Raw genomic sequence first — 72,089 nt, 5'->3', positions numbered from 1 at the left:
ACAGAGGAGAGAGGCACTGCTCTGTCGCTACGGCAGCTGTATCCTGCCTCTCTCTCTCTCTCTTTCTCCTTGGCAGTCTGTCTGTGAGTCTTCTCCTCTCAGACTACTCCCCATTCATGTTAACTGCTATTTGCAGCCAGACCCATAAAGCTCTCAGTTGCTGAAAAAAACACAGCCAGGTTGCTCCTGTTTTTCTTTCGCTTGCACTCAAACTCTCTCTTTCTTTCTCGCTCCTTTTTCTAACAGATGTGTCAGACATGGCTCAGCCCTCCTCTCTTTTCCCTCCCCCTCTTTCTAAACTCCTCCCTCCACCTCTTCTCTCTCTCTCTCTCTCTCTCTCTCTCTCTCTCTCTCAAGGCCCCCCAGCCTGGTCTCTGTAGAGGATCACTGGCTGGGGTAAGTGGGATCGAAGGTTGAGGGAATGTGTAATTTGGAAAGGCAAGAAGAAGCAGAGGAACTGAGAACACTCAGACAGCTTTGCTAGCACAGCTTACTGGAGGCCATGCCATATTTTTATCACTTTAGCAGAAGCATTCAATAAAAGATCTCTTAGGATCCAAGCAGAGAATTTTCTGAAATAAATAACTGCACTGGTCAAAGCAAATCAATTAGATAAGAACACTGTGCCATTTCTTTGGTATTTGGTATTTCTTATTTTAGACTGAATCCAACTCTCTTGTGCTAAGTTGGAGTGTACTGTTATTGGTCAAGAGGGGGCACTGTTCCTGTAAAAGTACTTGACAAGGCTTTGGTTATCGACATCCATCCTCAGCTGTGCTCTTGCTGACCAAACCCATTTCTGTCAAGTTATCATTTCTTGTTCAGTGTGTGTTTACATAACCTCCAGCTGTCCTCACAGATTATACTTTCGAATAGCTTTCCACACGGTTAGTACTGTTTTGCAGATGTCCCCTAATTCATGTGACAATTTGATATTTAAACTATAGTGTGATGAACAATAACAAAAGGTACTTAATGGCAACAATGGGGACAAAGGAAAAAAGCAAAATAACTCCCATGACGCACTAACACACACAACTGGAGAGTATCTAATGTACTGGAGTTTCATTTTTTTATTTGCATATTCCCCAACATTCTTTGCCAGACAGAAAATGTACATTGTAATCTTTTCAAGTGGCATTCAAAGTCTGTGTGTGTTGTTGATAATTCTGTTTGTATAGCCTCTGTTTTTTATGGAATCCACTTCTATACTAATCATAGGTTAGAATGATTTAGCCTGATTAAATAAAGGAGAAATAATTAAATCATATGAAAGAGAAAGAATGACTATTTACATAATATCAGCACAAATTTCCATTATATTATCAATTATCGACCCAGGGCTAATGAGTGAGAGCGGCTTCAACATTCCAAATCAGCCCAAATTCTGAAAGAAGGTAAAGCTAACTAATGGACACTTAGTGGAACAAATGAGATCCACATCGCTTGGACTCATTTTAACAGCACAGCATGCAAAAGGCTAATATAAATGCAGAGTCACACATTTCCTTGTTATCAGTAGCAAAACAATATCTGAAAGCATGATAAGGCATGCTGGCGCCTCAGAGGGCATCAATGGGCACAATATCCCAGCAACATCCCACATTAGCAAAACAAACAGCACCAAGCCCTCAGGAGGCACCCTCTTGCCCGTCATCCATCCTAGGCAATGCTCATAAAAGCAGCGAGGAGAATGAAGCGCTTGTGATAAGGTGCTGCAGGATGTGTTGGAACTTTAATCCAAACAAGAGAGGCTCTGAGACGGACTGACAATGTGCAGAGCGAGGCTGGATGACTCCAGGGGAGTGAACAGAAAGTCCCTATTGTTCCCAGTGGGTGAGAGAGAGCCAGCTGTGCCAACAAGCCTGATGGACAGGCCTGAGGACAGGGCCTACAGCCCCAGAGCAGCTGCTCAGCTCGTGCCTGGATGATGGAGCACCTGAGCAACTACTGCTCCAAAACAACTGGACAGGTTCCAACATGCTGAAGTTTGGGATCACAATATAAAACTGCTCCACAAAAGGGCTGAAAGACTTTTTATACCCAAATCGCAATTTAAAAGTGCAATTTTCAAGTCGCAAGAGCTGCAAATTTTTTTTAATTATAGCCTATGATCTTAAAGATATTTCCTTATTAAAGACAACTATTCTATATAGAACCATGAGCGCTGAAAGAACAATATGGCTCTTTATAGCACCAAAATGGGTTTGTCTACTGGTACGGTGTCAAGCTTGTAACAACAGAAGAACCTTTTTGGTGTTATATAGAACCCTTTCCAAAAAGGTGCTACATAAGACCATATACAATACATTCTCCATCAATCTGAAGAACCATTTTTGCATGCAAAAAGATCCCTTGAAAAAGTGCGTACATTATCAAGAACATCTTACGTTAAACAGGTGATACTGAACTTAAGAACACAGGGCTTGTGAAATGCCGGTAGATAAGACCAATCAGAGACAATCAAATGTCCATGTGTTGTGACATCACAACCACAACTTACTGTCAGTTTGGCATGCTATGATCAGAGGCCAAACCCAAAGCCAGAAAAGGCAGATACTGTGGTCTTCTTGGTCAAACGAAACAAAAATTTGGTCTGAACCTCAATTTCTAAACAATGAAAATCGACCCATTCAGCCCAAGTCCACAGCATGTTGAAACGGGAAAAGGAGAAAAGCACAGAAATTCACACATAAAATAGCAACATAACACGAATGGGACTTATATTTCCATTCCCGTCATTTTGCTTTTATGTTTACGTTCTTCACAGAGCTTTCTGCGCACCATGGCTCTCCAAATGCTGTTGTTGGGAGTTAAAACAGCAACAATGGTTTATGCCTGGAATAATAAACCAAATGTTTAACTAGACAATCTACAACCACTGAGCACACCATTATTGTCTAATTCATAACATCTACATGGCAAACAGCATGCTTGTTTCCCAGAGCTTTAAATTTTACAGGGCAACAGCTATGCACTCTTATACCACATTAGGCATTTCCATTAGGGTGCCTTGGTCTCACCTAGGGGGTTCCAACTCTGGGTCTTCCTCAGATGTTCCTTTCTGTCCCTCATACTGCTGTACCAAGGCACGCACACTCCAGCATGGGTTCTCGATCTCCTCATCACCACTGGAGCTTCGGCTGAAGGAGAAACAGGGAATGAAGATCTGCTTGGAAGTTTCTTTAAATCAGCAGTGGTTTAAAGTAAACTCAGAGAGGGTTTAGAAGACCATATTTCAGTCATTTTATCCCAGGGCTAAAAAACGACTTCATCTACAGAACTGCTTCATCTAAAATAAAGCAAACTATTATTTAAATGGTTTCAGCTCAAACTGTTATCTATGCAAGCGTATGTCTTCAAGAACAACAACAAAAAAAAATCTACCACAATGTGTCACAGCTATTTCCATAAATGACAGAGATGCACATCATGGTTTTGAATGAAGTGTGTGTGTAGATTTGTGGCTTTTTCCCCATTTACCCTTTAAAAACTGAGCTGCAGTACATACAGACAACAAGAAGAGGGCAACATTCTACATAGCAAGCAAAACCAAAGAATCCTCTTAAAGTGAGAGGGGGAGCACAGCTCCTATCCTCTTAATCCAGTTAAAACAGAGCAGGTCTTAAGTAACAGATCTCCTCAGTCCTCACATGCTCTCCTCTTTACACAAGCCTGTGTAAAGAATAAGCATCCTGTGACACAGTTACAAAAATGGTGTTACAGTGTGTGAAAATCTTATTATCTACTTATTATCTAGTCCTTTCATCAAGCCTGTGAAGGCATGACTGGGGCATGATGGAATTTGATAAAGCTCAACTAATCAAATTACTTTGAGGTTTTTTTTTCAGTTTTGCAAATTATAATGCATCACCTCATGGAAATATATCTATCTCATGTTATATTCACTTTTATGCAGTCTGAAACTATTCCTAGCTGCAGTATAAGACTGTACTCTGAGAGCACGACCTTTATCATTTACATTCAAATTGAAAATGATTTATATGTGAAGAATAAATATATAACAAAATAATGCTACCATGATGTAAACAATAAATGAATGAACTGGTGTTATAATCATGTATTTGTATTGGATCTGTTTACAATACAGCAAGACAAAAATATCTAAATGAGGTGCAAAAAGAAAAGCTGACCTGTGCCAGTCTTGTCTGAGGTGGAGGACACTACGGCCTGAGCGGGAGGCATCATGTCTGGCCGCTGCCAGAGCTGCTGCTGCGTTCTGAGCCATGGCCATAGTGGAATGAGGCCTGTGATTGGCCAAAGACCCTGCAGAGCTCCTACCCAAACCAAGGCCTGCTCTATTATTGGCTGAGGCAGATGGCTTAAAATGTGCTGCCAGTGCCAAGATGAGCCTCATGGCAGATTTGAGGTTCCCTTCCACAATGTCTATGAATAGGGAGAGATAAAGAGAGAAGGAGGATATAGAGAGACATACTCGGGAAAAGGCCACAGTAGGTGTCTATACAAATAAACCTAATTGGCACCTGCTGAGTTACTTACCTCTGGCAGAGGTCTGGGGCATGCGTATCCGCTTGGATGATACAAACTGCAGAACTTTCTCCACATTCTCTTTCTTCTCTTGGTTGTCCCTTGGTGAGTAGTGAATACCCTCAAGCAGTTCACCAGCTACCATACAAAAAGATGAAAGTCATATAATGGGCTATGTAAGCCTACACATAAAATTAGTTTTGTAGTGTTTATAGCAAAGATATTTTTTGCAAGTAAGAACAGAATCCGAGAACACTACAGCTAAACAGAGGACTGAATAACAGTAGTTTATATTGTGCTATATCACAGTTTTTATTTGACTATGTTTTATTCTATTGCCTAACCAAAGTCATCTCTAAGGCTGCTTCTGGAGAGATGCCCTCCTGCAGAGTTTAGCTCCAATCCTAATCTGCCAACCTGATGCACCTAATCAAGGTCTAGAAACTCAATAACAGTAGAAGGTGTGTTAAGTTGGGGTTGGAACCAATCTATGCAAGTCCACAATAAGTTATGCCACATCATCAAGTATCTTGCAAAGAACAAACAGTAGACTAAATACTGAAAAGTTTGATATTATATTTAATATTATATTTAATTGTTGAAAAAAATAGTAAAGTATGGTCTTTGACCTTTGTATTGTAAAGGTACTCAAAATCAGATCAAATCAGAGAAAAGCTTGATACAAGCATCATGGCAATGTTCTGATGTTTGTCACTTTGCTGCCTTACCCACTATCTCAATAAGGTGGGTCAACACCACACCATCTCTAAGGTCCTGCCGGAGGTCACTCACGAGGTTCACACCAGGCTTCTTCTTCAACTGGGCATTGACCCAGGAAACATATGCCGCCAGCTGTTGCTGAAAATGCAATGCTGAATAACGTAACAATATCTGCACAAATGCATCCACATTACAACAGCAATGAAATCACAGCACTGAGCTCAGTTAAAGTAACATTAAATCCATCTTTCACCTCTGAATAAATACTAAAATAAACAAAATACAGAAAAAGCATCGACAGAGAATGTTGCTGCAACAAAGCTAACTGGTCTATATTTTCTCTGTGCTGTGCATTTATTTGTCATTATACAGTGAAATGAATGGAGGTACTGTAATCACAATATTTACTTTTCAGTGTCTTCTTTATCATTCTATATAAAACAACCCAGAAAAAAATGCAAATACAAGAAAAGTGAAATTAACATGTCATGTCAACTTTGATGAAAGCCTTTTCATTCACACAGGCACACTGATGAAGGGTACACTGGGTGCCTCTTCCATGTTGCCTGCTGAAATGCCAATTGTCAAACAAGCTTTATCTCTCAGAGCTCAAGACTCACATCCTCTGACAGGACAAATCCCTCCCCATTCACTCGGCCTGGTCTGTGATGCCCGGGTTCAACAGACAGGATTAGTGTGACTTGCAGTTTTCGGCCTCACCACAACATGAAGGCTTAGCTTCTATTTCCCTACAGCCAGTACATGTAGGGATGCACAGAGAATGCAGCCCTGCACATTCAGGGATGTGGTGCCTCACTAAGGATTGCTGCAGAGTTCTGCCTCCTGGCAAAATAATACAGTCAACTAAAGCTGTTTTTCAAAAGTCCTACTGAAGAATACCATGCAGGAGAAACCCTCAAACACAACTGAGCAGCATATGCTTCTCTTTTGAAAACACTCTGCTTAACTACCACCAACTAAGCCTTTCAGACCCAAATTATTTTCCTTGAGAGAATGATTACCGTTGCCATATATAGTTAAATGTTATTTCTGTCATATGTTATGGTTAATAGGGTTCAATGCACAAAAATTAAATTTTTTTTTTAAGTAACATTACATGGCATAAGCTACAATGGTCATATTTCCAGGAAATGAAATTCTGCACTCAGTCGTTTTGATAAATATAAGACTACAGAGACTGATGTTAAGGTTGTGAAGAGTTATAAGAAATACTGAGATCTTAAGGTAATCTCTGAAAAAAAATCTTAAGATTCATGTGCTCCGTTTAAAAAAAAAAGCATCTTAGCCCAAAGATTGTTAAATGAACATCACAGTAAACTCTTTCTAACAGTTAAGACAATCTTAAAGGGGAATTCCACTGATTTTCCAAAATGTTTGCATGGTTCGATGTAAACAATGCCATTCAAATTCACAGGTTTGTTGTGAAATGCTGCGTTGTAGAAGAAATTTACACACTTGGAATTTTTTTTCAAATAGTGGTAACTGGAACCAGGGGTTGCAATTTCTACACCACAAATTTAGATTTTTTATCCAGTATCCAAAACCAGAATTTTTATATGTAACGTTGATAATATTATAATAGAGGTAAATCTGAAAGAAAAAAAAGATTTCTATGGGGAATTTTGTCTTACAACACTCTGCATGTATCTTGTAGCCATTTCATGTAATAACATTCTTTGATGTAGCTTTTAAAGATATTAAACTCTTCAGATGTCTGGTTCCTATCACCACTACTGTAAACAATTCTGATTGTGATGACTACGGCAAGTTATTCTTCAGCGGAGCATTTCACATCAAACCACTTTGAATGACTGCATTTTACATCTTAAGCTTTTAATTGGATTATGCAGGACATGAACAGGAAAAAACTGGTGGAATTCCACATTAATACTACAAAGCTTTAGGAGAAACTGGACTTAAGTGTGTCAGTTTGAGCTGTAACTGCTAGAAAACTGTGTGGCATGAGCAGGACTCAATTTGACAAGGGGAATCCAAGGAGATGCCATCCAATACATTGCTTAAATCAAAAAGAATTACATAAATCAAGTTAAATTCCTTATTATCAAGACCAGTAAGTCTTAACTAACTGGTAATAGCTAACTACTATTATTATTGGTACTCTGTTTCACTGGCAGTCAAACAGATGTTTGCAATCCAAAATAAAACCACAGTTAGAATTATGCATAGAAATCTTTACATTTCACTGTAAATTTGTTGTAAAAAAATCATCTAGTTAATTGTCACATTAAAGCATGACATGTGCCAACCACTGAACATAACACTGTAGAAATATGACGACTCATCACTGCTTTTTGGACATCATGCATTCAGGCACAAATATATAATTTAAAAGAGTCTGCCTTTTTTTTTTTTTTTTACAAATGTCATGCATTTAAACAAAACATTTTTATGCTGGTTGCTGTTCTACATGTATGCTGATATCTTTGTCAAAAAACTTCAAAACCCCAGATGCTCACTAATATATCTTCAAATAATACAATTCTCATGTGATTTTTCTTAAACAAGGCAGGTGAACAAATCTTAACCTAATGATAAATATATGACATCACTTGGGCAGAACAGTTTAACATAAATGAACGGGTATGAAGTCTAAACTGAGACAGTTTAACAGTGGAAACTATATGTTAGTTTGCATCATCTGACCCAGAACATTCTTCACTGTACATGTCCATAACTGAAGAACAAATGAAACTGTGACTGAATATGTAGCACATTGGTAAAGGAGAAACCACGCCAACTTGAAAAAAGCTGGCACGGCACAACTTTTTCCTCATTTGGGGTTTTTCATGTAAACAAAAAAGAAATTTTAGTGCCACTCAGCAAATTGAATCAGCCTCTAAAAACAGTGTACATATTTGGCCTACACTGGGCTGCCTTAAACAATGGAAGCCCTGTCTGGAACATATCTGTCTCGCTAGAAGCTCAAAGTGGTCCAGAATGGTGCCTTCCCAAGAAAGGATGCCTAACACAGGGAGCATTCAGCAGTGAGGCTGTGTAAGCTGCTGACCATGCTGTATGGCTGGAATGCCGCGCTAGCTCAGTGCAACCAGCCGAAAATATTTGCTAGTGGTTTGTTCCCACAGAGACCAAGCCGACCGAGCACACCACTGCGGCGCTGTCCGGGTCACTCCATCCTGCAGCAGTAGATAAAGCACCACTAGTGCGTGAAGGCCCCATAGCAGCTGAGGATCATAACAAATGCCACATGGCATTGAAGACAGGGCTTCTTTATGGTTAAATGCAGTGGCAGCTGCTACAAGTAACAGTCTAACAGGTGTTGCATTATGAGACTGGATATGGCCCTGTAGCATATCTTGTACTTAACAGTACCTCAGACTCTGTCAATGAGATAATGTTTAAAAATGATAATTAAAGATTTCTGTAGCAATTAATGCTTAGAAGGCCAAATGCCACATAAAACATAGGCTTTTGTTTTGGTGCTCTTTTATTCAGGACGAGTAAAACCTTTCAACATACCAACTTACAAACCTACTTTTTCATGTCTTACAATCACAAGGTATTCATGATCATCCAGTGGGCAGTTCCACTGGTCAGTATTGTTGGCTAAGGGACAATGTTGCTCCTTGTAGCCTGCACGTTAAAAAGTTAGTTAAGGTTACTGGGGTAATTCGCACTTGTCTGACAGTAAGAAGAAAAAATGCTTCAGCGAGGACTGAAGACTTTTAACACAAGGCTGGCAACTGCCGAAACCACCATGTCATTCACCGCGCCTCAGTCCCACTTAATTCAGACACGTCTGCTAGTTCATCTCACTCTCAAGACAAACTTGCAGGGGGCAGCTGCATTTCTGCTAGAATAAACAGCAGCTCAATCCAGAAAAGCTACTTTTACGCAGCCCTCAGTTTAAACAATACAGGACAAAATAAATTTACGAAGGACGGAATGCGGATACAACCCCTAACGTAAAGTTTTGGTTGGATTTCATTGGTCGTGTTACCTCATTGAAGCCCTCCTGCAGCACGTCCAGCACATTTCCTCTGGATAAGGATGCGATCATTCTTCTGCCTTCTCATGGAGGCGAACAGGCAAAACGTTAGCCTCCTTATTCACCGAGGCCGTTTTAAACGCGCATCGGTGCAGAGTCAGCAAACAAAGAAACTACACAGAAAAGCCCCGAGGCCGTGCGATGGCCATATGTGCAGCCACCGTTAGCTCTCGTTAAGAAACAGGATACGAGGTGGACTGGGTTAGCGCTGACGTACTGCGCATGCTCCGCACACGGCCACTCCGCGGTCGCTATGGCTACGGCCCCGCTTACACTAGCCGGATTAATCATGGCGCTGTAACGCGACATAACAAGAGCCAATTTATGACAAACCTGCACCATACGCTGTTCTCTGCTATACTGTAAAAACACCTGTTCCAGAAACTAAAACTACAGTCTGAGAAACTCTAATGAGCTACCAGAACTCTCTAGAAGAAAACCCACATCACTGCGCCATTACTTTCTCCGTTATGGACGTGGCGAAATGGCTCTTCACACTCACGGACAAGGTGTTGTATGCGACTCTATACAGAACCTTTGGGAAAAGGGTTCTTCTCTTGTTAGGATCTTAAGCTTGTAAAAATACAAGAACTCTAAAAGGTTCCATAAAGAATCATATACAACACATTCTCCATCAATCCGAAGAACCATTTCACCAGGCAAAAACATCTGTTTATGGACTATTCATGGCTCTATAGAGAACCGCTGTTTTTACTAAAGAACCCTTGAAAAACCATTCCCTTTTCATAAGTGTAGCTGATGCTTGGCATTAGGCATAGTGATAAGACTCAAGTGCAGCTGTGTCACAGCATTCCACTCTATTAGCAATGCTCTGAACACACTCTTAAAAAGGTGGTTCTTCAAGGGCTACTTGGTAAAGATAATGAATGGTTCTGTATAGAACCATGACCACTTAAAGAACCCTTTGCACAATTAAAGGGTTCTTGGCATCATGAAAGCGTTCAGACCGATGGAGAATGTGTTGTATATGATTCTATATAGAACCTTTTTAAAAAGGGTTCTATATAGCACCCAAAAGGCTTATACTATTGTTGCATGCTTGACATTGTACCCATCATTTTAAAGAAGTTCACATCATAGGGTTCGCTGAGTGTTTAGAGGTCTATATAGAACCTTTGCTACCTTTTCTTTACTAAATAGCTCTTGAAGAACCATGTTTTAAGTGTGTACCTGTATTAACTGAATACCAATGGGGCCACCTTAAAGTAGCTGAATTCACTAATTATAAGTGGTGTCTGGATACATTTGGGTATATAGTGTATAACAGCTTATATATGATAAACCAAAAGCAAATATATGTTAACAATTTATTTGAATAAAAAAAAAGATGCTAAATGCTAAAATCAAAGCCACATCACTGAGTAATGAGTACTTTCCAAAAGGTTCAGCTATACTGCAACTGGATGAACGAGGCAAAAAAAAACTTACAAAAAGAAGAAAGCAGAGGACAATTAGAGATGCCCATCAATCTTCTAGTGTTGCGAAAGTGTTGCTAATTTTTTATGAGCACATGCCAGTAATGCAAGCAGTAATGACTTCGATAGAGACTCCATACAGAAGCCATCTAACTACAAATCAGGATGCTGTGCATGGGCTCCTTTTCAGAAAGAGAACAAGTTATTGCCAAGAGGGATTCTCTGTAGTCGTTTTATCTTCAGAGATGTTACACTGTATTTCAGTCAGGAGCTGATGCTCTTCACTCCATATGTTACCCAAAAATCATAAATTCTAAGAGGTTTTCCTCACTCAGTGATATGCAAAAGATTCACAGACATGAACTGTAATTTCTATGATCTGATATGGTATATTCTGTTGTTAGAGTACATCAGAACGTGGGAGTTACCCGGTGTTAAAGGTAACACAACCATGACAGCTTAAATGTACCCTTTTTCACAGCACCCAACAGTAAGGACTAGTAAATAGTATGCAGTTCTGTGTATGGCTGCTTTGTGTACTGTGCCACCAGACCACATCCTTCCTGTCAGAACTTCCTGATTCAGCCCTGACTGCACTATATAATGTATTTCTGACCAAAATCAGCAGCACTAAGAAATCAAATCTGCCCTTTTAAAACCCTTTTAAAAGTGTTTCTGTTGCATTTGAATAATCTAAAACATGACCCTCCTTGTTTTTAGTACTCTATTTGTTTGTGTTTTCATGATCAGATCAGGTATTTGTAGCTCAACAAAACAGAACTTGTCCAAGACAACATAGTTTCAATAAGCCGCTAATACCCTCATCTTACAAATCATGCACAGAGAGTAAAATGTCATTCCTAGTCTTTTTAGTCTAAATAGATTACATTGTTGTCTCCAAACAGCACAGTTACACAGCTTTGTAACATATATTGCTAACAAATAGTATGCATGTATTAGTGATATACACACCAATCATGCATAACATTAAGACCACCTCCTTGTTTCTACACTCATTGTCCATTTGATCAGCTCCACTTACTATATAGGTGCACTTTGTAGTTCTACAGTTACAGACTAGTCCATCTGTTTCTCTGCATACATTGTTACCCCCCTTTTACCATGTTCTTCAGTAGTTAGGACCCCCATGGATCCTCACAGAGCAGGTACTATTTGAGTGGTGGATTGTTCTCAGCACTACAGTAACACTGATGTTGTGGTGGTGTGTTACTGTGTGTTGCGCTGGTCTGAGTGGATCAGACACAGCACTGTTGCCAGTTGTTTTTTGGTTGGTGGAATATTTTCAGTCCAGCAAGTGATACTGAGGTGTTTACAAACTCCAACAGAGCTGCGCCTGAATCAACTCATACCAGCGTAACACACACTAACACGCCACCACCACGTCAGTATCACTGCAGCGCTGAGAATGATCCACCACCCAAATATCTCCTCTGGAGTGCTCCTTTAGCCATCAATGAAAAACGGTAAAAGAGACTAACAAAGTAAGCAGAGAAACAAATGGACTTTTTTTTACATCCACACCTTTATGTATAGCTAGCTAGACTGTGTTTTTATAAAGAAATTGCAAACTCGCATAATTTGTCAGTCAACGTGTCTGTTAACTCAAATAGACAGACATATAAAAAGAAGCGACGGTCTTAAAGAGCTGATAAGGAAAAGAAATGAAAGATACTTACAGATCCATCCACAGCCGAGGAGCGAGGCATCTCACCGGCCTGCAAAGTATGCAGCATGAATACAATCAAATGCTCGTCTCATTTGCGCATGAGCCTTGTCCACCTTGCCTAGCTATTTAATACGCTAACCAGTCAGTGAGAAGGAGAAACCACCGAATTAACACTAGAACGCGTTATAAGCAGCGTTAATGGTAGGATAACTTACCGTTTTGCTGAATGAGCCAACGTTAGCTAGCTAGGTAGTCAAGAGAGAACTGACTCACTCCTTAAAATTTAAGGCTTTTAACATATTTAATTGAAGTTTGAGGTGTGAGCATTTGTGAAGTCAGACGCATCTAAAGGAACAATACAATGAAATATAAATCTAACGTAGGTTATCTAGGTTAACTGCCAACGCTAACGAAATTACGTGAACCAAAACTAGTTAGCTAACTAGCAACTCGTTGAAAATATCTGGTTACCGTTAGCATAGCTAGCTAACTAACTAGTTAAGAAGCCGAACACAACCAGTTACTGACTCAGCAGTCATTTTTAATCAAAGTAGATGCTTAGCCGTAACTGTCTGTACTTCTAGTAACTCACCGGGTGTTAATTTACTCTCTGGAAGATGATGGAAATTACAGCTTGGCTCAAAATTCCCGTTCTCTCAGCAACAAAGTGCATTTTCCCCAAAACAAATCTCGGAGCCTTTCTCAGTCTTAGTGCTCCCGTTTCTATGGTTACCAGAAACAGTACGTGGGGATATGCACTTGTGATGGAAATATCTTCGCATTACATATGTTTACGCAACATATAGCCTAATTCATAAAGAAAAGAGACAAGTTCGAACAAGCACTAACGCAGTCATATCCTGAGGACATAAAACTCACCCGTGAGAAAGTAAGTTAGATAGTTTGCGCAGAGTAACTCCTGACTGTGAGTCTTTGTCTCCCTCTGCTGGCCGCCAGCTACAACTACACACAGCACATTCACCAATGACTGATAGAGGGTAGTTTATTGTTACAAAACTGTCAAACCAAATATTTGCACAAGAACAACAGTTTCTAGTAACAAAATCTTAAAAATATATACTTTTCCATAATTATAAACCCCAGAAGCTTTGTAGTCTTTAGAATAAGATCAGCGTTTAGCAGTCGGCTCACTGCTTTGTCAATTCAAGACAACACTGTCGATTACACATGCGAGTTATATGGTAAATGTATAGCAAACATCCAAGACAACCAACTTAACCAGTGTCAGTTGATCTGAGATTAGTGTCAATATTATGAAACAATTTCACAGTTTTTTTTGTGACAAAAACACATAAGGACAAATAAATGTATAATTAGAATCAAAACGCAACATAAACAAGATCCAAAATAGTCCCGAATACTTTTCAGTATACCACATATCCTTTGTCAGCGAATGCATGCAGAGCTCTTATTTGTAGTTTAATATTATAGGTTTATATCATATGGGATTATTTTCGGATACACGTCCAATATAATGCTTCACTAAAACAGCAGGTTTTTTTTTCTTCGTCTAAGGATTTGTCATCATTGCATTCTACACAGATATAGTGTTTTCTAAGACTGTGAATACAAATCAGTCCAAATACAATATAGTTTTGTGATTTCCCATATACTATAACATTTTACCTTGCATGAACAGCTGTTGTGTTACTTCACACAGTTTGATTTGGTTTATATTCAAATTCACAATAGTTTACGCTTACGTCTTCAGGCACAAACACAAACTACCGAAGAAGAGAACAACTCAACTTGGCACATACACGTTTTTTTGGGCATCTATTTGATTTAGGCAAAAGGAAAAAAAAGTGGCTTTTATTTTGCACACACTTTAATTTCATCAATAGTTAATTGCACTATTATTGATAATGCACAGAGTATAACCTTGCCATGTAATCTCACATTTACTCATTAACCACTAACAGACTATTAACTGTTAAAGACTTTTTATATGCATATGAACAAAAACATAAGTGTCAAATCCTACCCTCCTCTAATAATGCACAATGTGGCACTAAAAGAAAGATTTGGCAAACAGTGAAATTTACACCATTTTCCGCTTAAACCAGAGGTAGCTGGTCAGCCAGGACATGTGTGATGTCCAACTTTTGCTTTTTTATTTTAGTGCTTGAGCGACAAGACTAACATTGCTAGCAAGCACTAGAAGTCAATAGTCACCTAAATATTTTCAGTATAAATACGTCCCCAGAACTTCTCTCAACCGCCTCGAATCACATCCATATTCTGTATTAAGGGTGTGCAGACTTGGTAACGTGGTTTAGGATACAGTACGACTTACTGTAAACTACAAAAATGAACAAAACTTCACAGAACGCTGCAATCAGCCTTTTTAGACAACAGAGACTGTATCAAAACCCGACTCCTCCGCAGACTGTACACAGATATATGGACTCTAGATTGCATGGTGATGTCTGTTGATTCTATTTTCTGTTGAAGATTTTGAAGATGCCTGCTGAGTTCAATTACATGATGAAGTTTCATTTTTGTAGTTCACAGTAAGTCAATCTGTGTCCTAAACATCACCAACTGACTGCACATACTTAAAGACCTGGCTCTGGTTTGAGCCGCTTAAGAGATGTTTTCAGGATGTGTTGGCAGAAAACACTTTGGGTGACTACTGACCTCCAGTATTTGTTAGCAACATTAGTCTTGTAGATTCAGCACTAAAGAAGCAAAATTTGTACACCAAACAAATGTCTCAGTTGATTAACTATATCTGGAGTAAGTGGCAAATTGTGTAAATTAGGTTTTTTTTTTCCGGAGCCTTTCCGCCAAAACAGGCCAGGGTAACTAAGTAACTTAAAGAAATAAATTAAAATACTTGTACTTACTGTATCATGTACAGTCAATGAATATTGTTTCTCTGCTAATCTAATCAAAAACAAAGCTCCATTAAAGATGGAGGATAGGTCTCTAAATCCTACAGTGGAAGAAGATATGCCATTAAAAACAAACTACATTAGCTTCTAGCAGGCCATGGCTCGGAGACAAGCATCATCCGCCCAGAAACATTTTAAGACCCAGCCATCCATATGATACATTCATAATCTAGAAATAAAAAGCATCCAGACAATAAACAAACAAAAACAGATCACTTAATGATGAGGTTGCGTTACCCATTGTCATGAGCTGTCTATGAACCAAAAATCAAAAAATTGTTTGCAATTCACTCAAAACAGATTATTTACAATTGTATCTATAAACATGTTTCACTCTAGGTAAGCCCTAAAATACACTGGTTTACATTGGTTTAATGTGTCTACCAAGTGAGTTAAAAAGCACTCCACTCTAGAGCACTAAGTGGATTTGTGGGCAGTAATAAGAGCACCTTGTAGCTAACACAGACAAGGCTAGTGTTACAGCTGAGCAGATTTGAGGGAAGACCATGGAACCATCCAGAAACCATCAGCTTATCTGAACTGTCAGCTGTGTATAAGAAGCAATGTGAAAGCAATGGAGATAACAGCTCCCTTACTCAAGCCAGACTCTTATGAGCTTGGCTTTCCTCCTTTTGCCATCTTGTGACTGATCTAAGCACCACCTAGCACTTTTTGCAAATGCATCAGGAGCACAAAGAGATGAACCAGAAGAGATAAGGCCCATGTCTTCTGTTTTGGGAATAGACAGAAACTCGAAAGTAGCACCTGATCACAGAAATGCACATAAAGACTACAGACTAGCTTTTCATCTGCTTTTGCAAAGCTGTAGTCACGCCATAGCGATGACACTAATAAGTTGCTGATCAACTGGTAAAGCACAGTGTACCAAACACAGTATTACAGAAATGATACATATGCACACGGAGCCAATATCCTTACCCTGCACTCAACCTGTCATTGTCCAACTACAACAAGCCATCACAAAGCTGACAGCAATGAGAAAACATGTAACTTAAATAATCAAAATGTACACACCTGAATCCTCGCCAGCTGCTGTAACAGTAAGAGAACTTAATCTCTGGAGTAAACGGAAAAAAAAACATAATACCAACAACAAATTTCTGTGCAGGTACAAAAAGGAGCACAATCAAACCAAACAGAGACCGAACCCTCAAAACTCTCAGGATTCCTCACACAGATAGTGGGCAGAGTGTTGTGTGCGGTCTGCAGGCGCTCTGGGTCTTCGTGGCTCTTCATCAAGATCTGAAGACATGCACTGCACGCACCACGTACTGTCTGCAGATTGGACACTCACTCATGCGCTTGCCACACTTGCTGCAAGTGACCATATGGCCACATTCCAGCAGCACACAGTCGATGGGCGAGTCCATGCAGATCTTACACAGGTTCTCCTCCTGCCCACTGGGCTCGGCTGGCTCCGCTACACAAACAGGAAGACGTACTTCAGTACACTACTACAGTAAAATACTATACTATCCTATACAATTACATACATCAACGTTCAGTAGGGTGAAACTGATGATCTCAATTACCAATTTGGAGGCAGACACATGCTTAAAATAATTCTAATATGCTGTCTCTTTGCATCTTTATAGGTGTCTTGTGAAGCTAGGAAAAACAGATGTGTCCATAATGACAAATAAAGCTGAAATCTCACTCTAAAATAAATATATTTAATCAAGAATAAAGTGATAATAAACTTAGTTTTACAAGCCAGAATGCTGCCTATTGTCAAACAGTCTGCTGCATTTTGCTGTTTAGCATGAACATGAACTGTCTTCTTTGACAGGAAAGCGTACTTACACTGACATGCAAAATAACTGACCACAAATCATTGTTACTTTAGTCTGACTGTCTAATCTGCTTTGTAGGTGATATTTGTTTGATCACTCAGAATGTACCTTTCAGGTAAATTACTATAAAAAGAAAACATTTATGAGAAACTGTTAATGTGTTATTAGCCTACTAATTTTTTTGTCTAAACACTTGCCAACTTTACACTGGACTGTAATGTGGCCTGTAGCCTAAAATGAGTTTGACACCCCTGTAGTAAACTCTTCAAAGAAAACCTCTCTTTAACAACTTTTAAATGTGCGATACTGTGAAACTCACAAATTAATTTCAGTCCAAAAACAGAGCAGGTAATGTCTTACCAAAGTTTGTTTTCCATCAGACAGATTTGAATGCAATCGATACACAAAGATTTCTGAACTTTCCTTTTGTTACAGCTTCTGCTATATTAAAATGAATGTCCAGAATGCTTTGTACTTCAAATATGGTGATCACATTATATATATATATATATATATATATGTATAAAACATATACAAATTACACATTGATTACACATGCAACGATACATACCTGTACCTGTTTCCTTGTTAGTGTTTGAAACTGAAAATAAATGAGTAAAATGTTATAATAGTAAATGAATTTATCAGTTTTCTTTCCACACAAGAAACATAAATCTCTTCTGAATTGCGGTCTACTAAGTAGTCAGTCTAGAAAACCAAAATGCCAGTAGAAGACCATACTGAATAAATAAGAACAAAACTCTCAGGTAATCTTTTACTGCATACTACAATGCACACACCAACAGAATGTAGTGAGAAGTACTTTTGTCTCACCCAGGTTGTGGAGGTCTTTCTGGTCATTAAAGAGCCGTGTGACCCTTTCCATCAGCTCCCACTTCTCACAGCAGCCCTTGTAGTTCACAAAGTTCCGCGCCAGGATTTCCTTCAGCTGCCGTACACTGAGGCCCTCAATGTCCTGCACACTGCTCAGATCAGACAGAGATGCCCGACGGCTGTGCACCAGTGTCTCCTCACTATCTGTGGACTGAATCAAACACAAACACACAGTTTGTCACAATATCACAAATATTATGGAGTGCACTGATTAGAAATAAAAAAAAAAGAAATTACAAAATGTAAACTGACCACTACCGTCACCATATCTTTATCAGAATGATGTTGATTTTGCATTTTATACCAAAACATCAAAGCAGACCATTTTTTTGAGCTTGTGCACGTGATGTTAATACATAAAGATGTATGACGTGGTACGAGTAACTCTTGTAAAATCCAACCGTTCGCTTTAAATTCCTATTTTAGCATGCTTTCTGAGCAACACTACTTCTTTCAGTTTTAACAGAAAAATCTTACATACTGCAGTTTTAAGGGATTCAACTCTTGTTTCAAATTTAAAAGGCAAAACAATACTAAACATTAGTAATGAGAAACACATGAGGGCAGGCTGCAGCACTGAGAATTAGAGTCAAAATAGTGAAATGGACTCAATCTACTAATTTATATATAAATCAATTTTATTTGCGATTCTTATGACACTCAAATACTTATGGACACGTAAACTCTGTACCTCGTCGTCATCATCCTCTTCTTCCTCATCCTCACCCTCCTCCTCCTCCTCCTCTGTAAACTCTTCAGGTTCCTCAGCTGATTGGGAGGGAGGTGTGGGTGGTTGTGGAGGGTCCAGTGCTGCTGGGTGGGGGACAGAGTTGTTGCTGCTGCTGCTGCTGCTGCTGCTGCTGCTGGGGGTGTGTTGACCCAGCACCAGCTCCACCAGTTCCTCCTTCTCGCGACATGTCTGCGTGGGGATCTCGTGCAGGTGGAGATAGTCACGCAGCTCCTTGACCTTCAGCCGCATCAGCTCGCTCCGCTCAAAGTGCGTACCGTGGAAGCGCTGGCAGGTGTGGCACAGCCTGAGCTCTGGCTGCACCCAGCAGCGGCCACAGAACTGCTTCCTGCAGTCCACGCACACATTCTATGGAATAGAAAGGGTGTGAGTGGTCTTATCCTGCCAATATGCTGACAGAAATTTAGTAATCAATTTAGCTTCAGGTAATCTCACTGGTCTACCAGCATCACTTCATTCATCAATACAACATACCCACATGGTTCCATAGCAACCACCACAGAGTGTCGTACATTTAGAACCAGCCTAATTGTTAGAGCACAGGAAATCTGATCCTAGATCTCCTTTAATGGATGTGTGGCACATCCACTAAATGTCCAAAAGTTTGTGGACACATGTTCACCCAACATTTCTTCTGAAATCAAAGCTACTAATAGAGAATTTGTCCCCATTTGCTGTAGTAATAGTCTTTTGAGAGGCTTTACTCTAGATATTGGATCACTGCTGTGAGGATTTGATTGCATTCAGCCACAAGAGCATTAATGAGATCAGGTACTGATGTTGGATGAGTAGTTCTAGATCACAAACACCACATCAATTTATCCCAAAGGTATTGGATGGTGCTTCATCACTTCATCCAGAGAACACTGCTCCACAGTTCGCTGCTGGGGGGCGTTTTACTCCTCTAGCCGAAGACTGGTCAGGGTGTCCATAGGCTTATGTGCAGCTGTTCCACATCATCCTATTCTATTGGCAATGCTTTTTTACTGGAGATTATGCAAGCTGTGTGTGCGTAATTGTGTCAGCAATGGGTGCACCTTAAGATTAAGGTTGATTGAAAGCTGATTTAAACAATTAAAAAGGGTATCTGGATAGTTTTGGACATCTAAAGCAATTGCCATCCTCTGCCATTCACAAATGCTGCCCTTGTATGTTGAACCGTCAGCGGAGCAGCTATAATCTTGGTCAATATCTAGAACTGCTCTAAGGCTATCTGCAATGCAGTGATTCCTGCGTTTCCACACTCAGGTTTGGTCTGAAAACCAGATGGAACATCACACTAAATGACCAACGCAGGACCAGATCTGTGCATGTCTTACCCTCCTTGCGGTGTCAAACTGGCCTCCGCAGGCCTTGCACAAGTGTTCAGGTGATGTTGGAGGGGGGCTGTAGCCCGAGTTTGCGTAGGCCTGCCGCCAAGAGCTGCTGTTTTCTTCCACGGTGGCGGTCGTGTCCACACAGAGCCAGCTACAACAGGAGGCTCTCACGCCCCTTCCTGCCCATTAAAAAGAAGAAAATGACACGTTAGAGGCCGCTGGTCTCTAACTAACAATCATTTATAGTCTATTAGAACCTTATTCAACCACAAGCCCCGTTTTAAATATTAGATTTACAAAAACTTTAATAGTTTTGTAAGGTCAACGACCCATTAATGCACCTTAATTATTTATTTATTGTATTGTATTGCATTATATTGAACGATATAGTATTGTATTGTATTAAAGGGAAAAGGGAAAATCCTGTATGGTCACTCCATGAGAGAACAGAGCAGTGGCTAAAAGCCTTGTTAAAAGGTTTCATACGACAACAACACAGGGCACATCTGGACGGTCTGACTCCAGCTGTGCTAGCTAACCAGCATCCTTAGCTAATACGGTTCTGCCATTGTTATATTTAACGGTCTCCGAAAACACATACGAGGCATGCAGCAGAGAACGTGTGAGCGGATCAGCCCTGTCAGTGGCTCATAGGCGTTAGCTGAGTCTACTCATTGACTGGCCAGGCCAAATAACGTTACCGGTCATGCGGCAGTACAGCCGGTCAGTCTACTAGGGCACTACACTGTTTTAGTCTGCTGCTCTTAACTGTAGCCAGAGATTCTTACCCAAAAGAGCAGGAGCAAATCACTTCAGTGACATCCATGTCGTGATTAGCTAGCGAGGGTGAGACGAGCGGCAGATGAGCGCGGCTGCTGCGGACGCTGCTGACCGAGGGAGAAGCAGCAGCGCTTGCTCATATTCACGCGACACTGAACGGGTTTTGCGGCTCCGGGTTTCTTCTGGTTGTGCGTTGCGGGACGTTGGAGATCATGAAGTGAGCACAGCGCCACCAGCTGGAGCGACGTATGAAAACAGGAGGGCTACAAGCAGCGCGAGATAAAATGGCTCAGGCTCTTCTTCCTTATTTATTATTCGATTTTTTTAGTATTTTGGGGTAAAGGCAAAGCTCCAGCTGCATCTGGGAATATTTACACATACAAAATTGACCTATTTTAATAGCAGGTCGATACATACACTATACAATACATCAATGACAAAGTAAAATAAAATGAAAAAGAAAGATGTACTATCTACTGTGTCTGCTTTTTCTTTTATATATCATTTATGGGTGTGAAATACTATTCAACTTGGTGAAGGGTGTGTGTTGTGAGGATGGGAGTGAATTATCTACTACTGTCATCGTTTCTCTCTATTTTTTTCTAAACGTCAAGCTGGATGTTTAAAGCCTGTATAAATAAAAAACAGAATGCAATAATGAGGAAATCATTTAAACCCTATATTTAATTGAAAATAGTACAAAGACAATATATCAAATGTTCAAAGTGAGAAAGTCCTTATTATTTGAAAAACACATGACGATTTTGAATTTGATGCCAACATGTTTCGAAAAAGTGTGAACAGGTGCGAGTTTCACCACTGAGTTTCACCACCTATTCTTTTAACAGCACTCTGTAGCGTTAGGGAACTGAAGAGCCCAACTGCTGTTTTGAAGGTGAAAGGTTTTCCTGTTCTTGCTTGATGCAGTATTTTAGCTGCTCAGCAGTTCGCAGTCTTCTTTGTTGTATTTTTCATTTCATAATGTGCCAAATGTCTTCCGTGATGACAGGTCTGGACTGTAGGCAGGTCAGTTTAGCACCTGGACTCTTTTAATACAGAGCGATGCTGTTGTAATACATGCAGAATGTGGTTTGGCATCGTCTTGCTGAATTAAGCAAGGTCTTCCCTGAAAAAGACGTCATCTGGATGGCAGTATATGTTGTTCCAAAACCTGTAGGTATCATTCAGCATTAATGGTGCCTCCATAGATGTGTAAGTCAACCATGCAATGAGCACTTATGCATCCCTATACCATTATAGATTCTGGCTTTTGGTAGTCGCTCTCCTCTTTTGACCAAAGGATGTGTTGTTCGTGATTTTCAAAAAAAAAAAAAGTTAAATGTTGATTCCTTGGATCACGGGACACTTTTCCCCTTCTACTCAATCCATGTTAAAAGACCTTGAGCCCGGAGAAGGTGGTGGCGTATCTGGATTCTGTTTATATATGGTTTCTTCTTTGAATGGTATAGATTTGTCTTGCATTCACAGATCATGTTTTTCAGAAGTGTTTCTGAGCTCATGTAAATGATTTCCATTACAGAATTGTGTCTGATTTTAATGTGCCTGAGGGCCCAAATATCACGACCAGCCAATATTGCTTTTCAGCCTTGTTCCTTGCATATAGAGATTTCTCTGGATTCTCTGAATCTATTATTATTATGTACTATTTTAATATTGTTATGTATTATGATTTGTCTCTGCAGTCTTATACAGAGTGGTGAACCCCTCCTCATCTTTTCTTCTGAAAAACTCAGCCTCTCTGGGATGCTCTTTTTAGTGCCCAGTCATGTTACTGACCTCTTGGCAGTTAACCTAATTAATTGTAAGATGTTCTTTAGCAAGTCTTTAGCATTACAAAACTTTACCAGCCATTTGTTGCACCTGTACCATCTTGTTTGAAATGTGTTGCTGACATCAAATTCTAAATATAGAATATATTCAAATTATATATATATATATATATATATATATATATATATATATATATATATATATATATATATATATGTGTGTGTGTGTGTGTTGTCTTTTAAATGCAGTGTTTAAATGACTTTCATACCATTGCATTTAGTTTTTCCTTTTGCACAGCATTTCAACTTTTTTGGAAATGGAGTTGTATGTATGATGTGGTCTGAAAGACTCATGCCAAATCTGTCTCAGTACATCTGACTTTTCAATGATTATTTCAGGCTTTATAGGGTAATTTGCAGCAGTGCATGCACACCATATTTTAGATTGCTTTGGGGAGCATTTATAGTCATTTGTTATACATTTTTCTGATATAGTGGTTGTTAATTTTTTTCAAGCAGTCCTGTACTTCCTAGAGTGTCTCAGACTCTTCTTTGCTTGAGGTTTTGCCAAAAGCTTAAGATATTATTTACACAAGTTAATAATATTGATCCATGTCTTCCATTTTTGAGCATCAAAACTATAGCATGGACACAGGGACGTCACAATGCTTTTCATGATACACAATATGCTTTTAGTTTTCCTGAAATAAGTAGATTAGTTTGAGCAGACCAAAAGAAACGTCAGTGCCGCCTTTAAAAATACTAACAAAACTATGAGTACAATGATTTTATTCATTTCACCTACTGCACTAAACTAAATACATGCACAATTTAACCCTCCCTCCCAGTCCACGTATGGAAATTAAGCCACAAAAACACCTTTCTTGAATTCATTATTTTTGTGATGTCATGACAATCAACATACACTATTTTGCCAAAAGTCTTCAGTTGTCTGCCTTCACACGTATATGAACTTGAGTGAGATCCCATTCTTAATCAATAGGGTTTAATTTGATGTCAGCCCACCCTTCTGGGAAGGCTTTCTGCAAGGTTTAGGAGTGTGTTTGTGGGAATTTTTGACCATGAAGGGGTCATCCCGAAACTGTTCAAAGTTGGGGGCAAGAAATTGTCCAAAATCTCTTGGTCTGCTGAAACATTAAGAGGTCCTTTCACTGGAACTAAGGGGCCAAGCCCAACTCCTGAAAAACAACCCCACACCATAATCCCCCCTCCACCAAACTTTACACTTGGCACAATGCAATCAGACAAGTACTGTTCTCCTGATAACCACCAAACCCAGACTTGTCCATTGGCTTGCCAGACAGAGAAGTGCGATTGGTCACTCCAGAGAACACATCTCCACTGCTCTAGAGTCCAGTGGCGGCCCTTTACACCACTGCATTCGACGCTTTGCACTGCGCTCGGTGATGTAAGGCTTGGATACAGCTGCTTGACCTTGGAAGTGATTGGAAGACCTGAATTCAAAGATTTGGATGGGTGACTGAATACTTTTGGCAATATAATGTATGTACATATATCCACCTCCAACCCACAGCAGCTCAGTTAGCCCAGAATAAGAATTCTGAATGAGACACAATACGGGGCAGCAAGTCAAAAGAGAGCTCATTTACATATTTCAGTCTCAAAGTCACAGCAACAAAAACACCCAGTTTAATTCTAAGAGATGAAATGAAATTGAAAAAAATAATGTTCATAATAATGTACAAGAAAATAGGACACAGGCATTTTAATGCAAATGGCAAATACCATATTTTTCTTCTCAGTGTTATTTGTGTGATTATTGTGACAATAACAGCAACAATAATGATATTCCTCTTCTTATTCTTGTTATTAAAATTATTTGACCTGTGCTCTTTAAAAGTAACACATTCATGGTTATCTCATTCATTTGATATATTTTCACACCCTCAGGAGCTCTCTATTTGATCTTTTGTTTGAAGTGAAGCTCTTCCAGTGCTGTAAGCCTTGTAATTAATGACACGGGGTAGACAGACTAATCCTAAGCACATTCAACAAATCTTATCAAGGCCTTATCAAGGCAAGCCACTGGCAATTGCACACAAACATCCTGCAGCCTCTGAAGCAACTGTTCATACATGAGACACGAGAGAAATGCAGTCTGACATTATGTCTGAACAAATAACAAAAGACGATTCATTGTAGATTGACATACGCGTTTTAAATAACCACCAGAGTGCGCTGTTTACCACAAAACGCTTGTTCAGCCTCCTCAGGACCAAATAAGATCATTTAGACTGTGATCTCTGGTGCCTCAGGGTGCTTTAAGTATATTTAAAGAAAGGTTGAAACATGGTCATGTGACACACAAAGGTTTTAAGTGGACCTCAGGCACAATAATAAAATTCAAGAAAAATATAGACTATGGGCTCTTTAAATAATCAATCAATCCCAAATGAAAAATATTAGATATATTGACTAGATCTGAGATGATTTTACTTTTCAAGATGTTTTTTTTTCTGTTTCTGCAGATTTTGTCATTTTGAAGCCCAGAGCCCCAACTAATTATATCCACCCAGGGGATCCCATTCCTGTCTTTTGCCGAGAGCCACAGAGTCGCTATATCCACGCCTGGCACGATGCAGCTGCCAGGATTCACTTAGTGAGTCATGCCCTCCTGGCCCTGGGTTTTGATTCCAAATGTTGACTACCCTGTCATCTTTATTACACGAGGGTTAAATTAATGCTTCGTAACGGGTAAACAGATCGTTTCTCTGCACACAAAGCTGCCCTCAATCTCTCGCTCTCTCCTCTCTCGTCTCGCTTGTCAGCTTTGACCGTGAGGCACATCCACGCCGGACTCCCATCAGAACGATCACGCTGAAGTGACTCAGGAGCTCCTGCGTGCCAAACTTCACATTCGAGCGAGTGATGGGCTCGCAAACAAGCGACTGGTGCTACACTTGTGCTAACACTTGTCTGCTACTAAAAAAAGTCAGCAGACTCAACATGTGGGCACAGTGTGTACCAGAACGCTTTATATGACCGTGGTAACGTCCTCTGTGGTGACTAAGGACATTCAAATGCCCTGAAACACAGTACTGTGCGAATGTCACTCACCACTTTCATTTCATTACCGGTCAAACCTGCCATTATGCAGGCTTTATTTTTTCAGTGTTAGGAAAAAATGCAAGAAACATATTTAAGAAAAAACTGAGAGTAAAATCATGTTTAATTTAGTGCGTCCAGCCTTTACCTTTAGCACAGCATCCATTCTTTTTAGGAGATGGGGTTTCAACTCCTCAAAGAAATCTGCAGGGATACTTTTCCACACCTAGAAGTTCAGTCTTGGAAGTTGGTTGCATTTTCTGCTTCTCACAATCCAAGTCATTTCAAACATTCAGTGTTGTTGCGCATTTCATTGTTCTAACACCATCAGCAGCTTTGTTGTTTACTTGCATGTTTGTCTAGTTCCTTTTTTTATCTAAAGCAAGAGTGGAGCTCAATCTCTTTATGTGATGGGTGACTGTTTTGGTGGTCTACCAGGTCTTACATGGTTGTTAGGATATATATATATATATATATATATATATATATATATATATACACACACACTACCAGTCAAATGTTTTAGAACACCCCAGTTTTCCAGTTATTTATTGCAATTCAAGTCATTCAACAGCTCGAAGTGATACACCACCATTGGACTACTGTAGACTGGAAGAAGGTATTATGGACTGATGAACCAAACTGTCTCCAGACTTAAACCCCATCCAGCTGGTTTGGGATGAACTGGACAGAAGAGTGAAATTTATTTATGGGAACTTCTGCAACAGATTTGGGAAGAACTTTCTGAAGAATATTTGATTTCTGTTGTAGAAAGAATATCTGCCAAAGGTGCTACCTTGAGGAACCAAAAGTTTAGAATACATTTTGGTCTATAAACTGACTCCATGATTTCTTTTATTAACTCCAATTGCTTATTTGTACTATGCTTTCATTTCAGAGTGCAATGAGACATTAAACTGAATGGTTTCCAATAAAAAACTGGAAAATGTGGGGTGTTCTAAAACCTTTGACCAGTAGTGTGTGTATTTTATATACATACATTATATATATATATATATATATATATATATATATATATATATATATAGTCTTAATTTTCTAATTTCAACAGGACTGTGGAGTTTATCATATGTACATTGTAACCTAGATTAAATCGATGGTTATACAGAATCATTATATAACAATGAAAAAGTCAAAGTAGGACAGACTATTCACTGTATTCATGTGCTATTCCACTCAGTTCAAGACAATAGGAATTCCTGTGCTTTTCACGTACAGTAACAGGAAGAGGAGGATAGTGCTGGTAGGTCTGACTAAGAGCTGAAAATGAGCTAGCCAGAAAGACAGTTTGTCTTAGCGTTTGCTTGTTACTTCATCCACCACGATGCACTAAAAGAACAGTAAAGACACATCTTAAGAAGTGAGTTTTATTAATCACAAACATACATGGTCAACTGTTCAAGAAGTCACACAGGATTTGTACCAGCGCCAAACCAACAGGGCGTCACATGAAGTTAGTGAATGAAATTTGTTTCGGTTAAAAGTTCTGAATACAACCATAAACCCTCAGTAAAAAGGAGAGAATATGCACATTTAAACTGTACAGAACTTTACTCCCAAGACACGGGAGCAGGACAATACTGAAACTGAAGGTAATGCTCTTTCGGCAGTCAGTATTTGGTTAAGCTCTCGACTCCGTCTATATTTGTTTATATATAAAACAAAAATCTCACTCATTTACCATGACCATCTCAACAATCCAGTAACACAGTTTCACTTTTAGTGGTATAAATGTCCAAACTGCCACTATCTAATCAGTGTATGTATCTGTCCCACTCTAAATTTCAAGTATGTGTGTGTCTAGCGGAAAAAAGTACATTTGTCTCTGAGTGTATAACTGTCAGATTTATAGTAGTGCTCCGTGCTTCATGGAACATTACTTCACTCTATATTTAGGCACTAATACGTAGTCAGTCTCTATTTCTAATTCAGTGACAAAAAGGTAATGAAATCGATGCACAACAATCTATTTACAGAAAACAGCAAGTCAGATATGTACTGTATATCAGAATATCCAAAGTAGTAGTTTAGGAGTTGGTGAACACAGCATGCTATCATTCCTCTCAAACACCTGCTGTTCTGACTTAAATGTATTATAAACTGATTTAAAAAACAGTTGGATTAAACAGTGAAGTGTCCATTTAAAGGTCACAGTATAGAAGAAGTCAAAAGATACAATGTTTTGAGCATCAGTATCATATGACCACATTGGAAGGCACTTAAGAGGAATGATTTATGTTTAAAGTAATCAACTGGAACGTTGAAACAATCAAAAATGGCTGTTATATATGAAGTATGACTATCAGCTACGAATGTATGCCAAATACTCTTAAATGTTATTTCACATTCTGACTGAATAGCCAGTTTACCACCGCTAGAGATGGCAGAAAAATTCTGCAAACATAATTAGTCAAATCATTTTTTAGGTCTTCAAATGTGGCCTACGAGGCACATCCTCTCTCTACCATGACCAGGCTTACAGTTAGTCCATTTTACACCATGGAAAGAGCATCATACTTGCCTGTATGTCTGGATGTTTTTACTTTTGAACTTAAATGACCACTGCTCATATTGCCAGGATTGGTAACAATGGATCTATGTACAACCAGCACAGTTTTATGTTAGCCAACATAAAAACCCTGTTTTATGTAATAAAAGTAGTATTGAGAATATTCCTCACTTGAAAAAGAAAAAAAAAAAAAAAAAAAAAAAAAAACACAACCTGGACAGTATATTCACTATGTACAAGATGAAAAACAAGCATAGAAGGACACTTTTAATCAAGGATACACAGCACTGGCTGTTTACAGTGTTTCCCAGCTTTCTGCTGGTGTTTTCCCTACGAATCTCACTGTCTAACACTATCTACAAACATTAACATGGAACCTTTCACTAGCACTATTTAGATCCCAGCAGTAAAGTAATTATGTAAGACCTCTGAAAGCTATATAATTGGATATGCTACTGAAACTCAAATGAAAACAAAAATAGCAAAACTAAACAAAGGTCAAGTGTCGTATGACATTAAAGGAATATTTAGGGCTTACTAAAAAGTAACTACAGCGTGGTTAAAGTGGTTATTAATTTCTTTCAAACACCAAATTGGTCTAAAAAATGTACTGGCTTCCATGTTAGTAATTACAAACATTTATAAAAGTAAACCTTTTCTATAGGCATTTCAAAATATATTCCATCAAAAATATACTGACATGTTTAGCTGGTACAAAACAAAAGTTATATAAACACTTTTAAATCCAATGTTTACAATAGAAATATGTTACTTTCTACTGAAACCTTAGAATTTGTTAGCTGCAGTGTACTAATAAGCTGTTACTGTATAGAAAGAAAAACTGTATTTGTTCAGTGATACAAGGGGTGAAAAGTAGATTTAAAGAGACAAAAAACCTTGAGTGATACTAATACAGAGATTAATGCTTGCTGGAAACAGCAGTTTCTGATAAACTGTCACCTTTGGCAAATATGAATAAGTGTTGTTGCAGATGTGCCATGAAGCAAGGCACATTCTGTGGTAGCCAATAGTCTCTCCTCAGTGTGGGGGGCTGTGTCTGCGAGGTATTGTGCTCATTTCTCCAATGTGTTTCTATGTCTTTCTCACCGCCTCGCCTCGACTCAGATGACAAACGAGGATTTGTGTCGGAAATCCCCCTAAAAGAAAGGAGGTCAGAGGGAGTGAGCAGGACAAGAAGAATTCCACCTTTTTAAAACAAACTCTCTAGAAAGAGATGCTTTCAGCAGGTCTTCATGCACATGTTTTATCTCACCTCATCTTCTGTTCTGACATAATCCACTCCATCACCTTTCCCTGGAGTTTTGTAACTAAAACACAAAACAGACATCATTACTTTTGGTTTTGATTTGAACAAATCACACTGTTACATCTGCTGTTAAACTATTACTACATTAGAAAAAGACAGCTTAGACTCTTGAGGATCTTGATTTAGTTAATATTTTGCATTAATAGGCATACAGTTTTAGTCACAGTTCTGATCTTATTTCCATATTTACTTATTCATGCCCAACATATTAAAGTAGTTTTACAAAGAAAAATCCATAAAACTTGTGATTGTTCAAAAGTGATGAATATTTGTATAGATGCATGTTGAATGAACATCTAACAGTAATCATATGAATTGTTATAGACATCTTTCATAGATTTTATTCACAATCAATTTTCAGTTTTCTATTATTTTGCTTAAAAATCAGTACCATTTTTTTTTCTATATGGTTTAATTGATTTAAAAAATCTTCTATTTGTGCTCAGGCAAGCACAAAAGAACAAAGGTACCAAAAGGTGATAGCACTGGAACCTTCGTACATAACACTGAGGTAACTGTGCATGCCATGGCAGATGTTATATGATTTCGTGAGTGGTCATGACAGATTATGTCCAGTGTTACTATTCTGTTCATTTGTCATGACAGCAAAATAAGTATGTGACATAAGCAGGCATGGCATTAAACATTATTATATACGTCAAGACAATAACTGATAACATGATACTGTTACGTTACTTAAGAAAGTCTGTCATGACAACTCACGACAGAACATTTTCCATGACATGGTTATATCATGGTTATGTCAACAATATGTAGCAGGATTCCAAAGTGTTAATGAAAAATGTTAAATATCAGCTCACAATGCTCATAAATTTGAAATTAGAAGCCAGTTCCTCAGGACAAAGTGAAAACTACCACTTTTAGTCGATTCTATTTTAAAGCCAACAGCTCTGAGATGTGTCTGTGAATCAGTCTGAAATAGCAGGAAATTCTTCTTTGTCACTTACTTGCTTCCCATCTGCTTCTGGCTGGCGAAGTATCCCCTTCTGTATGCGCAGCAGATGCCCACTGTTATGCACAAGAGAACCACCACAACCACCAGCACGCCCAGAACAATGCCAGCAATGTTAATATCATCTGAAAAGAGAGGGAAGCATGAGGGCATTATGAAGGCTAGGATGAAGGTGCAAAACTTTACACTTGTATTTATGATGTGATAAGAGGATTAAGTGAGAGACTTACAGACTTCCATCATCTGCGGGGCACACTCAGAAACTCCTGCCTCGTTTTTAGCTCTGCAGTAATACTGCCCTGCATCCTCTTTCCTCACAGCGCTGAATTTCTGCAGGGGGAAATAAATAACATGACCCTCAGCACTTGCCTCTTTGTGTGCATGCTTGTGTTAAATAGGCAGCAGAGTGCAAATCTTTTGAAAGGGTTGTCTCCTACTGTGCACATATAGGCCACAAAGCACCTCTACGACCTTTTGCTAAAAGGAGTTAAGTCAAGCAGGTCAAGCGCTACTAAGAATGTAAACGGCAAAAAGTACAGTCCTCAGCGAAGGGGCCTATGGACCAATGGTAGTGTTGTATGTCCATAAGGCCAAGTCTGGCTCGGTTGTGGAACAAACTCCCCCTGAACTCCATATTTCATAGTCTTTCCATTCCTTCCAGCATTGTCTGAAGACCTCTTCAGGCTTACTTAGGATAACAGCTTATTACATTCATTTGCACTGTCATTTCTCTTCAATTCTCTGCAGTTTACCTCTGTGTTTCCTGTTCACTGACTTCAGGAAAAAAGTCTTCCTTCATTCTCCTCAGTGTCTACACCTTTATGTATTTATTTAATTGAATCAAATGTTAGAGCATCACAGAACTGAAATCATCAAACTGTGCTTGAAATGAATACCTTGCTCTAAAATGTTTGTGATACACATGTACATACCAACAGACAACAATACACTACAGGAAACACTGGGGCCAATATGATAAACTGCTGGTCATATAGGCAGAACTTTGAATGATGGCCAAAGCGAGAGGAGCTGAGGAATGTACTTTAGTAATCAAATAATAGTTCATAGGTTAAGTAATTATATAAATAGTTATTTGTAGCCCTAGATATTACTGGCTGTACATTGTGGACTGTGTCTCCTCCAAGGGAGAGTGTGGGAGTCAGTCAAGCTTTAGAGGTCAACATGAAGGTTGAGCAGGCCACTGAGTGCGAATGGCGGCGCATGGCGCTTTGGAATGTGCAAGTTAGGACAGCAGATTCCCCTCATGGCTGGAGCAGTCACACATCAACTGACTCCCTAAAATATCCCTCCTCCAAGCCCGGCGCCAGGCCCTGTGCCTCCCAGCCGCATCATGCACGGCCCCAGCACTCACCAGAGTGCCTGATTCCCCATTCAGTACGTAGGACGAGTTGAAGAACTTCGGGCTGCTCTTGGGGTCCTCTGGTATCTCCTCCTTGTTGCGGAACCACTGGTACTGCGATCTGGGGAAGCCCTCGTGCTCCACACAGGACAACTCGGCTGACTTCCCCACCGGAACCGACTTGGGCACGGAGCATGTGGGAACCACTGGCTTCACTGCAACACAGCACAGAACCCAGCAAAATGAAACACTGGATAAGTTTGACCAGAAGAGGTTTTGTAATGTAATCTGCAAATTATCTGACTGGCTGATTCATACAAAATAAAGTATTTGAGTAACTTCCTTAAAGATCATCCAACATAGTCCTGAAAACTGAGATACGTCATACTGTGGACGTACAGATTCTACACTGAACAACAAAAACAACACATCGCACAGCAATCTAGTACCAAGTTGTACTATCATCCTGAAGCAAATTGAAACAGGACTCCTAATACAAACAGGCAATTAGGACACTGCACATTTGTATTGGATTAATATTACATATCTCATCCGTATTCACTTCAATTATAGCATTTCCCCCAGGTAAAAATAAAGCTAGAACAGAGCATGAGATAAAGTCAAAGTGTGCAGTTCAGACGGAGCATCCTCTGAGGCACGCAGCACAGCAAGTCCCACAGCCAAGCATTCATGCCTTTAAGCATCCCAGGCAGTCTAGAACAGTGCTCTTTCCCCTTTTAGCTTTCTGATTAAACTCAGCTGCAGTTTCAGAGATTTCCCCATATAGCCATGGACACGCCCGAGGCTGAGGCAGGGCAGAAAGCATCCTCGAATGTGCGCCAAGGGCGGGTAGGACAGAGTGCTCCGGCTCAGCTTACAGCATTGCTACTCGGTAAACACTAACAACACCACTTCAGAGAAGACAAACACTATCCTATTAACTGCTAATGGTGTAGTCAAGGGGCTCAGGGATATTTAAATAATAGCAATATTACTATGACATTATTATGGCTTATGTTAAAAGTTAAAAAGTTAAAAGATACAATGAGGCCGTTATACTTGCATACATGTAACGCAAAGGGTGGATTAGCTTTCAAGTTGACAGCTAACCCACCCTATGCATTAATCTACCCTTATTCTTGGCACAGTCTGCCCTATATGCTGTGCCTGGTGAACTATAACATATGCATCACAAAATAGGGCAAGCAAATTGTTTGCAAGCCAGGTTCACATGCCCTTGCTGACTGGGAAATAATGCTTATGAGGTCCCCATGACACACATTAAAAGAAATAAACACATTACTGTGCATCATAATATGACAATATTGTTAAGAAAAATATGAAAATATTTATTTTCTATATAGTCAGAAAATACTGGTCTCATGACTTAATACAATATATTGTGCCTTTACTATTATTATTATTATTATTAAGTGCAGTCAAGTCAGTTTCAATGCCTAGTGACCACATGGACAGTGTTTCTCCAGAAAGTCCCGTCTTTTGTTTGTATTTTTACCCAATATTGCATATAGTAAGTGCTTTTCACTTACCTCTTATTCTCAGGTCTATCAGAATCTCATCAAAGGTTTTATGGTCACTGGGGGCAGTGACCTCACAGCGGTAAAATGCAGTGTCTGATCTCGTTGCATTAACAATGACCAAAGTTGCAGGTTCTCTGAGTCGTGCTCTGTTCTCCAAGTCACCTAAAGGAAACAAAATTCACTTTAAATGTGTCTCATAAAGTAAACAATCTATACTTCACCACAGGTTTGCATCAATAATGGCATCAGGTATTGGCACCTGATACTGGCACCTGGTACATCTGATACCACCTGATACCAAGTATATGTTAACATTCAAACTGGCAGTGAATGAGAAACTACTTGCACAGCAAAGTGTTGTTAACGCCATGGCAATCATCACTGGTCTCTTTAAACATTCTATGTTGGCATATTCCTGCGAGGCATAAAATGCTGGCATCAGCCAGATTTTACAGATTTTACGGACTGTTTAGGTGCATCGCACTCATTTACACCAAACACTACATAATTCTAAGTTGGTTATTCATCATTGTATCAGAATCAGTATATGCAAGTACTAAAATATGTACTCTGTCTGAAACAAATGGTATTAAGCGCAGGCAACGAGACGACATTTTATCGTTATCGTGATAAATGATGTCTCAGCATGCTTTTCTAAGTATGAAGATGAGACAAAAACATTTTGGTCAGAAGTAAATGTCCAGGTATTAAGTCCAAAACTGTATCTAAACTGACAGTAGAGTCATTTCCACCATAGAATTATTGAGATTACCTGATATTTTTTTCTCATAATAGACATAACTTGGTTGTTCTCCATTCTTGATCTTCTTCCACTCTATCCTGGGATTGACTGTGGAGATCGACTCGATCAGGCAAGACAGCTCAATTGCTACATAGAAAAAACAAAGAAGAACTGTATAGAAACTCTGCATGATTTCAAGATTCATGATTTCTTTATTATCTGCAGTTCCTCTGTGATTTTTGTGAGAAAAACTCCTCATACTTACATTCAAACTCGTTCGCCCACGGTGTCTTATTTGAGGTTTTCAGCACCACTGCCAAGACACTGACGCAGCCTGTGATGAAGACGAGAAGGAGAGAATTTGCATCACTGTATTTTTGGCAATTTGCAGTGTGATGGGAGATTATTTGACCATAAGAAGTAAATTTGAGGTTGAGGATTGTTGGTACCAGCTTAGCCATTCGGAATATCATACCAGCAGACTCTTCCAGAAATTCCTGAAACGCAATTAACACTCAGCCCCAGTGCCCAGAGCCTGAACCCCACCCGCATACATTCTTTACGTCCCTCTATCCAGCTAGCAGATCCGTTACCAGCCATTTTAAGTTTAGCTCTCACAACTACTGTTGTTGATGAACAAGGACCCTCCAGTGACTGCCTGAATGCATGAACTTATATGTCACCTTTTGGTTCAAATCCACAAGAACTGAACCAGATCAAGCCACTGCAAGAGCAGAATTAGACTATAATTACCAACTGGCTGCTATACACTGTAAACTGCCCACCAATCCACATTATTGTCGGGAGAAAATCTTGGATCTCCAACATGGCACCTTTTCAGGAAAACAGAAACGTTCTTAACTTCTAATGTGAGTTAAGGTAAGAATTTTTTTTTTTTACACAATCATTTACCTTGTAAATTCATTATGACATTTTCACACAATGTAATGGACAGCTGGTGTGATGCTGGAAGAAAAAAAAAGAATGAACAAAAGAAAAACCATGAGCCAAATCCTGCCCTTGCCTTATCTAACAAAACATTTATAGAAGAGCCACAGGCCTGTGTTCTGCGACGTCTGTAAGGAAATGAGCAACATGGAGACGTCTCAACTTTCCTCTCATCTCATTTCCTTTTAACCATCTCATGAGATCCAGGCACAAAAACAGGTTATGACATTCCATTTTATCCCAACTCCCCAGCCACTGTCTGTGATAAAAAGCTTTAAGTGTGAGGTCCATTAAAACCAAAAGAGTGCATTTAAAGCATTTTATCATGGGACTCGATGGTGGCTGCACTGCCCAGAGTTAGCAGCAGTTGAAGCTAACAGAGAGGCAGAGGACCAAGTCTCTGCTTTGTTTATGCATGCTTTCTTCAACATCTGGTCTCTGCAGCCTTTTAAAAACTTCACTTCCCACTCTGAAGACGTCCTGTAACATTTTCTATAGGTTGACAGCTAAGGTCTCATATTTTCCAGCCTGCCGGAGCATACGGCTTGAATATCTGCCAGGATACTGCAGGCCAAGTATTGTGCTCTGCAATCCTTCAACCCAACAGGGAGAAAATGTAGTTTAGGACAGAGTGCTTTGTTTCAGAAAGGGCATCTAATCAGGACACTGAAACATTAATGGCCCTCTGATTGCTAAGGATAATTTCTATGAATGTTTAATGACTGTATTTTGGGCCAAGACTCTGGAGATTTCATGCATTTCACCCAGAGCTAACACAAAAGAATAACTGAATATTTGTCCAAGAAAACAGATCAGAATGGTAAGACCTACAAAAACACTACAAGGACAAGGGAACTTCAAAGAGGCTAATATTTTACCAAAAGCACATTAAATTTGCTGTATTCATTACGGTCACACATGAGAGCAGTCTTTAAGTCACATGAAAACTGCCTCACGTTGCATGGAAGGGCACAAATATGGCACATTTTGTTCGCATTGTGATTTCAGGGAAAACACATCTTTGTCCTTTTTGTCAGTTTCAGTGCAACGTTTGGCGCTTAAGTGAAGATGACACTCAGCTAAAAGGTTGCGAGGATCGTCCTAGAAATGAAAGAACTCCATGAAAGTGTGAAAACAAGTCAAAGCACATCACATCTATGATCATGCATTACAGAGGAACACTGGACCGTAAGGAGACTCAAAAGCAAAAATGCCCTTTTCAACATCCCGCCCACATGAAGGCTTATCAAAGATTGCAGGAAGACTCACATACTGCCCATCGACCCCACAACTTTTTGCCCCACATACATTTTCTGGGTATCTACAGTGACTTTTGTTTCTAGCAGTATCTGAGCTCAGGACTGTCTTTTTCTCTAATCTATTGGTAACCAGCAAATATAGTCTCTCTAGATAGACAAAGCACTTCTTGTAAGTCACTCTGGATAAGATCGTCTGCTAAATGCTGTAAATACACCCACACCTTAACAACGACATCCTGTATGGTGTTTGTGTGTCCACAGATGGAGGATAGAGCAGTCATTAGTGTGGCGAGTCCTTGCTGCGGTTTGACTGTGTGGTAGGGAAGTGATGTGTATGTATTGGGGCAGGTGTCTCTGCTTCCTCTCTCTCTCTCTCCCCCATCCCCCTCTTTCTGTCTGCTCCTTCTATTCTTTCTTCCTTTCTGCCTCCTCTCTTCTCTCACTTTTCTCCCCCCCCCCATGCTTTCTTTCAGCCAGATCCCTGCCATATACTCCCGTTTCCTCTTACTGTGTATCCTATCCCGTTCTCTCTCTCTCTCTCTGCCATATCCTTCTCTGTCTTTGTCTCTCTCGCCCCTGTCCCAAAGGGACTCAGAGTTCAACACAAGTCCACTACAGCCGGTGACAGCAGATGCCTGGATGATGACTAGAGGACCTCGCGCTGTCCAGCAGGAAGTCTGAGCAGGCACCTTGCCTTGTTACATGGGGCCTGTTCTGCCACGTAAGGTCTCAAAGGTCTGATGCCATTCGTGGGATAATTGAGCCCTCAAACCAGGCAGGTGCTCTGTGACCTACATAGTGTGTAAGTGTGTGTCTTCTCTGGGCACTAGAGAGCACAGCTGGGTGAGAAATCTGACAATCTGCCCTAAGTTTTAATCTCCACCTCTTTCCTTTACAGGCACGACTGGAGCTCCTTAGTAATCTTAATGTAATGCCCTGATAAAGCCCAGGCATTACAGCACTGAATAATAATACAACAGACAGGGGGGAGACAGAGAAAGAGAGCGAGATAAACATATAAAGAGTTCATTTTCTGCAATTGTCTGCATACAAGGGGCTACATAAATTGTGAACTGCAGAGTAAAAATGACCTATAACTCAAAAAGATGAACTTGGCAAACCCCAGGCAAAAAAATAAAAGCTAAAAATACCGGTATAACTCATGGCGATACAATGGGTCGACAAAATCTGGCCATATAAATCAGCTCAATGCTCTATAGAGAGTGGGCATCATCTGACCACAGACTGAACGCTTGGCCCAGCAGGATAATCAACAGAAAACGGACTGCGGAGGAAAACCTTACTCCACAGACAGACAAATCTAAATTCATAGGGCTGTTTGGCAGCCTTCACAGTCCTTAGTTCAAAACTGCCACACCCAACACCAACACAAAATCTGTAATCAGCAGAGGGAGAAAGAGAGTGAGAGAGAGCAGGCGAGTGGAAGAACTGAGGCAGATTCCGCCTCCATGCAGCTTGTCAGGAAGCATTCAACACATCCAGTTCGCTCAGCAACGCATGAAGTGGATAATATTCCTTGTTATTTTTAAACCGCTGCATTGATTCAATTCTGCTGGGCTGGGGCCTATGCTCTGGCTGGAATAAAAATGGTGCCCATGAAGCCATTCATTACACACCCCAGTCATCACTTGCATATGACTGGACGAGCTCTGCGGCTCACTATATGAAGCAGAGGTGTAAGTCTCAGATCTTGCAGCAATTCATTTACAATTCTTTAGAAAACAGCTCAATGTACGAGACTGCAAATTTCAGCACAATTCAGTTTAACTTAAGGATGCAAATTTTGGCAAATTCTTTTGACCTATAACCAACCACCATCAGCCACCGACAAGCCTACATCAAAGACGTGATCCTTCAAAACATCCATTATAAAATTTCAGATTTAGAAGTTGACTGGGCCCTGTGTGAAGCCATTGTAAAATACTTGATATGTGGATGATAGAATGTAGTGCTGATAGGGGAACCAGGAATAAGCATGTACATGAAGTAAACAGACCAAAACAATATTAAAGAATGTCCTAAGTAAAAAAAAATGCTTATTTATGAAACAAAGTGCTGTCAATTACAATATGATCATGATTGTGACCAAAAATAAAAAAATAAAAACCGACAAAATGACAAACAAACAACGATGGACTTCTAAAAGTCCTATATTCTAATGTTGTAGCTCTTTACTAGCTCAGTTTAAAATGAACAAAATTGCTAGTTTGCTTAGATGCACCTTAGTAACTCTCAAAAGGCATGTCCTTTTCTAGAATTTTGCACATCCGTGTGACTTCCACACTTTGCATCGCATCAAATGCTCCTTCTAAAAACATGGATGAAATAACTGTATTATCGCTTCTGGATGTTTACTTTCAGTGAGGGAACATTGCTGTTGCTATTGTCCCATATTTTTTGCTGTGTGTTTCATTTTCAGAAGGTCTAACTCACTGAAATAACTGGCCTATTCCACCATCATGCAATTCAAAAACCTCCCTCAACTTGAATGACAAACCTGCCTATTAAAAAAAGCACTGCGGTGTATATTTACACAGTAGTGCAATATAGACAATAAAAACAATATTTCAAGCTTTTTCTGAATTTTGTTTTTGAAAAATCCAACATTCCAAGATTCCAACATTGCAGAATCAATGCAGCTGAATCGCCACCTTTAGACTGATGCACCCTAATATAAACTGGAGCTTGGCCTCTTTCTGACTCCAGCCCACGCCCACTACTTTAGAAAGATCTGCACAGCAGTTACTCCATATAACTTATGAAGTGGGAGAGGCTGCGAATCCTCCTCAGCTGAAACTTTGGGAACTCCTATATCCCCACTGTGTCTCAGCTGGGAGGTTGCATTATTGTACTGGCCTTTTAGACTCCGTTACAACCCTTGCACACACTTACACAGCCAAGAACTTCCTCAGAGTAAACCAGTGTTAAACCTCTACAAGAAAATAACTTGACCATGAACAGCAAGGTTAGCTTGTGTTCATACGCATGAATTATAATGCAAGAGAAGCAAAAGCCCATGAGATGAATTTGTCTCTTGAAGATAAGACTGTTGTTAAGCTTGCTCCTCCAGTAATTGAGAAAGTAGCGTGAGAATCCTTGCTAGCCCCTAAACAAATAATCTCTCCAGCTAGGAGAGGCCACCTGTCGCGAGAGAAAGGGGAAAAGAAGCTTAGTTACTCCTGAATTCTATTGTAAAATGTGTTGACAATAAGAAAGTCTTGTTTTAGCTTTCACTTACTGGCTGAGTGTGCATGAACTATGTTTTCACAGCTGTGAACTGTGAACAGTGTCACCTACTTCAAGCCTTGAAGCAGCTCAGACTGTGGACCTGACTGGACATAAGATTATCACCCCCCACCTCCCCGAAGTTTTAGGCATTTTAACCTTATTTTCTTCACCATATTGTGCCCACATATCTTTTTTTACATTACAAAAAATGTTATCACTTTGGATTTTGAATCCCTGACCTTTAATATTTTCCTTGTAAACTCTATGGAAGTGAACCAAACCAACAAAATGTTACGAGCCACAAGCAAAAATAAAGACCACAATGGCTGTCAGTGTGGTAATGAGAGTATGTTTTAGTTCTAGTATTTACCCTGTTTCATGAAAATAACCACGGTATTGTACGAGTGTTACAGGAAATATTTTCTTACTGAGCGCAGGTATCATAAGAGTAGCCTTGTGCCTAATCGGCCAACTGATTCATGACGTACCTAAGCAATACAACATTCAACCAGGTTGACACAAACTGTCTCAAAACCGAATTCATGGGTTTGTTTTAAAAATTTTTGTAGAGCTCTGATTAGATGTCACCACTTTCCTTAACCTAAGATGCAGTGCATCCCAACTCCTCTTTGGCTTTATCTGGCATGCTCTGGCAACAGCTTAAAAAAAAAAAGACAAAACACTAAACAATATTTTTGTTCCAAACTACCCATACCTTATTCAAATACCAAACTAAGTAAACATATAGTAAAGAGAGCCTGGATTTTTGTATATTAGCAGAGTTACACCCATCCCTACAATAGGGACGGTACAATACTGCATAAAAGTTAGAGACCAACATTTATTTATAGAATTTCCAATTAAAATGGCTGATCAGTACACATTCAATTTCAAGGTTTTTTTTCCCCCGAGGAAATTAGATGTAACAAAACAATCCAAACGCCAAATAAAAGAACTTGTACATTACTAAAGATATTGTAAGAGGACTGAAAAAAACCCTCACAAGTCTTGAGACGTTCCATTGCTTTTTTGTGAAGGAAGTGACATTCTGTTTGGATCTGAAACTAATAACATCTGCACACCTCCACACTTAATGTAGTGGTTGGGGGAGATTTCTGGAGAAGACAAAGGATAATGAAAGCACTGCTTAGAATAAAGCACTTCTGAGATCTAGGCGCAGTCACAGCACTGGTAGTAAACCTTTTATACGTTGACTGGTTTTCATTTAGCTGATGAGAAAAACTGCACCACCATTCAGCAAACCATTCCCACTGTGCTACTAATTCCAGCGTAATGAAACAAAGGCAATGAAAGGAAATAGACTTCTCACATTTTTAAAGCCTACATGGACAGGGATAACAAAACCAAGTTTGGGAGTGGATGGGGTGGCTTTGTCATTATCTCATTGCAGATTGACTAAAAATAGCTGCGCTCCACCAAGATAAGGCGATCTCCACAAAGAAAATACCTCAGATATTCCTTCAGCTGCTGAGCAAATGTCACTGAGCTTCACTTCAAAGGGGGAGCGGAGAACAAGGTGGCATTCTCTTTTAAGTGCAACTCCCTTCAAATACAACACAGGACTCCGCTGAGAGGGACATAAACTGTGTGTGAGCATTACTTCACAGACAGAGTTAACAAGAGTTAATCAGTTGTTGAAGCCACGTGCAGCGATGCTCATTTGCATCGCGTCTAAATCGGGCATTTCTATGACGCAGCTCACTTTAAGCTAGAGGCTCTCCTGCTGCATTCGTGCCGCCTGCATTCGCAAAAATGTAACAGGCGAGCCCTAGAAGAGTGGCTTCGATAGGAGGCCTCTGATCTATCCAGGTCAAAGACTAAGCTCGATCCGGGCCGATGAGAGCGGGCCAGCGGTGTCACAGAATGCCTGGGAACATGTCACTTTGTGTCAGCATTACGCTCCGCAGCAGGCCCGGTTCCGCTTGTCCTCCAGTCAACTTGAGCTCGCAGGAACGGCCAAGAGAGCGAGCGAGTCTCAAACCACACCTCACGTCCACTTACACACTAATCGACCTGCTGTACAGCAACAAGCTTTCTGAAAAAGGTCAAATGCTGACCTTTCAGCTGTGATTTAACCTCTTGAACTGCAGTCCACATTTCCAGAGCTTCATAGTAGATACTCTATAATTTATATTTCTGGATAAAAAGCCTTACAATTAATAACTGAATAATAAGGCTGCAATTTAAGGGGTTAATACTGCCCATGACAAAATCTGAGAACAACGTCTCTTGATGGACGCACAAGAAAACAATATAAAACTAAAACAGGAAATGAAACTAGATTTGAAAAGTACTGAATTGAGTAGGCTGCATTCCACATGCAGCTGACATGGATTGACCCTGGTTTGATAAGGCTGCTCTATTTAGCAGCAAAAAATAGACCACTTGTTTGGTCTCACATTGTTATCACGTTCACTCTCATGAATACAGAACCTTTGTTTTGTGACACAGTTTTAGACAGTGCCAGTGTATGAATGCTAAATTAATCCATAACAGTATTTGATATTGAGCCTGTGGTGGTAACAGAGTCCTCTTACTCAACTAACTGTGTGGAAGGTTCTAACAAACCACAGTAAACTGTCAAACCAGTTTAGGGGGGTTGCTTTTTCCTTTGTACTTCCTTTTGTTTGCTAATTTTGCGATGGTCTCTGACACTGAGGTGGTCGTTGGGAGTAAACAGGGCGATAGCATAGGAACGTTTGTGAAAGTAAAGGGCATAATAATAGTGAAGTTCAGTAAAAAGTGCTGTTGTAGTATGAGGTTATTTGAATTTGGCCACAAAATTAATATACAGCCACAATTCCAGAACAATCTTATCTATACTATGTACAATAAAGGTGGTATTAATGTGGGCCAGTGGTCTCCAACACTGGTCCTAGAGAATTACCTTCCTTCACAGCCTAGTTCCAACCATAATTTGGTACACCTGCCCCAGTTAATCAACCCCTTCCCATGTCTTGTACTGGCTGGATCAGATGTATTAGTGTGGGGCGGAGCAGCTTACTGGATAAAGGTTGGTACTAAACTATGCAGGATGGTACATCTCCAAGACCAAGGCTGCTATTCAGAATTTAGACAAGCCCTAAGCAAAATAAAAGGGTAAATAGGCAGCTTCGGTGTCAATACTGTAATTGAATCCAATGTCAAAGTGAATTAGTGATTATTTGGAGGACGACTGGACGCAGCAGGCATGCAAGTTATTCTTCAGGAGAGGTGAGAACAGGTTAGTGTTCAGGAAGCCTCTGCTATTTATAGCAACTCTCAATGGCAGGCAGAGACAGCACAGCCTACTAATTGGTTGCGTTTGTAGGTAAGTCAGAGCAGTACATCTCTTACCATGCCATTTGCAGGCAGCTGGGAGCACGAACCATCCCCCTTAATAAGATCAAATTATGGCTCATTTTCCAACCTCCCTGCCTGGGGACGACAGTGACAGAGCTACTTGTCAAAGAAACGCACCGGGTAAAGGTTTTAAATGCTTTGAGGCACCACAATATTTAATCTAAGGAAATAAATGTGCTGTTCTCCATCAGAGACACTGGGCCCAATTCAGCGCAGAACATTGTTTTTAGCCGAGCGCAGAATCCAGTATTCACCATGAAGCTGCCGCCACAGAAATCTGTAAATCGCGCTGCTCCCGTTGCCAGAATTAGCTGCTCTCTGCTCTCAGCACAGATGGCATCAGCCGTGCTCACTGCAAATGCCTCACATTCTCGTCCAAGCAGACTGACCTCTTCCTTAATCCTAATTAGGAATGCAATTTGCACCAGAGCCTTTTCCAAGTGCTGTGGAAAGTAAATGCCTGTGCTTTACAGATAAATATGTTCTTTTTTTGGTTATTGGTTACACTATTCAACAGTAAGAAACAGCAGGGTTGTTTGTTTGTTGTTTTTTTTCATGACCTCTTTCCAGTACAGATTAGAGCCTGCAAAAACTCACGAGGGGTTAATACACTGACATCACAGCACAGCTCTGGGCAAAAATGTTCTTCTTAATGTGTCAGAATACACAAAGGTACTGACTCAGTTCCTCAAACAGGGTGGAGGAAAAGTAGTGCGTCATATCCTGCATCTCCTTTACAGATGTATAGACATGTTTTAGCTCTCTTCCTGTGGAGCAATGAGCAGTTTTTAAAAAATATAAGCCTTCTTTTAGATGCTCAACTTAAGCGAAGCGTTACAATTTAAAATAGTTCATTTTAAAGTGTAGTAACGTCTGAAGAAAAATCAGATTCAAGGTCTCAACAAAGCCATTCAGAGTGGTTTGATGTGAAATGGTTAATTTGGGTCATTCAGACTTGTTTATGGTGGTGGTGATAGAAACGCCAGGGGTCACAATGTCTACAACTAAAATATAGTCTTTTTGTTTACTATCCAATAAAATCAGTGAACCTACATGCATCTTCCGAGTTGTATATGTAATGTTGGTAGGCCAAAACCTTACAATCTCAAACCTATCATCAAACAATATCTCAGACATCAGGCAGCATATCTGTGACCATTTTGTGTAAAAACTTTCTGTAGATTTTAGAGGAATTAAATGCTTCAGATGTTTGAAATGTTTGCTGTAAAAGTTCACAACCTGGAAAAGTTCAAATGTTATTGTCCTGCTCTAATAGAGCTTATTCAGGTTACTAGTCATTTACCAACCTCTTTATTAGGTGAATGTGGCAGATTAAATCAGGAAAAATGCTCAACAACATGGTGATCTAGTACTGTTAACCCGGTAACACTGGGTTGTTCAGTGACAGTTCAGTAACACTCTTTGACTGCAGACCTAAAATCCCAGCACTGGCAGAAAGTTCCCATTGTTGGTAGTATGGATTGTACAGCCGACCGGTGAGGTAAGACTCATCTGACAGCTGAATAACAGCACCACACGGTTGGGGGAAACTTGTTGATTTAGTGGGGATGTAGCCATAATCCCCTCCACTTCCTGCTTAAAAGGGATGCCCCAGAATGCAGTGGGTGAAAAGAGTTCCCTGAGGATGGTCCACTACGAGTGACATTACTGAATCAATGTGCTTAGGAAAACACTACTTTTCAAACATGGACCAGACAAGGTGGGGCACACAAATAGTATTTCTCAGGGTACGTACACCTTCATACACTTTAGAAGTAGTTTTATGGAAATAATATTGAATTCAAATAATCGAAAGGAGAGAATTAAGTTCAAACACTTGAGCGACTCTGTGGTCTTTAGTAGCCAGTAACTGAGCCAGCAGCAGGAAGCTCATAAACTCTGCATAATAGGCTGGGCTGTGGCATTCAGCATGCTCACAGACACCATCAGCCCCAAAACAGCAGGCCAAGCACAAATCCCTCAGCTTTCATTGTCTTTTGTATGGCACTGGCCCCCCATAGCAGCTCTCATTAATTGCCTTTTGTTTGCAAGTTCGAACAAAAGCCATCTTGTGTTCTGAAACTCTCCTTAGCAGTTACACCAGTTGAATGTGCTACGCTTGTTCTAGAGTAAAGCTGTTCAAGACATCAGGCTTGGTATAAATGTACCACAGAACAAGCCATACTTGTGTATATCCTGTGTTAATTAAATTTTTTGTTGGCTAATGGGCATCTTTATCTGTCTTATGGTAAACTTAATTCATCATGTTTGACCACTTTGTGTAGACAATAAAGATTAATTAAGAAAATGCTGATTTTAAATCAAGTTAAAATCGATTTCAGTCAGGAAAAGTTCACCTATGTTCTAACATGCACAAGCAAAAAATGTGCTTCATTTGTAGCCCCCATCTTTTTCTGTAGAACTGCTTCCTATAGATGAAAACAGGCCTACACTTTTGTGGCCTTCTTTTCATTTGCAAATGACACACATACAGGCTGTGCACCCCCGGCTCTACAGAATTGCAATAAAATACAACTGGAGGAGGAGTAATGTATTAGTGCGAGAACTACCAGCCCCATTTAATCTGCTGTAAACGATTACTGGTTATGCAATCCATTTGTTTTGAAAACATAGAAACATAAAGAATTTGGGTTAGTTTTTCCACAAGCCTACATAAAAAAGGGAAGAATGTTGTGCAAATGCTGGACTAGAGCTTTGAGTAAATCAAAGCTTTGAGCTGTACGTGTATAAAATGTGTACTCCTGCTGAAAGCCAACAACCCCACCCCCTACCCCCCACCATTTCTGCAACAGTATTATTGACGTATTTGCATGAACATTAATTCTATGTTATTCCGAGGTCAAGCTGATTCACCGGTCCCCTCTGAGCCGCAGATGAGCCAAGGATGAGTCAAAGCTTGGTTATTAGAGCTGTGACACAATGTACAACAGGTGATTCAGTGTTTCGACAGACGTTACAGGTTAAAGGTCACTGACCAAATACAGTGGCCTGCTTCCCTCCTGCTTTCCCCAGAGTGAGCCATCATTACTGTGCAAGATCAGCTTACGAAACTGTAGCAACTTTCACTGTTTACAGATTATCAGTGTCAGCATCAGTGATAAAAATACCTTGTCAAGTCATTACCTAGTTAATGTAATTATAAACGGCAAACAGATGGGGGGGTTGGGGTGGGGGGGTTCATTTACAAGGACATTGCTTTACCCTAGAGCTGTAACTGTCAGATTACTCTAGAGATCAGCGTTTTATGAGGCAGATACTGATTTCAGATTGTCCTTTAGCACAATCGTCAGATGCCGATTTAGATCGGGGGCAGGCACAGGATGCTGCAACACTTTACTGCTTTGGCAAAAACACTAAACAAGCAAGCAAAACACTGCAGCAAACTCATGTAAAGAACAGGCATCTTGCATCTTAATGGACAACTGCTATACAACTTCAACCGTGTCCAATTGTATTTTTCAGATAAAAAATAGCAAGAAGTTAAACCCATAAGATAATAGATGGCTTTCCTTTTTTGCAAACATCACAAGATCAGTCAGCTGTTGTAACTAACATTGTTTTTGTGCTGTTTGTAAATTCTTGTGGACTCAATAATAAAATGCCATCTCTGGGTTGGATCTGTTCAGTTCGTCTTTCATTTGTCTATTAATAAAGCGTTATGGAAAACATTACCTAACAATATCAGTATCAGTATAAGCCAGTCTTCAGGTCTCTACGAACGCCCCACTAAGTTTGTTATTTACTAAATGTTTAGCTAATAGGAGCTAATCTAAATCACAAAAACACTTTTTAGTTGGCTTAAATAGGAATGTAGGAATTACCTAGGAATATCACCCGACTTGCCCGGTTTCGCCATTTGCTGAGCCTGTCTATACTCCCTTTATTGGACAATATCAAGAGCACGGGGGTACTGTTAGTGTCACTAAGGTAATAGAGAATTTAGCTAGCCAGTTATTTGGGCTTTGACCTATATAAAACCAATTTTATTTAGTTTAGCTAAACATACTGATGTTCTGACAAATTGTGTGACCTTGTCAAAATGTCCTATTGTAGTGCATATTTATAGGAAGAGCTCTACATAAAACTGCAGGTAGGTAATTTTGTTTGCCTAAACCACACAAAGCTGAAGTCAGCTTCGTATTCACGAGCTCCGTGGCCACTAATTCAGGCACCATTTAAGGTGGAACAGGAAAACTCAAACAAGAAGCTGGCAAGTAGGAAGCTGACTTCAGTCTTGATTGGGCTATCACTCTATCAAAAAACACACTACATTCAAATATGAAGTGGGCGCTGCACAAACTCACTGCCTTTGGGACCATCAGAACCCCAATCTGCCTTTTTGATGGCTTGGATCCACACTCTTCAGTGGTGTCTGGCAAAGGGATTTGATCCTCTCTGTATATTAAACATCTCTGCTTTCTGGCAAGGCAGTCTGCTCTTCATCTTGTTCAAGACATCTGAAGCAGTGCTTTTGCTGTCCGTACATGTGCAAGAAGCAGAGAAGTAGGCTCAAATGACTCTGACAAGAGTAGAAAAGCCCTTATGGCTCTGTGAGTAATGCAGTGCCTATGGCTGCCTATTTTAGTTAAACACTAGAAATGGCATCAGATTTTCCATTCCCCAGATTTTATTGAGTATTTCAGTGTACACATTAGATAAGAAGAATCCACTTGTCTCCACATTTTGGTAGATTATTGCCATCTTCACTTGTTCTACTAGTTTCCAACACTCACTGCAAATGGTTCGGCGATGTACTCTCAAGTGTTGCAGTGATGATTTTAAAAGTTACAATGAATCTACTTGACAAGTCACGTTGCAAATAACACTGGCTTGGTGTCAGAAGTTGCAAGAAAAGAAAAAGGCAAACTGAGAAGGCTTCAAACATGGCTCACATACATTTTGTTTTGATCATCTGTCAATATGTTTCCATTCCTAGATTATCTAGATGATTCATTTCTTTCTTCTTTTCTTTGAAATTAAAAAAATATATATGTTATTGCAATAACATTAATTAAAAAATTAAGATAGACTAAACATCAGGTGGCAAAAATTGCATAAAAATGGGGGTTTCTACCAGGCTGCTTCTCACTGTAAGAAACTAAGAACTTAATACAGCATAATTTGTTTTATTCATATTCATCAAGACAAATCTGAGTTTAATAAAGTAGTAGCGACAGGCATATTTTCTCCAGACTCCAGACTCAAATAGTTAGCCTAAGCTGTCTGAAAAGCCTAAGAGGGAATGTCACTGAAACAGGTGGGAGAGATGTGGGCGTCGGTGGAAGAGGAACCATCTGAGTCCTGTGCTACAACAGACCTCCCCCACAGGAACCTTTCCATCACCTGCTGTTGGAGGATCCCCCCTCGCATGGGAAATGCTTCGTGATCCCTCAGTCGGCTAAAATGCTGAGAGCTCGATGCCATCCGTCCTGCGGGCATCTAAAACAAATGTGGACATTCCAGAAGGCTGGGGGAGGAAGCAGACTGGTACTGTGATGCAACGTCAGCAGGAGACCACATGAGCTTATGGTGCCTGACAGAGCAATTCACATTAGTTACACTAATGGACCTCCGCAGTTGTTCGTAGCACATTCATTAAAATCTCATCTTCATGTCTGCAGATACTTGCTTGGCTAAGGTGTGTTTTAAAATCACAATCAGAGACTTTATAAAAGCCATTTCTGTTATTTATTTTGTACTTTTGTTTGTTTTTTTTCTTCCTCAGATGCAGGGCTGGACTATCAGGCAGCGGCCTTAACTGCTTTCCTACTCTGGAACCATCCACCCTGCCAGTTCAAATCATGTCATGGGGAAAATGCTATTGACAACAGAGGCGACATCAAACATGCTGAAAAATCTATGAAATTTCTAAGTGATTTACTGTGACATTTCAATATTGCATTGGTGCATGTCCCTGAAGTCCGGGAGACCGCAGTGATTTAGGGTGTAACCATGATTCAGTCAGGGGAAAAAAAAAAAAGATAAGTAATGAAATACTGAAATCATTATGCAGAGGAAGACAGAAAAATAAGAAGGTTAACAAATCAGTAAAACATGATTTTGCTTTAACAGCTCTATGTTAAAATTGATATATATAAAAAGAAGAGACACCTTGATGGGCACCTTGACCTTTTTCACTACCTGCTCAAGCTGATGTTAGTTTGTCAGATAAATAGATCCAGAAGGGAAATATATCTTTATCATTTGGCACACCATCCACTGAGGAGCAAAGATCTTGTGTACAGGAAGACAAGCCCTCATCAATGTCCAACAATGTGCGAATACACATCACTAATATTTAAGTTTAACAAGAGAAGCTTTAGAACTGTTTCATCAATTAGATTTCTGCCCAATACGGAACTGTAAAGCTATGCTGCATGTGCGCCGTTCAACAGCTTACCAAATTTGTAGGCCTCCTATGCAAGGGTTAACATAATGACATTATTTCCTGATGCTGTATGTGGTCTATTCTAAGCCTTTGATGCCCTAGGATAACATAATGCAAACTAACCAGAGAAGGAAGTCAGTAGGTCCACAGAGGGGAAAAAGTATTCCCTTGATGGCTAGGAACATCCTGGTCATTGGCAAGCCCATTACTACCAATTCAGTCCAATTTTAGACAGTATCTATGCAGCAGCACATAATTTACTCCACCCATGATAAGTGCCAGCCAAATGATGTCTCTTTGCTTATGCGACCACCAAAACATGCCCAGCTCTGGCATCCGGCACGTAGAGCCAATTTGTGTGGGCTTCACTGATTTAACCTACATAGAGCAAAGCACCTTTTCCTCACATCTGGGGCCTAGCTTGACGCAAGCTTGGCATTACGGGCTTGTCATTCCCAGTACGCAGAGAGCCTTTGACCAGCGAGAATATTCTCCCTCCAACTATGGGCTATTGCCTGCATACATATGGGGGATGATCCTGAGCGTTGCTGATATGAAATAAAGCTGCATGGTTGGTCAGTTTCGCATGAACGACTTCACAATAGAATTTGTTGTGTAGAGTGTCCAGGGCAGTTTGAAAGGGTACATGTACTCAAAAACAAATTCTAAGAGAAGATGCTATGAATATGCAAAAACCATTAGATCACTGTTCTAGTTCAAACCAGTGCAGCTGGGGGGGCCAGCACTTTAGGGAGGGAGGGGCACATTTGTTTCAAATGGACAAATATCAATGCCCAAGCGAGCTCCAACCTCTTAGAGATGTAGCTAAAAGGCATTGTGTGCATGTAGCCTCCCATTCTTCTTTATTTTTGCAATAAATTATTTGTCAGTTCTATTCTCTCTCCAGTGTTTTATGCTGTTAATATTTCAAAAGCCACACATCTGTGTTCTCTTTATTGTAAAGTCCACACAGCAACAAGAGCAGACTGCAAGTCACATGTCTAAGGTGCCGTGCCAAGGGCAAAACCTCACCTTTGTAGTCTCTAACACCCAACACTGTGAACGTGGCAAATCTTACATTTGTGCTGCATGACAAGACACTTCCAGCAGAATGATCATTTTTCAACTGACAACAAAGCAAAAAGGTTTCTCTCTCGCATAAGAAAGGTAACACACATCACTCCCTTTTGATAGAACTGCATAAATTTTAGTTATTTTACTTGTTTTTAAAGCTCTAACTGGCTTAGCACCTGTGTACATCACTGAACGTCTGTACGTTCCAACACGTGATCCAAGATCTACAGATTCTAGCCTTCGGCACATACTCTCTCTTTCAATAACAGAAAAAAGCCTCTTTGTTATTATGCTTCTAAACTGAAATGCTTAAAGATCCATATCTAGCCTCGTCACATTTATTACATAATGACCTAATCATAACTGCAAACTACACTGAGTGAATTCAACCACTGAACTGAGGCAAATGCATGCAAGTAAAAGAATACAGAAACGCATTTACTGGGAAATGTCACGGGTTGCATGGAAAAAACAGAAGTTTAATCTTTTGACTGGTGCTATAAGACCTTTATTGGGCAATGACTAACAGCTGTTTACTGAGCTCGAGCTGTGTCTGATGTCAGTTCAGAGCTAAGAAATATCAACAGCTAAAAAGCTAAATAACTAAACAGCCATTTTGGCCATTTTTAAGCTTGTAGCTGCGTAAAATGAAAAACAGGCAATTGAATTGTTATTTGCAATTACTTGTGTGGAAAATATAGACATTTGACAAAAGAGCATTTTAATCTTGCCTTTATTAAAGGTTATAATGTGCACTAATTTTATCCATTAAGATGTTAATAATAATAAAGTAATAGTAGGTTATGTGCTTAACCCATTTATGTATAATACCTACATTTTGTATGACAAGGAAAATGCCAATAAAAGGCAGAAATTCAATAAGTCTCTCTACAATGTCACAAAAAATAATGGGCAGGTACATTTTTTATTTATTAATATACAGACAATGTAAATGTACCCTCAAAAGGTACAACAATGTTTTTGAGGTCCAACTGTACCTTGAACACATTTTTCTGAGGCAAATTTGTATGTACCTATTTGTACCATTTTAAAACAGACCAATAAAATAAAAGTGCTAAAAATAAGCTATGGGTGTGTGGAGTCAAAATAACTTCCACAAAATTTCAAAACTTTTAATGGCAATGTATTACTGTTCAATCATGTTCTCTAGCTAAAAGGTACTAAAGACTCCAGTAACAAGACGGGTACCACCCGAGTAACAGCTTGGTACTTACCTTCTGAAACTGTAGTTATTCACTCATTCATCGACTAACAGTGTCATACAGACTCTGGAATGCTCCATTGACTTTCTACAGACATATTGAATACAGTACATATTAAAGTCTCATAGTATTTATACTGATTTATATATCTAGAGTGTTCTCAAAGTTTGAGTCATGCCTGTTTATGCAGAGACGGTCCTGAATTCAAATACACTGTTGTTGTTACTGAACGTAACAGAATAATCTGCCCCTCTTCTAGATTTCCTCATTGCGTTAGTCTTGTTTACCAACTCTTAACTCTTGTTTGTTGTATCTGTTTACACTGAGCTGTAAGGCTACACATTACTCACAGCTGTAATATGTTGCATGCTCTGCCTTGGCGCATACGTGAAATCAGAGCACATTACGAGGATTTCCTGAGTCTGGTGAAACGTCCTTAAAGAGCGTGCCTTTGTGGGTCATTTCCTACAGGAAACATTTTCATACTGTCAATCTGGATAACTACTTTTTAGACTAACTTTGTAAAGCCTGATAACGTTCGTTATGTAAACATATTTAACCCACTGTGGGGGGAAATCAGTAAAGTGGCTTTTTTGGGATATCCATGAAAACATGTACAACAAGGAGATACTAGTATGATGCACCCACCCACCCACACAACTGCACACCCATCATATGATTCTGAAAATATTTCTCAGTGTTTCTGAAAAATACAGCTTCTCATACATATTTACCAACTGTCAAAAATGATTAAAATCAATTAAAGATCCTAAATTGTACGTAATAAAGGACAAACATTTCAGGCCCACCGCAAAGCTCTCCACCAATGTCTGGCATTCTGACAAACATTTAAAGCACTCATTTACCAAGTCCAAGCAGCCACACGATTAGCAGCCGGACTGTGTGCATACAGTTGCAAAGCTGAGCCATGTCTGGCACATGGCACCAAGTGAACCCTGGCCACATCCTTACAGAAGGGGACATTTTAACAGACTGAATAGGTATCAACCCTCTTCTGTAGTTGAATGCTTCACTTCAGCTTTCTGTAGCATTTCTGTCGCATTCTTGGGCTTGTTTTATATTTGCAACTAAACTACGTACTAGTTAGAATCAGAAAACAAGACACTACAGCTTTTTTCCTCTTTAAAGAGGGAAAAAAATAAAAAATCAAATAACCATTAAAAATATAATAAGGCTCCAAAATAACTGAAATTAATTGGGCTTGCAGGGCAGAGTTCATAAAAGCTCATTTTCTTCTCAAATAGTGCTGGACAATATATCATTTATACTGTGATACTAGCATACTGACAAGCATTATGTTCATGATGGAAGGCCTATAACAGAGGGCATTGACAAACAGTTTTCAATTCTCTTTCTAATGTGTCTGTTTGGCTTTTTATTATTAATGCAAACTTCAATATTGTCTGATACTATGATATATTCAGAAAATATCACGGATTTTAACTTTTATGATATCACCTAGCCCAACTTTCAAGTGAAAATGGCCCAAGTAACTGACAGCAGTTGGTGATAACGGAATGGTAACATCAATAAACAGGTGACTGAACACTTAATTAAAAGTTTTAATAGTACAAATTCTTCAAATTATTACTGGTTTGTTAATCACATCCTGAATCCCAAAGATCAAACATGACATCTAGAAATATAGCCTTTTCATGTTTCAGTGGTTTGTGTTTGATGATGAGTTAGGGGCAGAAACCTATAAACTGCACAGACATCAGCCAATCACTGTACAGAGTGGAAGCTCCATCATCAAATTTTAGAAAGTGAAGAGTGAAAGCCTTTGACCAATGAATCAAGTACAGTAATACAGGTTAGGCAGTGCAAATCTTAATATCAAAATCACTGGCACCATAACCAACACTAATGAAAGCAAAGACACCACAAAGAGTCATATAAACAGCTTTAGGAGTGGCAATCTTAACAGAACAACTAACAGCTAGAATAACTAGAATGACTAATCACTCCCAAGTTTAATGGAATAGGGAAAGATTTTAGAGAATACAAAAAAAAAGCATTCAAGTCATCAGACGACTACTCAAGCTGTCCAAAGACCAAAATGCACAATCCTCCTTACAAGTAAGTGTGAAAACCACTAAGCGTTAGCTTTAACACAGGCCCGCCAGATGGTCCGGTTTCAATCTGCCACTGCAATCTGACCAGTCGGCTATATTCAAGCAGTAAATCTGGTGCTAAGTGTGGATTTCAACACAGGGAAGAGTTACTGATTGCGCTGAGAAGGAAAATAAGGCTTTCTGGGTTGCTCTATTTCTGTTTCCTTATCAATTGCTTATCTCCTGGTGAAAGGGGAGGTCCAATCACAGCTTAAAGGTGAAAAAGGCACTACTTTCAGTGAGACACTTTAAACTTAGCACTCCTTTTAAAACACAGGCCTTCAGAAACTAGAATTAATTAGAAGCTGATGCTCAGCTTACCTTGATAATATTTTTCTTTTTGACCTTAATGGAAAGTGAGTTTTGTGAATTATAATAGAATTAAATAAAACATGCCACTTGACTGCTGTCCTGTTTTACTCTTTGGAAATCAAGAGTCATAAAAATAAGCAAAGAAGCATAATTTGACAGTGTGTTCCAAGCTGATAAATCAGAGATGTTGTGGGCTGACTTCACAGTTCTGATGAAATTCATGGTTGAGGTTTGTTTCTCAATGTCTCTTTCAGTCAATGCTGACTAAAGAACTATTTAGAACTCTCTCTTTGCCAATGTTTGAAAATGCCTTAGATCCCAGTGCCTTCAAAATAGGGACGCAAATTCTTTTGACCAATAACCAACAGTCATTACTCAGATATTAATTGTATAGGCAAGTCTAAATTTAAGAACGCGAACGATCAAAATATCAGTTCTAAAATGCATAGATCCAGCTGAAATCTAATTGGCTGTGCCACTGTAAAATACTTTATACACGCATACATGCACATGCTTATGAGCTATCTTTAGCTCTGTGTTATCGTCCTGTCTATAAGCAGTCGCCCAAGTAGTTGAACCAATTATGTATTACACCATTATGAGTACAGTTTAAAATCATTACTCAATATGGATAATAAACTCACGTATTCAAACACAAACTGTTTACTTGGTTTTTTTTAAATGGATGTTAGTCAATACATTTTTTATTTGTTGGTTAAATGTTTAATCACTTCTGTCTCTATTTCAAACTGCTGCAAGAGACAACAAAATCATTTGATTTTTATCTTTTTATATTGTCTTTTCACCAGCCTGGAGTCATCTCTCCTACAGAGAAAACTTATATCTAGTATCTGCTGTGAGGGACCAAAATCATCGTTGCCCAGGCATGGGCGGGAGTCCGTTTTTGACTGTCATTTTATGTACTAGTGACAGGCATGTTGGGGGGGACATACAACACAAGGCTTGAAAATGCCAGATGCCTCTTCAGGGAGGAAAAAGGCAGCGATGACGACATTGATATTAGCAAGCCATTGGGCTCTCTACACAATCACTGAGAAGGGGCGGAAGATCTCAGAGCAATATGTTCCCAATCCTCACAATACATTAGAAGAGATTAGTTTAAAAACCACTTACACGTTCTGATATTTCTATTTTCAGACGCTACCATGCGTAATCTATTCAGACTATTATAACAATTTCAAATTGCATCTCAAAGCTTATTAGCAGAAAGCAGAAACCCAGCAAGGGCAGCAGTTTGATTGCAGAGCCAGACAGACGATCTGCCACATCTATTTTTAGAAACAATAATTGCCTTTCTGACTAGATTCTAAATAAGGATTGAATCCAGCGAATTTGTCTGCCTATGATTCAGTGCATGAAACAAATTGGAAAACAACATAAGACTCATCTCTAAATAAACACTGTACGAACAAGACAATTCCACTGTACCCCAGGCCGGAATGTAATTAAAGCACGCTGTATGAAACCGACAGTATCCTGCTGTTTGACTGATGCCAGTGACCACAGAGCTATTGATGTAGCGTTCTGTGTGACTAGCAGCTGGCAAAACCACGCAGACACTGGGAGGAATGCCGCACTGGCACTTTCGCCCAGCGGGAGCATGTGACCAGATAAAGATCACCAGCAGGAAATCACCCAAACATTGTCCTTAACTTGGAGGACGGTGAGAGTAAATGTGGAACAATCATATCATATGTAAGTACACAAGGTTATCAACATGACTGTTGAGATAAGACCCAGCAATTTTTTGGACAGCAATTACATTATGCACTGCTGAAAGTACTTCCTGTTGAAAAAGATCAAATAATCAATATTTACTATGTAAGAAGGCAAGATGAGAGGGAGAGGAACCAAAGAGAGAAAGCGAGAAAGAGCAGATGACTAGCAGAAACAAGCAGGAAAGAAAGAATCAAACAAAAAAAGCCTTGTTTTTCTAAGGGTGAGGCCTGACCTAATCTTGCTTTGAAGATGCATTAGTATTTTCAGAGCAGCACTAAGGCACTATTTTGATTAATGCCCATCTTTACACATGGAAATCTTACTGACATTTGGGGAATGCACATGCTTGCCATTCCTACAGGGTGAATGTGTATGTTCTAAGCTTTCCCTCCAGCATCTGTCACTGCTTACCAAGATGAAAAAATAATAAAAGCTGGATAACTACATGGGGGAAAAAAAACACCTTTCATGTCTTTACCACCACACAGATTACACAGTATATACAGATTTCCTCTTAATAAGCAGGATAGCTTCATTAGAAAAACATTTTTTGCATGATTATTTGATATTTTTACTACAAAGTACACGCAAATTACAGCCTGGGAAAAGCCTCATACTGTGCACATTTCCAAATGCACCCAGTTAATCTGTCTGAACTAAACTTTCTATCACTAAAATAGCAACTTTTTAGAAAAAGAAAAACCATTAGATTTTAATGCAAATACAAGAATATTAGACCATTTCTATTGGCCCACTTGTCATTGAGTGTTCAAACAATGTAAAGGCAAAAATTTACTGAAAAAAAAAAAAACATTTTTACTGAAAAATGAAAATTAAGTGTAGTAGTAAATCACACAAAAAATAGAGGTTTTGATCTGACAGCTATGGTCACACTTTATATATAAGTGATATCATATTAATGTTCTTATCTTTCAATAGCACAGAGAAAGCCCTGCTAATGCACGCAATGCAGCATTTTTGATCAAGTGCATATTTGAAGGCTTCCATTTGTTCTGTGATCTACTGTGGGAGAGCATTCCACATTTGTTCCCAAAGCTGACAGTCTCCGGCTTGGTGAGCTGCCTCGGATATTTCTGTGACCTCCATGTGAGTGGCATCCTCCAGCCACTTCAACCCACAGGCGCTCAGCTGTTTCTGGCCATTACTCTCTGGTTAGGCCACCAGACGCGCAATTCTCCTGTTGCTCAAAGAGCACGTTTCATCACACACTGACTGTGGTGGTACCCATGTGGATTACCCTGGTGCCCCATGTCTAGGATATTCCTCTACACTGAAGAGATGGTGGGATAAGCGTTTTCTCCAGGGGAGGAAATAATATGTTTGTTAAGGGGCAGTTTTTTTGGCCACAGTAGCCACGTTTACATGGAGTGTAATAATCCGTTAATAATCCAACTAATAGCTCAATCGGAATAGAATACGTCCATGTGAACACCTCAATCGGACTAGACTATTCCGATTGAGGCCATTCGGAATACAATTTCTAACCGACTGAACGAGGTGGGTAATCCTCTAAATAATCTGTTAAATAGAAGAATAATATCCATGTAAAGCCTGAATCCAATTACATTCCAATCGGAACGTATAAGTACGTTGTGTGTCGCATCATAGCGAAAGGTTTATACCGTTCAACATGGCAGGGCAGAAACTGGTCTGCAGAGGAGGCGAAGTTTGTGCTCTGAGCTTTAAAAGACGGCGGTGGAACGGACGTCCTGCTTATGTGTCTCAGAACAAAACGTCTTCCTCTCGCCGCTTTCTTTATAAGTACATGTGAAGGACGTTTTGCCAAAGAGATTAACGCGGTCAGCACAGGCAACACCCATTTGAATCTAGAGTCAAACTCACTTCCACTTCTCAATCGTAGATGGGCTGATGCCCCGGCTGACTGGATAGGTACATTCATCATGCCAAGTCAAGTTTAGAGGATGAAGCACAAAGATTTTCATTAGGTTCACAGTGACATTCACTCACACTAATTTATTACATCTTAGGGACGACAACAGAATCATACAGGTATTGCTTTAGATTTGACTGATATTTCAAACTGATTTGATGACCTACTTATTTCACTCTGAAGGAGCAGAATGCTTAGGTGACACTGGGCTGCTGCCCTAAAATATCTCCATTTTACTCTGTTTACTGTAGATTCTGTGCTGTAGTTATAACCCTTTACCGCATTCTATAAAGGTCTGCGTGTTAGCATTGACATCAGCAGAAATGTACAATAAAAATATAGAATATTGGTATTGGCACAAGATTTATATTGAGATTATGTTATTTTGGAGCATTTTTGCTGCTGTACTTTTCTGCACTGCTGTAAGGGGCAAAATGTTGAATATGGAAGCACTTTTGCCTTTACTTTTGTAAAAAGTCAATTTTCTCATACCTATCTGTTTTAGAGTATCTCGTGTTTTGTATAATATGTAAGATTGGAGACTCTTCTACAGCTGTATCCTCCTTTTAAAGTCTTACAAGTGTGTCTGAGGAGCTTCCGACAGGGCCTTTAAACGCACCTAACGGTCTCACCCAAAATGGCCTTAGGTGATTCTCACAGACAGCGATGTGAAGAGAATGTTCTCGAGGCTGTCGTCCATTTACTTTTTGCCACTTACTAAAATGTGTAGTCATTTGAGTATTCCAGAAGGACCTGTATGCTTTTCACAGAGCCCTGAAGAACATTTGCTCCGAAACTGAGGGAGGGAGAGAAAGCAGCCGACGCGCTACAGCTTTAGGCGGAAACACTTTTGGCACTTTGTCTTTTTCCAAACAAACCTTTCTTTTCTTACTATATGAATATATAATTACACTAAAATGATATACAGTTACATATCTTGTGTCACTGGTGGGGGCAGTAGATTGTGATTTCAAGCAAAATCAGCAGTTTTATTGTTAGCTCATATACTGCAGCACTTCAGGCCTAAAATGGAAGTTTTCCACTTGCGCAGGTGTTTCAGCTAAAACTGTGCTAGGAAATGTCACTGTTTACACTAAAAGCTAAAACAGTTCCATTGTGTGCGCTGTTCAGTTCCTGCATTTCCTCATATTGCTAGAATCTGGCACGAGACGGCAGATATCTTCCAGAGCACCACTGCTCTTCCTAGAGACACGGCTTTCAAGCTTGAAAGCAGAATCAAAGCACTTAGAACCTTAGCCCTTTATTTGCTTTCCATGACGGTCTGACTTACAACAAACGTCACTGCCTCAGAGGCTTTGTGACCATCACCTTGAAAATAAAAAAAAAAAGTCTACCAACAAGCATGAACCTTCACAATTACCATGTCTGAAGGACTGGAAAGACACAACTGGCATTTTTACCCGAGGTAAAACAAACAGCCTTCTCTTCACACTGTGCAAAACACACAATGGACTCAGAATCCTCAAGGAGCAAAAACGTTGAAAGTAATCACTAGTAATAGCGTGAAAGAGTGATAGTAGGAGAGAAAGAGAGTGCAGATGGTGCTCAAAGGTAATTCTCAGATTTTTCAAAAATAGTTAAGATGTAAAAATATTATCAGAGTAGTTTGATGTGAAATGTGCTGTTCTGGAGCAACTTGCAGGTAAAGGAATTGTTCACAGTAAAGTAATGGGAATCAGAGATCTAAAGAATTGAATGTCTCTAAAGCTAATTCACAGAAAGTTTTACAAAATGTACTTTTTTAACCACTGTTTTACCAGTCACGATGATTAAATATACAAATGTGTAGACTCCCTGCTATGGCTATATTTGCTTTGTAGAGATCACAACTGTTAGCCCACATCCCCAGCAGGGTGAAAAAAAAATGTGAGATGGTAAATTTCTCTCCAATAAACCACTTCACGTTAAACCCCTCTGAATGGCTGTTTACATCTCAACCATTAAATTACTCAGACACGTCGAAAAACGGGTGGCACTGTATCAGACACACATTCGCTGTAGGAGCAGCCAATCTAATTCACACCCCGAATAACCAGAGCCAATGCACACAGCCAAGTGACCACAGAGACAGCGGTCACTTTCTCCTCGCCCCCGCCACTTCCAAACCTCCTAGTGTTAATACCTCTACCTACAGAGCGGACCTCAAACAAAATAAACAAAACAACAGATAATCAGTAAGCAAGCAAACAAAAAAGAAAGCAAAGAAATATGTAGATAAAGAAACAACTCAGCAAGCAATGCTTCATATAAAATTGGATAAAACATAATATTGTTCTATTACAACTGACCTATAAATTAACATATCCACTTTTAGAGAGCCCACTGTTCTCAGCAAAAGCCATAAAACAGGCGAATTATTCCACCCACAAATGAGAATCTCTTGGCTAAATCAGCTAAAAACAACTTGGCCAACCATCAGACTGCTTAAATTTAATTAGGCAAGGAAATCTGAGCTGATGGTCTTCGACTGTTTCAAGAGGCTGTAAGTAAAGATTTAGTTCAGATTAAAACCTTCAGAGCTGCCGCACAGAGTTAACGGTTAAAATCACGACACGGTGAGGTTTAAAAAAACTAATCACAGCACTCAGTTCACGCCTAACGGTTCCTCACGCGCGCAGTCTACACGACAAACAACGCGCAGTTGTTTTTCCCACCCGTATTCAGATAAATCCTTGAGACCTGTGCCGTGATTGGTCAGCAATACCCCAACACCTGCGCTGTGATTGGTTGCTAGTACTTACGCTCAAGCAGGCCGCCGACAATCTTAACTACTAGCCAATCATAGTTCAGGATGAGGCGCCTGTCGGAATACAGGTGGGGAAAACAACGCGTGGAAAATCGTTATTCCGCATCAGCAATTCCACGAACAACTTTCCTCGTCTCCTCTCTTGTATTCCCGGAATGGATGTCCTACATTTAAACGACATTAATTCCGAGTATCACAACACGTAACGACTAACAGAGTCAGCTCGTTTGGCCATCATTTCACAACTTTTCTTAAACACAGACGACAGATGGAGACTGTTCCAGACCAAATCTGGACAGATTAGTTAAAATTCCCCAAAAGAAGTAGTATCCTTCCCAAACACTGTGTAAAACAGAGCTGTGTTTTACATAGCGGTCGTTATGTTGCTACACATCACCTAAAAAGCGGGTAAATGGCCGGATCACTGCACAAAAGACAAGCTCGACGGGATTTATTTCTGTGGGTAGACGAGCAAATCCAGACAGACAGGGATGCCTGTCCAGCCAACGATGCCTCCAGCTCCAAGCAACTGAACAGAAGTTACATCAAACCGAGCGCCTTAAAAGCGTTTACACATCAAACAACTTCACGTTGAGACACTTTAATTTACTCCAGTGAATAAAAGTTCGCACCTCTGAGTGGCGCACGCTAGCAGGCTAACGGAATAGTTGAGTTGGCTTCAGAGGCAGCCACTTCTCCCAGACATGCCGCTACTTTTATGTGACGGGATACCTGAGTGAAAATTCGGTTAAGAGAACGAAACAAACTTCCCAGCATCTCCCCCGCTTCCTTTCACGAAGAGAAAAGGCGTTTAAGCAGACATCTTTTACTCACAGTGAACGGTGAGGAGAGCCAGCACGCAAGGCAGCCGTGTTAACGCCATCTTGGAGGGGATGTAGTGTTGAGTGTAGCGGTACATGCGCACAGTAGAGAGAGAGAGAGAGAGAGAGAGAGAGAGAGAGAGAGAGAGAGAGAGAGAGAGAGAGAGAGAGAGAGAGAACACCTACAGAGAGAGAGCGTGTGTATACGCCTACACACACACACACACACACACACACACACAGAGAGAGAGAGAGAGAGAGAGAGAATATACATCTACAGAGAAAGAGAGAGCATCAGCTTACGCAGGACACACACACACACACACACACCCTCCTGTTGAGATCCTTAGGCTGCTATTTATTTTTAAAGGTATTGTCTTGATTTAAAAGGGATGCAAATGTAGTACTCCCTAAATTAACATCTATTTCTGCTTGAATATTCTGTCCTAATAGATTTCATAGTCAGTCGTCTACAAATGCCTATAGCTACATTGGTGGTTCGGGAACAGCTCTCGTTAGTCTGCCTTCTACTTTTTGATTAGTTTAGTTGGTTGCTTGACTGGATTGCGGGTTGTTTTTTTCTTGTTTCCTTGATTTATTCATTGATAAAATCAAGGTGTAAAACCCCATTGAGAACAAAGCTGTTTCTCAGTGAGACCTGTATACACGGTGTACAGGCAACATGCTTAAGAGCCCCTGTCGAGTTTGATGGAAACATTGTTAAAGTTTACAGATGTACATCGCTTCCCCAGCAAAAGTGGTTGCCGTATGGAAAATCAATCCATTTTGAATTTATTATTTTTGTGGTGTCACAAAAACCAAGACATTTACATTAGTGCTGTTGAAGATAACACACTAAATTGTTAATGCCATGTATTTTTCTAATGCTGTTGCCACATCTTCCTCGTTTGTCTCTTTAGACCATGTAGTAGTTCAGCCTGAAGCTCAGCTGCTTGTGAGATGTTGCTGTGACTCTAGACTGCAGTCTTCTTGTTCTGATATAGCCTTTATCTGGCAAGTTGATGACTTTCTTGAAAAAAAAAAGCTATCCCCAGCTACTGGTGAATTTGGTTATCACTTAAGTTCAATAGTCTGAAGTGTTATTTGTGGAGAAAACACACTGCTTCCTTCAAATTTCATACAGAAATAACTAAAATCACAAAGGTAATCTGTAGTCTGACGTGCATGCTTGTGAAAAGGAGTCAGAGTCTAGAATTGGCAACAATTTTAGTAATTAGGCTTGCACAGAACAGTGCTCATGGGAGTCTTATGAAAAAATCTACAAGCAGCAAACTAACAAAATCAACAGTAAAGCAGAAAGCTACAGTTCCCCTCGAGAGCTTCCACTCTAGAATTCCAACAAGAATCCACAAGCTGTATGAATGAAAAAGAAAGGGATACAATAGTAGGAGGAGTTGGAACTTGCAGCAACTGGGCTGTAACTGGACATCAGTGATGAAAAGTGGAGACTGAACACCCCTCCTAATCAGGTTTATGTTCATTCTGTGATGATGAAAATAATGTTACTGAAAGTCATAGATGTATTCCGACTAAGCTTATTGTGTCCACTCAGATAGTTATAGCAAAATTCATTGCTTTTTAATGGGAAAAATGCAGAACAGGCTTTTGTACCTGTTAAGAAAGCAAATTCAGTTGATATTAATTGAACTTAACCATTTAAAATGTACTTGAAGTATAAGTTTTGAAAGAACATTAGAATTAAAAAGAATTAAATCAGCCAAGTCAATCATGTCAAATGAAAGAGAATGAATTGTTTTTCCGTATCGTATGGGCTGTATGCCTGGTATCACAAATAAAGTTGGTTACACTTAAAAGAAGATGTAACTATTTTGAGTTAGGAAAACGTTTTTGATGATATCATGTATTTAAATAGAATCATTGATTTGAATATTAGTCTTTTGCCATTAATCACTTGAGATTGGCACAGGAGACAAAGTTTTTTGAGTTATTTCATTGGATCTGCTTGCATATTGGGTATGTCTTTCCCTTTGTTTTACTTGTTCTATATTTTAATTCATTGCTTAGCCAGCTATTGGTGGCTGTAAGAGTATGTTGCCATGTTCTTTATTATTGAGTGTGATTCTAAACCAATTGGGCTTAACAGTGACCCCTTTTAGACCAAAGCCAGTAAGATAAGTTGGAACAAATTTTGGTGGATCAACAAAATTGCCTCATTTTGACAGAAATCCTTATAATTGTGTGGAAATTCTTCTCTCAATTATGTTCAGGTAAGGAATATTTTTTGACTATAGAGGAACTTTAAAGTATTTTTTTAAACTGAAGGTGGTTTGGTTTTCAACATGGAGAGTTTATCAATACTGATCACTGAGAACCCTCCACTTTCGTCTGCAGTATTCTTAGTGCGTTGCATTCTTGTGTGTTGGTCTCTCACCAGATCAGGATTTGAGGCTTAAGTTCATGTTACTAAACTTGGGAAGTATGATGCTCTTTCTCTGAGCTGGCCAATATATGCCTTGATGTCCAGACAACTGTATCACCTGCTCTGCTTCTACTTTGAGCTGGAGGTGAGCCTTGTGTTTTAGAGAAGGGAAAACACGTTTTGAATACAAAGCATTCTTCAATGAATCAAAGAACCACAGATATGTGACAAGGCAGGATTTACAGTTGGGAGGGGAGCGTTCTTTCCTTGTGTATGATCCAGACATTCCTGTGGACCTCAACATAACTGACAAATAATAGTGCACGAACTAAAACAAAGATACAGCATCGTAGACATTTGCCATTTTTTTATCATTTGTACACTCAGAAAAACTGTTATTTAAGATAAAAGATGAAGTGCATATAATAAATAAGCTGAAAACCAACCCATTCTGTATTTGTTGTTTTTGTGATGTCTGCAAATTCAGCCTACAGCGGTTTAGCTTTGCCCATTCACATTGAACTTATGAGTGTTTCTGCCTGAACTGCTTTTTTAAATGAGGCACAATACAGGGCAGCCAATCAGAGCAGAGGTCAATTACATATATTAGTCTTAAAAATATAGTTACAGCCTTTTTAATTCTGATGGCTAAAGAAAGATTAGAAAATCATGTAAGAATGAATCATCGATGTTTTCATAAAACTATATGAGCTTCATAAGTGGACATCGGGGTGGAAATAACCAATAACAAGAAAAATGTAGGATTTCAATCACATTTTATGTTGACATATTAAAGTTATATATCGCTCCTGTCGGAGCAAAACCTCATATCTCCATAATGCTAACTTTACAAGACAATGAAAAACCTACTTTACTTTTAATGTAAGTCAGTGGAACCAGATTTTGTTCCAAGTCATTTTGGTTCATTTCTTCATGGTCTGTTCTTCATGAAATTTACAAACCGGAAGATGGAGATATGAGGTTTTGTTCCCGACAGCAGCGATATGCTGATTTTTTAAATTGACTTCAGTGCAAGCAGAGTTGGGATGGGAATAATTATTCTGTAATAGATTAAGAAATTAGTTTTCTGTGTTCAGTCCAAGTTATGTTTTGTAAAGGCATACTCAAAATATGGTTACCTTTTTGAATTTTAGGAGAATACTTTTAGAATACTTACCCACTAAATAAATCTAAGTAAATAAAAAAATCCCACTAAATAAAAAAAAAAGTATTATCTTTAAAACAAAACATCAATGCTTGTTTATAAACTTGTTTATGAAATTTGAAAATCAGCACACAGCATGTAGAAAACATGGTCGGCAGATAAAACTAAAGAATTATGGCTTCTTTACGAACACTAAAGTTACTGCTAAAGCCTGAGTAGACTGATAAATCAATGTGATGAGGCAGTTATTAATCTCAGTGTTACTGAGCTCTTTTGAGGGATGGTCAAACTAATAATCTCCTCAATAGTGGACATGTTTGCAAAACACAAGCTCAGCATTGGTGTTATACTGGAGATTGCCTTCTCAGTACATATTCTAAATATGTTACTTTTTATGTATTGTAATGGAATACAATATCGAATACATTTAGGACAGTGTAGTCAGTATTCAGCTATCACTATTTTCTCAAAGTATTTTGAAAGCAAGTTCATGCAGTGTTTATTTTCTTGGTTATGTTTCCTTACTTCACAATTTGAATTTGTTTCTACAGAAGAAATGTCACAGAGGGAGTAACGTTTTGAAAAATAGCAGATGATTTAGCACATACGGGACCCGAGTTGACTCAGGGTGTGTCTCATGCTTTGCCTCATTTACCAAAAGTATTTCAACTTTGCCTTGCTTATTTTGACATAGCTATTGCTGGAGCTTATCAGCAGCAAGGACACACAATGGGAGACCACCCCCACTCTCTCTGCCAGCTTTGCAGAACCCAGGAAGAATTACTGACTTCAGCCGCAGTGCAAGGCAGGACTCCGCCATGCTGCCACTCAGAGCGGAGTTGATGTGGTGGAAACACATGCCCAATGAGAGACCTGATTGGCGAGGAGGTGAAGACAAGGATCAAGTCGGTGTATTTATATCTCAGATGTTTCATCTTTTATATTTAGAGTGCATCAGTCAGGGCAACTCAAATCTACTGTCATTTTCATCTGACTGAAAAAGAGATGAAAATGACATTTATGAGACATGAGAACCTTAAAATGAAAAAATTGGACACTGGCCAGCAGCAAACATTTTCAGTGAGACGTTCATAAGCCCGCATGTATACGATTCCCAACTCAATAATTCTAAGCTTTAGTAAGCAAAAGGATTGGGGAAAAAGAGAGCAAGAGTGCAAAGGATGGTTGTTCGGCCTAAATAAATAGGGCATTTTTCCCCCAAGGAGGCAGTAATCGCTTCTGGTGTTTGGTAAATCTGTTATAAGCATTCTCTGGACCTGGTTATCATAAGCGTTTCACTCACAGGAAAGTCCTGTAAATGATGTACACTCTTAAAAATATAGGTTCTTTAAAGAGTTCCTAGCTTGGATGCATGGTTCTAGAAAAAACTTTTAATAGTGTGGAGCAGGAGGGCCCAAACTTATAGTACTGTGCTAAAGTCAGAGATCACCCTTTTATGCATTTTATTTCCAATCAAAATGGCAATTAAGTACAAGTTTTTCAGTGTCAGAAAAAAAGCAAGAAAATTACACAAAAAGCTTTAAACACTAAGAATATTATCAAACCTATCAGCATTTAATTTTTAAACTCTTTGGGGCATTCTGCTGCCACTTTAACTCTTCCAGTCTTAAACTGAACCAGTTACAGGTGCATTCTCCCAATCACATGTTAGCTGCCTCTCTCTTAATGGCTCTCTCATGTGCATTCCAATGAGAAATTCCTGATATTAGATATAAATACATTATATTGCCAAAAGTATTCACTCACCCACCCAAACCATTGAAATCAGGTGTTCTTTTCATTTCCATGGCCACAGGTGTATAAAACCAAGCACCTAGGCCTGCAGACTGCTTCTACAAACATTGTGAAAGAACGGGTCGCTCTCAGGAGCTCAGTGAATTCCAGAATGGTACCATGATAAGATGCACCTGTGTAACAAGTCCAGTCATGAATTTTACTCACTACTAAATATTCCACAATTAACTGTCAGTGGTATTATAATGAAATGGAAATGATTGGGAACGACAGCAACTCAGCCATGAAGCAGTCGGCCATGTAAAATGACAAAGTGGGGTCAGAGGATGCTGAAGCAAATAGTGCACAGAGGTCGCCGACTTTCTGCAGAGTCAATTGCTACAGACCTCCAAACTTCATGTGGCTTTCATATTAGGTCAAGAACAGTGTAGAGAGCTTCATGAAATGGCTTTCCAAGGCTGAGCAGCTGCATCCAAGCCTTACATCACCAAGCATAATGCAAAGCGCCAAATGCAGTGGTGTAAAGTGCCGCCACTGGACTCTAGAGCACTGGAGACGTGTTCTCTGGAGTGATGAATCACACTTCTCTGTCTGGCAATCTGATAGACAAATCTGGGTTTGGTGGTTGCCAGGAGACTGCGAGCCAGGCCCTGTTGTCGAACATCAGTGTCTGACCTTACAAATGTGCTTCTGGAAGAATGGTCAAAAATTCCCATAAACACACTCCTAAACCTTGTGGAAAGCCTTCCCAGAAGAGTTGAAGCTTTATAGCTGCAAAGGGTGGGCCGACATCATATTAAACCCTATGGATTAAGAACGGGATGTTACTCAATTTCATATGTGTGTGAAGGCAGACGACTGAATACTTTTGGAAATATAATGTATATATTGCATAAGGAAGGAAAAAGTCAAAGGAAAGTAAGTGAAAAACAGGAGTTTTCAAAAATGTAGTTTGATTTATGGTGAAAAGATGAAGAGAAAATTTTCCTCCAAACAACTGTGCACGTCCTGGTAGACCACCAAAACTGTCACCACAACAGTACTTAATGTGTTCATCTTTACAAGATAGAAGAAAACCATGCTTTCCTCAGATCTAAAAAAAATCAACTGGTATGTCTGTCCATCCTTTCACTGTGAGAACACTGTTATAAAAGGATGTGGAGCTCTCAAGAGGTCATTACTGAGAACAGAAAATAGACAAAAAAAGAACATTTGCACTAGAACACCAAAACTGGTCATCTAAGATGTGGGATACAGATTAATTGACTGATGAGTGACTGAACGTTGAAGGTGTGGATAAATATCCCTGCAAATTTCTTTGAAAAAGCTGAAAGTGAGTCTTATAAGGTATGAGAGCTATAATTAAGGCAAAAATGATTTCCGATACTGAAAAATGAGCAACTTTTACTTAATGGCTGTTTTGACTGAAAATGAAAAGAACAAAATTACATGGTCTCTGACTTTTACACAGTACTGTCTGCATTTAGTATAAACATATGTTCTATCATTGAGTACATATGTGGCATTAGGGTAATTTTCTATCAGATCTAGTCAAATGTCCCCATGGACCACAATTTGGATAGCCTTGTGTTACAGCCTTTACAGTATGTGGAGGTTCTTCAAACTTTTAAAAGACTATTTACACTCACACATTTTATTTATAGAAATGGTTCTTTAAAACCCAACCACAAAGATTCTTCAGGGAACCAAAGTGGTTCTTCTTTATTTTTAAAAGCATGATGCAGGGAGGCATTTCACCTACTGTGATAAAACTCATAGCATATCTCTATGCATAATGTGCCGTGTTTTCCAACTTACACTCAGCATTTTGTAAAGTTTACCATGAGCACAGTGCCATTCAGTAACTTCACTGTATGTGATGTGTACTGCTGTGTGAAGAAGACAATAGCAGTGACGTGCTCTTTGTGAAAAACAAAGACAGACTTTAGGGTACTCAGCACTTTTATAGTTACACTTCCCTCCTGTGCCTCAGCCTTTCATGCTGTTGCATTGCATTACAATAAGAGCAGAGTGTTCTGGAAGGGTAGAAATGGCAGATGGTGCTGTGTAAAGTGCTCAGTGTGGCGGGATGTAGGCTAAATAGCTGGATCCTTTAGGCTTAGTGTGGCATGGCCACATCTCCAGTGTACACTCAAAAGCCTCTGGCCAGTGAGAGCAGAGTGGATGGGTGCAGAAACAATTTAATGCGTTGAGCCAGTAGCCACACAGCATTTTCAAGCTTTCCTCCCATATTAGGACTGTATGTCGAACATCAGCTTATGACAATAAATTAGGAAACATTAATTGTAGATTCATAATGTAATCTGGTTCTAATCTGGTCAAGAATCCAAAGGGACCATTTAGAAAGCAAGAACATTTGTTAGCTTTAAAAAGTTCTATTGAGAAATTCAATTAACAGCTACTTTTTTTGAACCTCTTATACCAAGGATGCTCAGTTCTTGTCCTGGATACCGACCACCCTGCAGAGTTTAGCTCCAGCCTTAATTTATCACATCTGATCTAGGTAACGACGGCCTTGAGTGGCAGGTGAACATTAGAGCCAGGTGTGTTGGATCTGAACTATCCAGGGTGGTAGATCTCGAGGACCAGGACTGAACACCCCTGTCTTAAACCCTGAGGGCATGTATAAGGACCTCCACTTCACTTTCTGTTTCTTACTCTTATAACCTTTGCAAAAGTCAGAGGCCACCCTTCATTTCTGTAAATTAGGAGATATCTGTGAGGAGATTATAGGTAGAGATATAAGATAATCCATTTGCATATAGAAGGAGACATAATTAAAAAGAAAAAAAATTGGGACTCCTAATAGCCACACAAGACCTGGATCACCAAAACCATCTTACCTATGAAAAGTCCCTGAAAACATCAGAAATCATACTAATAGTTTAGAATGCCTCACATACCCACTGAGTTCACTGAGCCAACAAAGCATTGTAGCAGCCAGCTAGTTAGATGCTCCCAGGCAATGAAGTTTACCTCATGCAGAGTGAGACTGAAAAGTTTGTTTTACAGACCTTCATAATTCTAATTGACTATTCAAAGGAAAGGTGCTGACCAATCATGAAGTGCAAAAGTACAAGAGGCGTAACCTGACAATATTTACTTAGACAAATCAGTATGGTGGTGGCAGGTTACTCAAACAATCAGCATCAGTGAATCTGTTTGGGGTTTCAGTGAATTGTGAGAAGCAGAAAATGCAACCAGCGTCTACAACGGAACTGGTAGAAGAATATCTCTGCAGATTTCTTTAAAAAAAGCTGAAAGCAAGTCTCCACAGAAGAATGGAAGCTGTAATACAGGCAAAGCATAGACACAATACATACTGAACAAGGTTACATTATATTCAGTCATTGAATTATTTAGTCCTGTGTTGTTTTTCTGTAGAATTACAGAATTTCTGATTTTACCTTGTACTTACTTGCTGTTTCTTGCTGACCCTTCCTAACAGCTTTAAATTAAATGAATGAAAAGTGGTTTCTTACTTTTGCACACTACTGTGACTAAGTATTGTGCAACTGAATAACAAGCCTAATAAGAATAAGTGTTTGAGGGGTTAAGCCTGGTCTGGCATAGCCTAAACTGCCCTTTGGCCTAACACAACCTCACCCAAACACTGAATTTGAGACCTAATTAACTTTGATGTCCTAGCGGCCCTTTATTACTCATGTTCTACAGAGAAGCCTTAGGTGTATGACAAATTCTCTACCAGTCACGTTTTAGACAGAATCTAGTCGTGCTGTTACCAAAAGAGGAGCATCAGAGACGTTAAAGAGTGATACAGGCTCAAATTGCACATTTTTGAGCCCCTCACTGCAACTGTACTGATGATTATTTTAAGCTGAATATTCTTTAAAGCAATGCTGCCTACACTGTCCTTCTGAATAATGATCTGCTAATTGCTTAATGAATAGTTTCATTGCGTTGCCACAACAGATGTCTTGTAAATGCAAAGGTAATTAATTCTTTCCGCCAGGGGCTTGCTTGAATGTAATCGGCTCTGAAATTCATTTAGTGCTCCAGTCAAGGTTTTTTCTTTTCTGAAGCTTGCTTGCTGTAGGGCTCTTGGGGCCAGTCAGACAGAAATCTGTGAGCTCTCTCTGCTTTAAACTCATCCCGCCATTCACAGGAGACACAGAGTCTCTAGAGGAAATGGCAATAACTTCCCCCACTGGCAGAAATTTATAGATGTCATTTCCTGCTAGTGGAAAAAACTAGTTCTTTTTCAGCATGTCGTTAAGACGGTTAGAGAAATGGAGTCTTATCAGTGCCATTTTATTTAAGAGTCATGTAAATGGGGCAATCCAAAGCTGAAGAGTGGCTGGGGACTGACTGCATATTAAGCTAATTTGTTCAATGGCTGGGTCATTAAATGTCTTGGTCATAAATTTGGTGTTTACTTATTTAGGATTAGTATGTGAAATGTTATGCTCAAATTTTATATTAAGTTATTATAGAGAATTGCATAGTTACATTTACAACTCCAGTACATTTCTAAGCATTGACTGTACTCTGCTGTTAAAAAATTCTTCAAAGGTGTGAGATCAATGTTTTCAACAAAATAGAACCAATTCAATTTTAGGTAAATGTATAAAATGAAATACGTTTGATAACTTTCAATTAGTTAATAAGAATCTAGTAAATAAATAAATGAAAATGAAGAAATTTTAGATGTGTCCAGAATGGTGCACAGAGCTGTAGGGGATTCTAGAATGGCTGAGAAAGCCGTATAGCATCAAGAATGAAGATAGAATAAAATGACCAATAAATAGTGTGTCATGTTTGAAAAGTCTCAGCAGAAAACCTGACAAAAAGAATTAGTGCAAAAGATGAGATTGCAGTATAAAATGTACAATATATAATAGCTCAAAATCCTTGAAACATTTACATAAAACATCTAAACATGCTTTTAGGTGTAGTATATAACATGTATATCTATATTTTATAAGTTATTATAATATGCTGAAGTGAGCGGGGAAAGCAATAATCGTCTTTCAAAACATCAATGTATGGATCTGGAGCCGAAAAGCAGAAAAGGAAAGGACAAAGCTCAAAGATAACATTTTATTGTGGTAGTAATGTTATGCCATTTGTTTAGGCTTGTAGTTTGACCACAAGAAGTAGCTGATCTGGGGTCTGTTCAATGAAGCAAGTTCAACTTAGACAAGCTTTGTGACTAAATCACAGTTTCACAAAACCAACATAGTCGCGGTTAACTCACTTTACAACAGTGGTTTCTTTCTCATCTAAATCAGGTCAGGAACCCCAAAAGGCTAGAGCTGGCCCTGGATATAAATATGTACTTTTTCTCTGAGAAA

The 72,089-nt window shown here is 39.5% G+C and overlaps 3 protein-coding genes across 4 annotated transcripts in view; all 3 read right to left on the bottom strand.

Moving 5' to 3' along the window:
- dixdc1b (DIX domain containing 1b) overlaps nucleotides 1-13,244 on the bottom strand; it is a 32,315-nt gene extending 19,071 nt beyond the window's left edge. Inside the window, exons 1-6 of one of the 2 annotated variants that reach the window (XM_017698563.2) lie at nucleotides 12,993-13,244; nucleotides 12,411-12,449; nucleotides 5,238-5,367; nucleotides 4,522-4,647; nucleotides 4,155-4,407; nucleotides 3,024-3,143 (exon numbers count right to left, since the gene is read on the bottom strand). In XM_017698563.2, coding sequence (XP_017554052.1) covers nucleotides 3,024-3,143; nucleotides 4,155-4,407; nucleotides 4,522-4,647; nucleotides 5,238-5,367; nucleotides 12,411-12,440 — 659 coding nt within the window. In that variant the 5' untranslated portion in view covers nucleotides 12,441-12,449; nucleotides 12,993-13,244. Of the gene's footprint in view, nucleotides 1-3,023; nucleotides 3,144-4,154; nucleotides 4,408-4,521; nucleotides 4,648-5,237; nucleotides 5,368-9,229; nucleotides 9,468-12,410; nucleotides 12,450-12,992 lie in introns of those variants that run through there. The other variant, XM_017698562.2, reaches the window with a different exon arrangement.
- Nucleotides 13,245-13,385: 141 nt separating this feature from the next.
- zgc:171740 (uncharacterized protein LOC795694 homolog) lies at nucleotides 13,386-20,798 on the bottom strand. The gene is made up of 6 exons (XM_017698484.2): nucleotides 20,792-20,798; nucleotides 20,094-20,269; nucleotides 18,718-19,122; nucleotides 17,967-18,177; nucleotides 17,704-17,733; nucleotides 13,386-16,759 (listed from the first exon to the last, which is right to left on the bottom strand). The coding sequence occupies exons 1-6, from the start codon at nucleotides 20,796-20,798 to the stop codon at nucleotides 16,575-16,577; spliced, it is 1,014 nt and encodes a 337-aa protein (XP_017553973.1). The 3' UTR covers nucleotides 13,386-16,574.
- A 6,323-nt stretch (nucleotides 20,799-27,121) lies between these two features.
- jam3b (junctional adhesion molecule 3b) lies at nucleotides 27,122-61,530 on the bottom strand. The gene is made up of 9 exons (XM_017698560.2): nucleotides 61,446-61,530; nucleotides 34,486-34,554; nucleotides 34,251-34,367; nucleotides 33,488-33,640; nucleotides 31,950-32,152; nucleotides 30,808-30,907; nucleotides 30,573-30,702; nucleotides 29,551-29,605; nucleotides 27,122-29,434 (listed from the first exon to the last, which is right to left on the bottom strand). The coding sequence occupies exons 1-9, from the start codon at nucleotides 61,528-61,530 to the stop codon at nucleotides 29,399-29,401; spliced, it is 948 nt and encodes a 315-aa protein (XP_017554049.2). The 3' UTR covers nucleotides 27,122-29,398.
- Between the last annotated feature and the right edge of the window lie 10,559 nt (nucleotides 61,531-72,089).

Source organism: Pygocentrus nattereri, chromosome 16, assembly GCF_015220715.1.
Source record: "Pygocentrus nattereri isolate fPygNat1 chromosome 16, fPygNat1.pri, whole genome shotgun sequence".
Taxonomy (NCBI): Eukaryota; Metazoa; Chordata; class Actinopteri; order Characiformes; family Serrasalmidae; genus Pygocentrus; species Pygocentrus nattereri.
The sequence above is the reverse complement of the archived record's forward strand: the minus strand, read 5'-3'. Positions and strand labels throughout refer to the sequence as shown.

What these genes read in the sequence shown, in the direction of transcription:
- zgc:171740 (XM_017698484.2), bottom strand. An exon ending in GAAAGACCTCCACAACCTGG is followed by an intron (nt 17,734 to 17,966) that starts GTGAGACAAAAG and finishes ATTTATTTTCAG; the next exon opens with TTTCAAACACTAACAAGGAA. An exon ending in TAACAAGGAAACAGGTACAG is followed by an intron (nt 16,760 to 17,703) that starts GTATGTATCGTT and finishes CTGTTTGTGTAG; the next exon opens with CGGAGCCAGCCGAGCCCAGT.
- jam3b (XM_017698560.2), bottom strand. Translation starts at nt 61,530, where the DNA reads ATGTACCGCTACACTCAACACTACATCCCCTCCAAGATGGCGTTAACA. An exon ending in GTGGGCGAACGAGTTTGAAT is followed by an intron (nt 34,368 to 34,485) that starts GTAAGTATGAGG and finishes TTTTCTATGTAG; the next exon opens with CAATTGAGCTGTCTTGCCTG. An exon ending in ATGGGGAATCAGGCACTCTG is followed by an intron (nt 30,908 to 31,949) that starts GTGAGTGCTGGG and finishes TTCCCCCTGCAG; the next exon opens with AAATTCAGCGCTGTGAGGAA.